Below are 61912 nucleotides of genomic sequence, written 5' to 3' on the forward strand. Positions count from 1 at the left end.
TGTCACATTTTTCAGTTTCACTACCATTTGGTGAGCAGTTTGCAAATCTTTGCAGACAAATCAGCATGTGCCATGTAAACTACCGCAGCAACCTGCTAGCGAACAATGCAATCGCAAGGAGGTTTTTGGTAGAGCACGGTATCAACCACTTGCCAGCCAGTTGTGGAACCTGCAGTTCCCAGTGTCTATGACATGTTCTTAGGCCTGAGTAAATGAAGGTTTCGTAGTCAGCGACAGGAGTGACAGCTGCCTCCAGCAACCACTCACCAACTGATGAGAGAAGTCACGTTTTGGCCTAGCAACTGGTTGTGCCTGGACTAAATCCCAAATTGGTCCTTATAGAAATAGAAATACTACACCTACCCTCCACACACACAAACACACACACAATGACCTGGTTTGAGTAACAGCTAACAGTGGAAGACGATACAGACGAATACAGTAGAAGATTTAGGATAATAAAGTTGCAAACATCACAGACAGGCAAATGATGTCAGCATGGACATCAGGGGAAGACTCGCGCGAAGACAAACTACTCATGCGGAAGCCAGGAACACTTTAGACATGCTCAAAGAATGTGTGTAGAGAGAGGAAAAAGTAAAAAGCACAAATTACTCTAAAGTGTGCGTAACTGATGAATGATTGACTGAACGAGCCTCGATGGAGGAGCGAGACAGTGATGAGCAAACTCAGTTAGCCCGGCTGTGTGCGCCAGTGTGGGGCGAAGCCTCCGGCCTGTCGCTTACAGCGCAGAGAGACTCATAAATCCTGATTATTTTAGCTAATGAGAACTCGCTCCCATCACAATAAATCACAAACAGGTAAAGTGCACACACAAGGAGCATAAAATACAACGTGCATTTAAACTGTACAAAGACTACACACACTCCCCTCCCATGGACAAATACTTGGTTGCTGTGTTGTTTGCTTATCTAAAGGGCGTAACACAGCCTCCCATCTGAGAAAACATGGTGGTGGCACAGTCTACACACTGACAGACAAGCCACACAGACTGCAAATTAGCTAACTTTTAGCCCAACACACAAACTCTTTTCACCTTACCCCCCTCCACCCAATAATACCTTTCATACTCTGCACAATGCTGTAATTTTCTTTGTGTGTATTTTATGAAGAATTTAAAAGGAATATAATTTCTCTTCGCCAGGAGATATAGCTCCCTAACAGTTATCTTAGATTAGCACAAAGACTGTAAATCCTGTGTGTTTACAGTGCAACTTTTGCTAGCTTAGTGGGTACACATAGCATCAATATAACTTAAAAGAGGGTGAGGGTTTCCACAAGAAATCCTTAAATTCCAAGACCTAGTTTTTTACAAGAAAGGTTGCTGCTTGACTGCAAAATAATTTTTTAGAAAACCCTTTAATATTCTCTTTTCTGTGGCTTTAACATGCTGTTAGTGTGGAAGTCGACTAGCTTGTACATTAGCATACTACACTACCTTATAAAACTACCACCTTATGTAGCGTACCTCATAATAACCATTAAGAGATTATTTAGATGTTTGGGGAAATCTATTCACTTCCTTTAAAAGAGTTATATTGTTTTCAGACCAAATCATGCTAGAGTTTTTGGACCCTAACCCCCAAGAGAAAGTGGAGTATAACCTCAGCCTGAAGTAACAGCAAAATGGTAAATGGACTAATTCTTATATAGCGCTTTTCTACTCTCCCAGAGTACTCGAAGCGCTCTATACAACATGACATATTCACGCTATCACTGTGTTCTATGTTTCGTAGTGCTTCCTAACTACCATTCATAGTCCAATTGACACATTGGAGAGCAATTTAGAGTTAGTATCCTACCCAAGGATACTTGCAGATTGGAGGAGCCAGGGATCGAACCACTAACCTTCCACCAGTGGCTCACTGCTTCCCATCAGTAGCTCACTGCTCTACCTCCTGAGCTATAGCCACCCCAACATGTTAGCACAACTTAGAAGGACATCCTACAGTTTCTTTTTTTCTCCAGCTGCCTATAGAGAGAAAGCTAGCAGCCAATTTCCCAGTGTGTCTTTTTTCCTGTCTTCCTTGATTCAGCCCCCAGCCAGTTGCAGCAGATGGCAGTCCCTCCCTGAGCCTGGTTCTGCTGCAGGGTTTCTTCCTGTTAAAATGCAGTTTCTATTTCCTACTGTCGCCAAGTGCTTGGTCACAGGGGGTCATTAGATTATTGGGGTTTTCGCTATATATATAGTGACTTGAGGTTGTTGTTGTTATCTTGTGCTATATAAATTTAAGTCAACTGAACTGAGTTGAATTTCTGATTGCTAGTGTTGTTAGGAAAATCAACAGTTTATGAAAGAATCTCCCCCCGTTAGACTTTCTAAGTAACCTTGCCACATAAAACTCCACTTTCTGGTTGTTCTGAACAAACTGTTAGAGTAAAAAGCTCAATACTGCTCTTAGTCATTTCTTTACAGAAATAAAGCTACAACTAGGATATTGCTAGCTTAGCATAGCACACAGGCTGGCTCTGGCCATATATTATAAAGCCAGCATGGTATCATCCACTAATAAGTGAAGTCCTGTTGTAAACCTTTGATATGAGCATTTTTGCCATTGCTATATTCGTGTTTTGAAACCACACATTAACCTAAGGACGCTGCGCACTCATTTGTTTACCCAATTCCTTTCTGACGCTAATAAGGACCATCACTGAAAAAAATTATGTTTTCATCAGTATGGCCTTATCCATAAACTCATCAGTTAAATGTCCACCAACATCACAGAGAAACTGAAAAGTTGCCCCATTAAAAAGAATGCACATTTAAGGCAATTTACTTTTCATAATACATACCAGCGACTCCAAAAATGTAGCCTGGGTTTGGGTGAGGGGGATTTACAGTAACGGAGCACTTTGTAAAATGTCAGACTTTTCCTTTGAAAAGTCTTTATCTCAGCATCAGGAGAGTATAGCATCACAGCTTCCCAAATCACGATCCCCCCCCCCCGATTTACAGTAAATTGTTAAACTGTCCACAATGAGACATGTAAAGATAATATCCTTGAGAGCCTGGCTCATTTCTTATGAGTTACAGTGAATGAAACCGTGGGAAGACAGAGGAAGTTGCTCCCTTCGGTCTGCACTAGGCCTCCTTCAGCCCTGAGCCTGGTAGCTGTTGTTCCCGCTCTGAAACCTCTTCACAACATGAAATCTAATATCTCTCTTTAATTCCTCCAACCAGTGGCTGGTAAACTGTGGTTTTGGGAGCGAGGAGAGTCCGGGGATAATTCCATGAGGTTAATATCTAACCATGACCACAGCCTCTCCCTCTCTTCCATCTTCCCTTCTCCTTGGCGTTGACCGCAATGCTCCTCTCTTACTGTCTGAGCTGTCAGTCAGCTGCTTTGCCCTCATCTATCCAAAACAACACACACACATCCCAGTTTTCAGCAGCCTCTGTGTTACTGTTCTGGGTCTGTCTGGAAATCTATACAGCAGCTTTTGTGTCAAGTGGACTTTGTTGGTAGGTCAACACACACACACAAGGTTGGAACTGAGATACATTCACCGTGATCTGTCTTTACCCTCCTATGCGCGCACACACACACACACACACACACACACACACACACACAGAAGGGTGATAGACACCGGTGTATAACCCAAAGCCGGAGGCGGCGTAACAACATCAAAGATTAAGCAAGTTGTGGCAGGAGGAAATTGCTGCTCCACCTCGCTGTGGCAGGATGACATCAGTGGCGTGGGTGGCAGAGGGGTGTCAGAGCCTGGAGGGAAAGGCGTCGGTGAGAGAGGGCAGGACAAAAGAGGGAGGAATCAAGCCGGCCAGAGGAGGTTAGCTCCTATCATTAACAACCCTGACGTCATGGTATAAAATGGGAAATGGCCTCGGAGGAGGCTTGGATGGAAGCGGGGGAAAAAGTTTGGGAATAAATTTGCATAGACTTTTGCAGTTTGCCTGAACTTTGGGATTGAGACACGAAGTGCCAGGATGCAACTCGAGTGATTTTTAATCCGGCGTTGCTGTTCAAATGCCAGAGTGACTCCTGTCTGACAATAAGATTCGGCGACTCAATGAAACTGTTCAATACGCTTTGAGAAAAACGACAGCAAGCCCTCCTCCCCTCAGACTGCAGCGTGGCTAAATAAAAAACTCCTGCTAGAGCACATGACATTTGTAATCTGTCCTCAGCATCAATTGTGCATGCTTTTATTCACTACCAAATAGCCCTCTACCGCCAGGACAAATATCACATCCATATACTGCAAATGTAATTTACCGACTCATTCATGTTATTGCATTTTTCCAGTCAATACTCTCCTGATTCAGAGGATTCGGAAAAGACAAAAAAAAAAAGGGAAAAACACAGCGAACAAGCTGAGGCACTTTTGAAAATGAGCTGTACAATAGATACCTTGTCATCAATGTATTATGCTCCTAATGATGATGACACATGACTCGTCCGGTGGTGAGGAATAGGCACACATTTATATAAATGGATTGCCTCTGTGGTGTGGCCCTGCAGCTCTGCTGACAAAGTGGATAACTGATAGCAGCAGATGGGTCAGACTGCATAGGTATGCATGGTCTGTGGAGCTAATACGCCACCTAGTGGTGTAATTTTACTGTCTATGCAGTACAACCCGCTCTTATCACTTCAGTACTGAGCAAATTAGGCACAGAGTGAAGGAAAGCACCTTTAGTTCAGTTATTTTTCCTAGATGTGAAAGTGTTTACTCCAGATTTCTCTGATGGTAGTAGGTTACAGGGCAGATATTTTCAAACTAAAGCCACCCAAAAGTATCTAAGATAGCTATAATTAGCACTTGTAATTCAGTACAGATAAGTAGGAAACCAACAGAGCCACACATTGAAGGAGATAGGAAGAATTTAAACAAGACAGCAGGTCAGTCAAGACACATTTTTTACACGACTTCAGGTTCAAAACAATAATAATCAGGTTTTGTAGGTTAGGCGTGAATGATAGAAAGCTTCCTTATTTCTCTTTTGATATCCATGAGGTCGTCACCCATGTAGGGATGGAACTGGGTTTTATTTTAGCTTCATGTTGTATAGGCACACCTTCACTCCATCCATCCATCTTCTTCCGCTTATCCGAGGCCGGGTCACAGGGGCAGCAGCCTAAGCAGAGAAGCCCACACCTCCCTCTCCCCAGCCACCTCCTCCAGCTTGTCCGGGGGAACATCAAGGCGTTCCCAGGACAGCCGAGAAATAGAATCTCTCTTCACACTTTACATTTCAATACATTCATACATTTATTTTGCCTTTATTGTTAGTTTATTTTCTCAAAAGCCTTTTCACGTGGGAGTTACAAATAGGAAACTCTGTAAGTGGTTGAAGATTAAGCCAAAATAAAACCCAATCCCAACCCTAGATGGGTGACTTGTGACCTGGTGAATGTCAAATATAGCAACTGCTGTCTCTTCACTGTCAGTGTGGGGCATAATCATGCCAAGATCCAAAGCATTATCTAATGTTTGTAGATGCAATTTTAGAAGATCTAATACAGACTGTCCATCCCAGAATCAAAGGGAAACTCCTGGAACTGTCTTTATCTAAACGTGTAGAAAGAAAGAGGTTTGAGCTCTGTGAACGGTGTGCCATCCACACACATTCATGCTCCATAAAGACTTTAAAGCAACAATTTGCCTTTTGGGAGGATCTACTCTCGCAGATGAAACAAAGAGCCATTTGGCTTCATTAACACAGGACACATTTGGCAGCTTGAAGCATATGCTTGAAGATAATTCAAGTTATCAGTCAGAAAGTTGGACCTGAGGGAGCCATTTCAACAGAATAATGATCCTAAACAACAGAAAATCCACCAAGTAATGGGCCGAGAAGTGGAAATCCAGGGTGTTGAAATGGCCTAGTCAAAATCAGAGACAGTATTTTTTTAAAAAAAGAGTGAGTTGAAATGGAAGATGGTGGTAGAAGGATCAGCTAACACCTAAAGCAAGACATTTTTACAAGGGTGACAAAACAGGTGTATGAAACGAGATTGTTGATATTCTTGCAGAATTTTTTTAACGACTTTTAATCATAACTGGCTACATTTTAGATACAATGATTTTATATCATTACTTTAAAAAAATTAAAAATCACCAGTAAGACAAAGTAAGATTAGAAACAGCTTTTATTTGTTTATTCAGTATTCAAAATCTAAACCAAATGGGTCATAGCTGAAAAAAACCCACTAAGAGAACAGAGCATTAAAACATGACGTCATTTATTTTACTGCTTGTGTTTTACAGTAACGTACGTCTGTTCGGAAAAACGTTTATTAGACTCAGTAGAAAGACCAAAATGAGAAGAGGGGCGTGATTACTAATAGCACCAAACTGTCACTATTTAAGTACCGCAAACAATTTGAATGAAGCAAAGAATAAAAAGACGCATGGCAACGTGTCAGAATGTTACTGCTAAAAACAAAGCCTGCTGCAAAGATTAAATGTTAAAACAAAACTTGGTCATCTTGAGTTCTACAGCTCAAACTAGCCCAAAGTTTTGACTGAAATACATTATACACAAAATATTCCCATCATAGTATTTCCAGCTTCAATATTCCTCTTTCTTACAGGCATTTGGAAATAATGAAATGTTGCAGTTTCAAGTTGTCATGGAATGTTGGAATAAAGTGGCTGAGTGCTGTTCAACTTCCCTTGAATTGTTTGTGTTGTACAGACAGAGTCGAGAACAGATCCTTATAAAATGATGGTACGCTTGTACAAAGGTTATAAAGTGAAGGTCATGTTGTGTGTGATTGTGTCACACTTCATGCTCAGAAATGTAAAGGACTATGTTATAAAATGTGGAGACACTACGAGCAGAGTAAGAGTACACCGTCTTCAAAACAGGTTCTAAATGAAAGTACAACCATCTGCCATCAAGCTTTACTCAGTCGCCCTCCTCTCCGTCTGTCAACCAGGGCGCCTGTAGCAGGCCTCCTTGTAGGAGGTGGCATTGACAACGCTGAACATGTCTCTCCTAACAAAAGACAGGAAATTTTTCAGAGGGCAGAGAGGCTGGCTAATGTGGCGGTCGTGTGAGCGACAGAAGGTGGTGTGAAATGTCACGTCCTCGCCGTTGTACAGCACCCGGATGAATGTTTCGCCGTATTTGGCCTTTGACTTCTCACCTTTTCCACCTCTCTTTTTTACTTGGCCTTGTATCGTCGGGGGACTTTTCCACAGTTCAAAGACAATTCTTGCTGCAAACCTTGGGAACCGGGCTTCTTCGAGACCCAGGGCACTTAGCAATGGAGCCACTGTGACATCATGGGCTGAAGAGAGAGTGAAGACCTCCTCGCCCCCGGAACGAGGCTGACGACCAGCCTCGCTGCTCTTAGCGATCCGCTCCATCTTGGCGGCGGTTCGGTTGAGGTAGGGATACATCGCCAGGATGGCGTATTTGTGGTACAGCCCCGCTCTCCTCCGGTCCACCTCATCGTCCAGCTGCTGCCGTCGGATTACGGCAAACTGTTCCATAGTCAGGCATCCGCCGGCGCCACTATCCCCTATGGGAACACATGGGAACGAAAGGCCATGGCACAGGTGGCACAGCAGGGAGTCTATGGGGTTTGCAGCTCGGAGCTGCCGAGTGGGAAGACCCAAAGTTCGTGCCATATCCATGTAAGTTCTCTCCAGTTCAATATCGGCCGCTCTGAGCTGATACTGCCTCCTCTGCTCCTCCTCCAGGTACCTGTTCCTGGCAGGGCAGTCGCAGGCCGAGCTGCAGAACAGCGTGCTCCACTGGTGACGCACGGTCAGCTTCGTCCAATCAAAGTCCGGAAGGAAACCGTAGAGGAAGGCCAGCCCGCTCTGAAGAGTGCGACTCTTCCCTGTGGTCTCCACCCAGATCTGACGGGGCGACCAATCAGAAGAGAAGAGATTGTGTTGTTTGTAGGCGTGGTGGAGGAGCTGCCCATTGCGAAGGTGCTGCACCACACCTGGACAACGATGGGAAAATGAAATGTGGCATGAATGATGTAGAATAAATTATGTGAGTACTCAACACATAACAATGTCTGTAAGAGTTCGGTTCAACTGCTCTTGTCACCTGTCTGCGTGAGTTCTCCCATCTCACAGGCACTGTGGCTGGGCAGACGAGGAACCGAGCCCAGAGGTGACTCCCAGTGGCCGCGACCCCCCAGGCCCATGTGATGGATGAAGGAGTCCAGCAGGGGGTGGGAGGGTTTCCTGAGGGTTAGAAGAAAAGACGAGGGGTTAAAGATGTAATCCATGGTCTCATGTTCACATAACACAAACTTAAGCCTGCGTTGCTGCTCAGGTGGATGTGGTTTCCCCACACAGCTGAAATACGTGACAGTTTAAAAGCTGCTCTTTGTTTCTGAACGGAGATCAGCTTTTTGATCTTAAAGACATCGTTAAATTGATCAGAAGTGTCACAGTTGACAAATGATGATAAATTAGTTTAAATCATTTTAGGACTTAAAATGTCCAATTACAATATTTCAAACTAATCATAATATTTTCAATCATAAGTGACTTCAATGTAGCATCTAAATAACCAAGCAGAGCTCCATTCTCAGCAACTCTACACAATACCCGAATCAAGTTCAGTAAAGGCTGACAAACAGTAGCAGAGTATTTGAATGTGATTAATTGTTTCAAATAGTTCTGTTTATAGGTACTTTCGGCTGCTGCCACAAGGGGTCGCCACAGTGGGCAGTGCTGCATGTTTGGATGCCCTTCCTGACACAGCCCCACAGGGGATTTGTGTCTCCAGCTGGAACTGAACCAACAACCTTCCACTTACCAAGCAAATGTGTACAGCACTATTTGTGAGGACAAATTAATTAAACTGTGCTCAATCTTAAACATTTACTCAGTGTTTTCTTACTAAAGCTGCTTTTATTTTTTTTAAATTAGTCATCCAGTAGATCCACACGTGGAATAACCTTTAGCTCATGTCATTACACCATATAACGCAGCATTGCAAAGGCAAACGTTAACTCTCTAAACTGCTTCTAACCTTTCAACAGAACTTCCTGTTCAAATTTCAGCTTTAACCATTGGTAGGCAGCTGTGTGACCCCTGAGTGTCTAACCTTTTTGCTAACATGATGTTTGCTCATTTTAATCCTGCTTATGTTTGTTGTCCACTCAAAAAGATTTTAAATGCATAAAAACTAATACAAATACTCCCTTTTAAATCTTAATGGAAAATCTGGCTTACATAATGTATTGTTTATAAAATCCTCAAGGTTAATAAATTAGTAGGAATAATACAATAACTAAAGAAAGCTATTAATATAATAATGCTTTGTCACTCAAAACATGAAACACTCGTAAAGCTGAAACATCCATCACTGTTCTCCTTATCAAATTCACAGTCACAGGGTCTCCCTCAGGTGTCATGGGACAAAAAGTTAAGTACACTCTGGACAGGTTGCCAGTCTACCACAGGACCAACACACATCTACGGCTAATTTAGAATCACCAGTTAACCTAATGCGTCTTTGGACTGTGGGAGTCTCCCTGTGGACCGGAGAGAACCAAAGCTGCCATAAGGTCCCAGAGGGCCAGTGAATTCAAACCAAGGACCTTCTTGGTGAAGGCTGAAACAGCAAGCCAATGTATCACTTAAGTCTAAGTATTGAGGCTTTGCAGTAATTTTTATGAAGCCTGCTAGTATTATCCATCCTCTTACACTTATTCAAGTCAGTCAGATCAAGTCAGATCCACACCATGGACAGATTGCCACACAGGGCCAACAGAGAGACAGACAACCATTCACACTCACATTCACACCTAACCCCACTAACTGCATGTCTGACTGTGGGAGAAACCTAGAGTACCCAGAGAGAGCCCACGTAGAAACGGGGAACAAATTCAAGCTCCACACAGAAAGGATGGTGGATTCAAACCAGGCCCTTCTCACTGCCCTGCCAATATTATGTTTGCATTATATTTACAAAAAAAAATAAAAAAGTACAGCGCGCTTCCAAAATGTGAGGATATTTTTGTATTATACAATTTACATAATCTTATAACATCACACCGGGGTATGAAAAATGATGAAATTGTCATTTGCCATCTTAGAAATCTTAACAAAGCTGATAAGATAACCTGTAACGAAAATAATCATCAGTCGCAGCATGTGGTGCCACTCCCCACATTCACCACCAGGTGTCTCCCCAGCACAACACTGCTCTGCAGCAGCAGCACGGTTCAATATGTGTGGGAGGCAATACGGGAAATGGAGATATAAAAAGATGAAAGAATTTGTTGCCTTGGGAGAAATGCACACATGTACACACGCACAAACCCTAACACCCACTCGAGCACGCATACAAGCACGCACAAACACGTAGGGATGAGGGCAGCGAGAGGAGCAATCCAAGTTGTAGTAGATTAGAGATGATTGAAGATTACAGTTTAATATAACAAATCTGAGCGAGCTGCAGTTCAGCTCACTCAGATTAAAACGGGTCATGCGCACATACACAGTTTCCATAGTGATTACATACTGGTTCGGGAATGAGCCGTTTTAGAAAAAGAAAAAAAAAAAAAAAAAAAAACACGCACACGCAGACAGAGCCGTCATTACTCTTAAATCATGCCTGTGATTGTTGTGACGCAGCGCTACAGCCAGCAGCTACATTACAAAGGACAATTGCATGATGACAACGGGTAGTTTGTGCTTTTTTTGGGCCAAAACAAAGGCTTCACAGCACTAACCTCTTAGTTTTTTTTAATCATTATTGCCTTTTCCTATCATGCTGCATCAGCAGCTGTTGTCACCATTTAACCTTTCTCTGCATTATCACAAGTTAATACTCCCTTAAACGATACTGAATATGTGCTATTCAGTGCCTACAAGTGCTCCAGTTCGGTGCCATCAACTGATGAGTTTGCTGTAGGGAGTTTGAGACAATTCATATTTTAATTGGCTACACTGGGAGACTGGATGTCAGCGGATGGGGACACTAGTGCAGACAAAGAGCCAGCCAGGCTGTCTATTAGGCTGATTGTTGCTAACCAAAGATTACACAGCCCAATTACATTAAGCAGGGATTATTATCACTGAATGGGATGGGGGGAAAAGATTAGTGTGGCGAGAGGAAGGGATGGAGAGATGAGGAAAGAAGAGGTAGCATGAGTGGAGGGGGTGGGGGTAAATAAAAAAGAGAATGAGATGGTGTGGTCAAAGCTGGGATGAAAGCAAATCGGATGACTGGTTCAGGGAGACAAAAACCTGGACAAAGACTGCATTGGTAGAAGAAGAAAAAGCAGAAGAAGAAGAGAAGAGATGTTCCCTGCTGAAAGAGCTCAGTTAACCACAGACGGAGACAGTGGGTCGACAAGCTGGTGCCAGGGTACACACACAGACGCGCACACACACAAGGACACACACTGCTGAGCTCTCTGTAAGGATCCTGCACTAGGCATATGCTAGTTGAGATCCTTGTAATTACATGCTGGTCTAAATAAAAACAGAACTACCTATGTTATTACCAGAATAAACCAAGACACACAACAGACTCATCAAAGCAAGACAAATGCATTTCAGCTAGGTTATGAATCTTTCTGAGATCTACACCTGAAAAGAATTTTGAAGTGGTGACCAACCAAGCAGCAATGTTTGGGACCGAAGCCAACAAGGAAGTGTCCACCCCCCTGAAACAAAGCTGAAGTTGGAGTTTGCTTCACAAGTGGATCAATCCCCATGACCTCTCAGGTTAAAAATGCCAAAATTCAGCCATAAAAATGTCATGTTTACAACATGGTTTTAATTTAAACCATGTTGTAAACATGAGAAGATGTTAGCGTGACTATGAGTGCGAATGGTTGTCTGTGTCTATGTGTTAGCCCTGCGACAGACTGGCAACCTGTACCCCGCCTCTGGCCCTAAGACAGCTGGGATAGGCTCCAGCGCACCCCGCGACCCTGAAAAGGATAAGCGGAAGCAAATGGATGGATGGAGTATTTATTCATAAAGCTTTAACAGATGAGATATTTCAGTTGGGACTAAATAGACTGAGGACTGACACTGAAAACATGGCAATCAAAAATAAAACACACTGTCATGATGGTCATTTAGTTACAGCCAAAAATGAAAAGAGGTGAGTGTTTACACAGAATATTAACGGGGACGGCACTGACGGAGATGCAAAATATGTGGCGATAGAAGAGTAAGTTGATGGTACAGCTAAATATATATAAGCATTAAAATGCCCCTTATAATGCTGAACTTTGCACAGCATGATCTATTTCCCCACAAAGTAATCCTACATAAATAAAACTGAGGAAATTATTGTAGCATTTTAGTGTCTAGACCTTTTAAATAATGCCCACTCTCAATCAAAGGGTTGTTATCAGCAAACTCAGCATGGTTAGGAAACCTGTCCATTCTCAGCTTATCAGGTTACACATGCTGGACTTTATCATATTCTGTGGTGTTCCTGGGCAGCCTGAGCGGCACCGTGGAATTATGGACATGAGAGAGAAGCACTGCATCCATAAGAAGTTGTTCCTGGGCCTGTAAAGTGTTGTCACTGGCTGCTATATCACACTGGCGAAGATAAGAACCAGGCAGTTTTGTGCAAGCTTTTCTGTACATAACTTTACATTTAAAGAGCTTCTATCTCAGTCTGCTGGTATGTATACATGTGTGCGTGAAGCTTTTTCTGTATTTTAGTTGCTCCTCTGTGAATATGTATTAGCTTTGATGATTCCGTAGCAAAGAACCAGTCGTCCTCCTGCTTAGAGTGGTCCTGCAGCTCACAGCAGCTCACAAGATCAGAAGGACTAACCATCTGCAAACCAGGACGGTGGAGGTGGAGAAAAATCAAGAGAGATCCACTCAGAGGGGTGTAACTGAATGATACAGAGGACCTCAAAACAGCAAAACACACAGCACTCCAGCCAGCAGGGAGAATGTAACGTGATGTAATGAGACAGGAAGAGTCAGGATTAGTCAGGACCAGTTGGTCAGCAGCAAAACAAGAAGAGTGGTGATGCTCTCAGACCGATAAACACGAAGATGGAAACTCCGATAATGGGACACTTCCGTGTTGGTAGTAGTATTATAGTATAAGACTGAGTATTGTGACTTTTTGCACAATACACAGTCTTTTGCACATTTCTAATTGCACTGTTGTGACTGCACTGTCTTGGGTCTGTATCGCTCTGTTCTGTCTGGTGTTGCACCATCTTTGGGGTTTTTTTGCAATTTTTGAACATTCGACTTTATGTAGTCCTGTGTTGACTGTCTTTTATATGTCATATGTAGCACCATGGTCTTAGAGGAAAGTTTCACTGTGTACTGTACCACTGCACACAGTTGGACTAACAATGTACGGAAGTTAGGCTAGTGGCGCAATTTGAGATATTTAGCAAGTTGAGTCTTGAATACAAATAACACTAAATTCTTCCACAGTGAAGGCAGTTCAACAACAAACAACAAGACAATGCATGAAATCCAAAATCTGCTGCTATATGCTAGCTTTGCTATGGGCATGGCCATATTACTAAGATGATGTGACAGTGCTTTTTAAATATATTCTTACTTTTCTGTCACAACTAGTCATGGATTACTGTTTATGCTCTGCCCGACTCTGCTTAGATCAGTTGGTTGTTGATTTTGTAGAGTTGCCAACAGGGAAGTCCTGCCTCTGAAGGACAAACTCCAATAACCTGGTGGAAGGGTGTTTCCTCCATCTCTTCTTTACTCATTTTAAATTTCACTGTAGACACCAATATATCATCAAAGAATTAATATTGGCCGATATATCTGGCTCTACATGTCTTTGTGAATGAACTTATGTGGTAAAAATACAGTCTAAGTAGAGAACTACTTTATTAAAGACAAAGCAAAAATCTTTGAAAGTCAATATTCAGTAATAAGCACTAAAAACAAATTGCCACTCCGCCTGATGGGAACGCTGTTATTCTGTATCTCATTGTACAACCGTATAGTGACAATAAAGGCATTCTATTCTATTCTATTCTATTCCTGCAGGTACTTGATCATAAACCACCTAAAACCAGAGCGACGCTTTATATTTAATAATCAAATGTTCATTGCATATCAGCTGCAACTAACTAATCTGAAATGCAACCATTTGTTTCAGCTTGAGAGATTGGCATGTGGCCTGCGCTGTCCAGATGTGCAGAGCTGATGTTGCTGCTTTAAAGCTTGGTGCAGAATTAAGTTAAGAAGTGACTGAATCTGAAGCCAGGTACACAGCCCAAACACAGGACCGGTCACAGAGAATTTATTGACCATATGGTCCAAAATCCCACAGAGTGTGAGTGCACAAAACCCATCTGACCGAATAACAAGAAAAACTGCCATAGCGACGTGCATTTGCAATAACTGAAGTGAACACAACCACACAGAAGCAGACCTCTTCTGAAGCTCAAGCACAGGGGCAAGCTGGCTTTTAATAACTTCCTATCAGGAAGTCTTGTCTAGCCCCTCTTGACTGAGCTGCAGAGCCGGGAAGAGCAGACGCACTGTAAAGTCTGAAGAATGGAGCATAATGAATAAAGGAAGATAACAATATTAATTTCTGTGTGTGTGCGTGTGTGTGTGTATGTGTGCGTGCTTCCACGCATTTCTATAGGGAGTTTCTGTCCTGCCGCCTGCAATCACTGGAAAACCAAGCGACTGTCTGGGGTATTCATATGTTTAATGCTTATACAGGTCCTGATTTACCAAGTGTGATGCAAATTAATTGCTGTGAGGCTCTTGAACATCACACAAAAATAATCTAAAGCTGCTTTCTCATTGAGCTCATTTTCTGACAGCTGTTATCTAGCCAGCAGTTTTTGTAGGAGGATATCAAAGCCTGGTTCAGTAATTGGTGTCTCACTCTCTCCCACTTCCCATCAGGTCTTCCTGCCAACCATTAGACAAAGGGGGCCAGAGTTCATAGCTGGGAGATAGTTACCGCTAAGGAAGCACTATTCTCCGATCTGGTTTAATTAAAACAGTGGGCACAAAGCCTTCATTTTCACACTGTAGAAACCAATGTAACACTTTAGTTATGCCACTCATGCTCTTGCCCTTCTCTTAAAAGAGTAAAACACCACACTAATAAGCTTCCGCTCCGCTTTTAGATCAGTCCAGAAAACATTTCGAGGTTTATTGTAGCATCATGTTACAACAAACATAGAATACTTGTCTGTTCACAAATGTTTGTAAAGGAAGACTTCAAGGCTTGATGCTTGATTTTATACATATGTGTGGTCCAATACTTCTGTCTATAGACTGTATGTGATTAATGAAAAATGCTGCAGGTTGTATTTGTTCATCTAATGGGAAACGTGGGTGTACCTGCTAGTGGACAGGGTGCAGTCAATGGCGGGTCGCTTGGTCTTGGGAATGGAATAAAGCGGATAGCGATCACCGTGGCGAATCATCACATGGACAGACAGCAGCTTGTAGTCAGCAGGACTGTGACCTGTCAGAGGAGACCATCTTCAGCAATGTTCCAATGCATGCGGTGGAAAAAGGCACCACTTTATTATTCACCATTATTCTCCCTTTTGTTAGCAGATATCAGATTACTTATCCAAGCATCAAGACTGTGGTTAGATTAGGATGTAGCAGGCATATGATGATAAGAAATTAGAGCAGGTATGTTCATTTTTTTTCTATCAACAATGCAATCACTTTACAAAGTGTGACTCTTAGCGACAAGTACATCAAATTATCTCCCGTAGAGTTTCTGGCAATCTCCACAGAGCTGTTTCCCCAACTATCATTCAGTTGTTTTTGTTATATAGTCCAAAATTTACTCATTCTGACACACAAGGGAGAAATATTTTCAGTTTTAAAGTTCACTGTTTTAACCTAGTACCAAATGGAGGGTGGAGATAGTTAGCATATAGTGCACATTTGCAAATGTAAAAAGAACTATACAAAAAATATCACAAGATTTGAGACAATTTGAAGCAAAAGTGCTCTGCTCGGGGCATCAACTAAGGCTGGAGTTGGCAGCAACATGAGACACATCAAAGAAATTGGAGCACTGTCTGTGAGTGCATGACTGTGAGTGTAAGTGAGTTATTTAAAAGTCAAATCAGAAGATAGGAGATGCAGGGAAATGAGTGTGTGTCCTTGGGAACATTACACCACCTTAAAAAAAAAACAAAAAAAACACCACTACGCATGTCAATAACTTTGGATGCACAGTGCCTGTCAAATCTAGCTTCATGCCACAGATGCTATAACAACACAATTATAAGTAGCAAAAATACTTTTTATGTTTCCGTAATGGTCGATCCACAAGTATGTGTGGAAAAAAGAAAAATATAAAAAAGAACATTAATTTTTGATTAAGATGCAAAATTACACTTATTTATTTGCATACTCAAACAGGAAAATCGGTATTTAGTGATTGTCCAGTGTCTGTTATGTACCTAATAAATAACAACGTATGTTCTTGTTTTAAACAAGTTTTTGGGAGATTTTTAAAAAAAATATGATTATTTATTATTTCTTGTTCTTATGATGAACGTGATTTATTTTCCTCCAGTGAGAGAAACTACCACGCAGTGATAAACAGTGAAAACTTGAATTAGCGGTTGCTTGTGTAACTCATCTCAAGCAGTGCAGGATATTTGTATGGTTGCCTCAGGCTAGAAACAGAGCTGTGCTGTAGTGAGATGGAGCTGCAGCATTACAGATGATGCAGTCCAGGAGAAGTGACGTCTCCAAAATTAACACATCCCTCGTGCCCTGACACACTAAAGCTGACATTATTACTAAATTAAGCATTTTTTGTGCTGTCCATCAAATCTGCTTCTGACTCATGCAAAGAGAGAGCCGGCCTCAAGAATATGTCTCTCACATAACCAAACTCACAATCACACACAGCATTAAGTTTTTTTTCCAGAGTTTGTTTAAATCAGATTTTGTGTCACTGTGCAGGTCTCACCCTCCCAGGCCTGTTCAGTGCGGTTGGGAATGTTGCAGTACCCATAAGCCTCAAATATGGGGTTGGGCTCCTGGGTGTGAGGCTGTGGGAACACTCGCTTTCTGCTCTTCCCCACGGCCACCCCAACACCTCCATCTGCAGCATGGAAAGGGCGCTCCTCCACTATCGGTGTGGTGGGGATCAGGTTCACTGTGGAGAAACAAAGTGGCATGAGAACAGGTAGAAATACAGTATATATATGTTTTTTAAGTTAAAAGTAAAGGTAGAAAGAGAAATGAAAGAATTAGGAAAACTGAAAAACATCATTCTAAAGCATCATAGTGAGCAGCTTCACTGGCTTAGAACTCTAAATAGTACTGTTTTGTCTTCTGCCCAGGGATCAACATGGGACTTTACTATTTCATTAATGTGTGTACAACATTTCAAGTGTTTTCCATAAAACTGGATTCTATTTTTGGCAGTAGCTGGGGTGGACATGCTTACGTGGGTCCCTGCAGGATGTGGGTATTTCTTGTAAAGCCAACTTTATGATATCAATTATGCTCACAACAGTAACCTGGTCCTGCCAGCTGACAGGGAAATATATAGTGCTGAACATGGTGCCATCATGGTACCTTCTTATAATAGTAATAATAATAAGATGGAGTCTAAAACCTGGCAGCACAAGTTTCAAAAGGTTTTCATCTAATGGTAAATAGAGGAGAAAAGTAAAACCACAAAATAATGGAGTAGCAAGACACAGACATCTGAGAAAATCATTTCCATCTCAGTTCATCTCCATGTCAACAGCTCTGTATCCTAAAACCCCCTCACTGCCACCACAGTGTTGCCTAGGCACTGGCTGACCTGTGAACCTGAGGAGAAATGGTCCAAAGAGAGCGGAGCGCCAGTGGGAACTGGAAGGATCATTTAAATGGATCCAACCCTGAAGAAAAAGAGGCTGAACCCCCACACACACACACACACACACAAAATCCAGGCTGGCAAGTCAACTGTGTAAACATTACATCCTGCTGCAGAGAAGAAAAAGAGAGGCCCACTGTCTGCCTCATCATAAAAGACCTAATGAGTTTTCATTTCTCAGAGTGAAATGACTGAAAACAACAACAGAGTGTAAACAATGTTACACAGCGCCTTGTCTCCAGCGGGGCTCATGAAGACCGTACAGTTTGCTCAAATATTTACTTCTGTTTGTACTTCACACTAGTATTTACACCTTTTTTTATACAGTAACTTCAGATTGCCTTATGCCTGCTTTATATTTACCATAATACCTTTAAACCCTGAGAAAGCCCTCTGAATTTCCACTTTATTGAAATGTACTACACAAATGAACTGCCTTGCAGTTTTGCTCCAAGGATCATGTTTTCCATTTGTTTAACTGCCACATGCATTCTGAGCTGTCTGTGAAAGACTCCATACTTTATAATGTCCCGCTCTGAAAGGACACTAAATATCCTCATGGCCCATCAATGTAACCATTGTGCACATGTGCAAAATTAAATCTTGCCTATTACCTTAACCCGATTTAAATAATCCTTTAAAGGCATTTATCAATTGGAAAGACCCAGACTGTCGCTGCTTCCAGCTATTCAAATGTGAGCTTTGGCTGCTGTTTTTAAAGCGCCTGAGCTTTTGCTTTTATTGGTTTTAGAACAAACTCTGACTCGCAACATCAGTATCTTTTAAATCCCTTTTTTTCTGTTTTACTTTTGTGCATGTGCATTATGAGTTTTCCACTCAGTTAGGTTTAGAAGTAAATATTATCAAAAGGAAAACACAATAGTTCACTCAATAAATATTTCAAAAGTGAGACAAACAGCTCTGCTTTTAGTAAAAGTAGCTGAATGGAGCCATATCTCACATCTCCCTCAGCAGCACAACAATATTATCACACACAATCTGTGCAGCTGATGTACGTAAAGCACAATCTGTCACAGGTGTTTGGTAATGCTTCTTAACAGGTTTGTCATGATAATCATCGTCTAAGAATTGTAGTACACAAATACTAGAAAAGCTGGTAGACTTTTAGAACATAGAACAAGCAAGAACATCTAAGAACAGTTATTTACCAAGACAAAGCCTGATGTCTTTGTCTTGGTAAATAAAAAATGAAAGTCTTCATGAAAAGTTTTGAATTTGGACATAAACTCACCACAAATGAGAAAAACGACAAGCTGAGCGACACGAGTGGAGAGCATTTTGACGACCGTTCAGTAGCTCGAGGTCTGACTGCACACACTGGAGCTCATTCATTACCATAACTTGTCCTCCTCCACTCACTGTGCCCCATACACTGCTATCCCCCCCCCACCACCACCTCCCAGCAACACACACACACACGTCTGCCTGGACAAACCAAACATTTGGAGGCCAGTTCAGTCACAGTTGCCTCCACAATGGGGCTTTTGTCACTCCCTGCCCAACACTGTAACGTGCATACACAGAAACGGCAAACACAGCATTACGCACACGGGACACAACAAATTCATGCAGACATGCTAAATGTGGCTCGATTAACATGCCTTCCACCTCTTTCCACCTCCGTCAGACCTGAGAAGAGGACTACCTGAGTGTTTTCAGCAAAGGTGACAGCATGCAAACATACACACATCCTGACTCACAAACTCAAAGCTAAACAGTCTGCCCTGTTAATTCTCCCACCTCTGAGCATGTGTGAGGCCATCATTATAAACACACGCAGCCTGATTTTTACCTCAAGGCAAACAGGCGGCTCTGCCTCAAAAATGCACACAAACACATCTGTGTCAAGTAGAGCACCGCTGTGATTATGGAAGTATAAAGATACTCAGAGAATGTGGCTTGGCCTCAAATTAAGAAGGTGGGTGCCCACTTATAGTACCCAACTTGAGAGCACACTGTACTGTCAGCACTGCTGTAACCAAAGCCCAGTGGAAAAGATGGAGCAAATATTGACTCATAGTACAGACATAATGAGCAGCTGCAGGCAGCCAGGAATTGTTGCATCCTCACCTTATGTCTAGTGAACACGAATGGAACAACTCGTGACAGAAAATCTCATCAAGAATGAAATCATTCACAGCTGGAGGAGGCAGCGCTATGTGGCTTTACAAACAATCCACAGGGACGAAACAGATTAACATCCTCGTGGTTCGCATTTCATTAATCACTAATGGTCAGTGTTACAGCAAAAGCACCCATAAGCTCCTGATTGCACCCGATATAGATCTGAGTCTTTTAATACCTGGTATCTGGTCGGATTTATTTTGTCATTAAGGTGGCACAGCAGCTCTTTGGTTAGAATTATTATATAAATGTTAGTGGAAACTGAACCATCTGGAGAAAACAAACAGAAAACATGGAAATGCTAAATCATAGGTAAATGCAAATATGAGTGTTAGGTTTCTACTCCACCTACGGTCTGGTTTAGCTGGCCTTGGGGATGCAAGACCCCAAGGCCAATCATCAAGATCATCAGGATACCTCATTTGATCTCTTACATCCACCTCTGTCAGCTAAGTCCTAGAAAGAGTTCAGGGCTGCAGGACAAAATGCATGTCCATGTCTACATCCATCTACATTAAATATCAATACCAACAACCTAATCAGCTTAGTTTTGTACTTAGGTTATGCCATTAGCATGCCATGCACAGCTGCCATGTTCTAGCAACTGAACCACACTGATGATTTGCTGGATGATTTTTATGACCGCCACAGTTCAAAAGCTCTAAATGAATCTGTATGGTTAAAAGATTTACCAGAAAAAAAATTAGGCTATGCATGCACAAGACTGATTTTTCTGTATTTACAATTTATGATAAAAATCACATGTAATCTATACTACTCACTGAGACTGGACTACTTTGACTTCACAGGACAATAACTGCAGCACCTGTGGCGATTTTTACTCTTCCTTGCTTGACTAAGTGTGTTAACGCTGGGCCAAACAAACAACACCACATGGGCAAAAAGCCCCACAGGTCATAAACCATATGAAACACACAGGTAATGTAAAGCGTGGTAGTCTGTCAGTGTGTTACGCCTATGACAGACTGGCACTGTTCCAGAAGCCTGCATTTGGCAAAATGCATGCTGGGATGCATTTCAGCTCATACAACCTGGCATAAAATAAGCACTAGAGAAAGCTGATGGATAGAGTGAGGGAATATTCTCATTCTATCTTCCAGCTAATATGTCTGAACAGTGCAGACAGTTAGTCTACAACAGGCCACTTTAATAATTAGTGAAGCCATTTAATTTAGTATGCTTGACAGTTGAATAGCTTTGCATTAAAAATGTAGGCTGCACCACAATTTGTCTTTAATGCATATCTATACTACACTAGATCTATTCGTATCATGCTCTGCAGTATTTTGAGCCGTTTTGTTGAGGATGAATAATAGCATCTGAATGTTGGCAGGAAAGGCTGAACATCTTCTCTAAAGTCATATTTTCAATACCCGTCTAAATGTTGTTTGTCATGCATTTGCAGCAAGCTGACTCTTACTCTGAAATCCAATCTCATCAAAATACATCAGCCTGTTTTACTTCAAGCGACTAAACAGCCCCACAGCAAACACTCAAACACCACATCCGTATGTTCCGTATTTTCTATCCACCTAATGTAATGAATGTTTTTTAAGGGCAACACCTGTATTTGATGGGCTCTTACTATCAGTAAAGGCTAGTCTCAGTTGAGCCTTGTGAGATTATTATATTATCTTATGCCACGTTATACCCCTAATTAAAGATTGTGAAATCATTAAGTAGTTTTAGGTTGCACAACTATTAGATTTATTAGACTGATTTGTATTACATTAGACTGCTGATTTATTGTGAATGAATTACATTGTTTTTTGATGCATTATACTGCTGATTTATAAGAAATACTGTTTTCAGAGAATCATGGCCTTATTAGTCTGATTAGAAAAGAATAGAACATACTGCACAGGAAGCCAAGGTCATAACTTAGGCTCACTGAGAGAGAAAGAATGTGGATGTTTAGGTTTTATGACTTTGGAGGGGGGCTGAAGCTATAAGAATGTGAGAAACGGTCAGACACTTCGAGATCTGGCGGACACCCTCCTGTCCACATCTCCCGTTCGGACGTTTTATGCTCAAAGTGTTGTATGGAATAAAGAGATTGTTGATTGAGCATTTATACACCGAGTGTTGTTCTTCCTTCAGCCCAAAGATGAAAGAATTGGGGTATTTAACAGCCTATAGAAGAGGGGAGTCAAACGTAAGGCCTGGGGGCCAGAATTGGCCTGACAAAGACTGGACTGCTTTGAAAAATGTGAAGGAGGGCAAACATTTGACACTTTTTACTGTATTTTCACAAGCGTTACAGCTTCTCCTACTTATAAAAACCGCTCAGATGACCATACTACACCAAAGTAATTAATAAACAATTAAATGACATAAAAGTTCCTGTTTTTTCAGTCTATATTTTATAACATGTATATACTACTATCTTATATTAACACATCACTAGGATTAAACTGCAGAGAAACCTCTTTAGAATGACAGAAAGGGAAGTTTCACTGGGCTGACCCACTTAAGATTAAAGTGGGTAATGTAAAAGGAGTTTGACATTCCTGCTACAGAGGAATGATGCCTACTCTGTCCACGGTCTACCAATGCTGGGTGTTTTGGACACTCGGATAGGATACACTCTAGGATAGAGTGACTTTTGCTGTAACAATTTTTATACTTTGGCATAAAAAGTCAGCGTCTACAGGTCCTTCTCAAAAAATTAGCATATTGTGATAAAGTTCATTATTTCCTGTAATGTACTGATAAACATTAGACTTTCATATATTTTAGATTCATTACACACAACTGAAGTAGTTCAAGCCTTTCATTGTTTTAATATTGATGATTTTGGCATACATAACTCATGAAAACCCAAAATTCCTGTCTCAAAAAATTAGCATATCATGAAAAGGTTCTCTAAACGAGCTATTAACCTAACCATCTGAATCAACGAATTAACTCTAAACACCTGCAAAAGATTCCTGAGGCTTTTAAAAACTCCCAGCCTGGTTCATTACTCAAAACCGCAATCATAGGTAAGACTGCCGACCTGACTGCTGTCCAGAAGGCCATCATTGACATCCTCAAGCAAGAGGGTAAGACACAGAAAGAAATTTCTGAACGAATAGGCTGTTCCCAGAGTGCTGTATCAAGGCATCTCAGTGGGAAGTCTGTGGGAAGGAAAAAGCGTGGCAGAAAACGCTGCACAACGAGAAGAGGTGACCGGACCCTGAGGAAGATTGTGGAGAAGAACCGATTCCAGACCTTGGGGGACCTGCGGAAGAAGTGGACTGAGTCTGGAGTAGAAACATCCACCGTGTACAGGGGTGTGCAGGAAATGGGCTACAGGTGCCGCATTCCCCAGGTCAAGCCACTTTTGAACCAGAAACAGCGGCAGAAGCGCCTGACCTGGGCTACAGAGAAGCAGCACTGGACTGTTGCTCAGTGGTCCAAAGTACTTTTTTCGGATGAAAGCAACTTTTGCATGTTATTCGGAAATCGAGGTGCCAGAGTCTGGAGGAAGACTGGGGAGAGGGAAATGCCAAAATGCCTGAAGTCCAGTGTCAAGTACCCACAGTCAGTGATGGTCTGGGGTGCCATGTCAGCTGCTGGTGTTGGTCCACTGTGTTTTATCAAGGGCAGGGTCAATGCAGGTAGCTATCAGGAGATTTTGGAGCACTTCATGCTTCCATCTGCTGAAAAGCTTTATGGAGATGAAGATTTCATTTTTCAGCACGACCTGGCACCTGCTCACAGTGCCAAGACCACTGGTAAATGGTTTACTGACCATGGTATTACTGTGCTCAATTGGCCTGCCAACTCTCCTGATCTGAACCCCATAGAGAATCTGTGGGATATTGTGAAGAGAAAGTTGAGAGACGCAAGACCCAACACTCTGGATGAGCTTAAGGCCGCTATCGAAGCATCCTGGGCCTCCATAACACCTCAGCAGTGCCACAGGCTGATTGCCTCCATGCCACGCCGCATTGAAGCAGTCATTTCTGCAAAAGGATTCCCGACCAAGTATTGAATGCATAACTGAACATAATTATTTGAAGTTTGACTTTTTTTGTATTAAAAACACTGTTCTTTTATTGGTCGGATGAAATATGCTAATTTTTTGAGATAGGAATTTTGGGTTTTCATGAGTTATGTATGCCAAAATCATCAATATTAAAACAATGAAAGGCTTGAACTACTTCAGTTGTGTGTAATGAATCTAAAATATATGAAAGTCTAATGTTTATCAGTACATTACAGGAAATAATGAACTTTATCACAATATGCTAATTTTTTGAGAAGGACCTGTATATGCCCCCAAAAAAGTCACAGACGTCTATAGATATGTTCAGTTGCATACCTTGTAGTCATGTCCGATGACTTCTTTATAATACATGTTGAAAGCCTATAACCAATTGACAATAATGAACATAAAGGGCAGACGAACAAGCTGTTATAAAGGGGAAAACTATTCAAAGAGGCCAAAATGTTTCATATACCAGTCTGTTAACTTGCTTTTATTTTTTCTTCTGCGTTAGCTTCATTTTTCAGCTCTGGAGGGCGTCACTTGTTATAAACCAATAACAGAGCCTCTGAAAACCAACCGTGTCTAGAATAAGTAGAAGAAAAGTGTGGAATGTGTGTATCCAGAGATGCCCGTACTGTAAGATATCATCATGTGGATGCAAATGATATGGTCCGAGACTTTAGCTGCATTGTGTTCAGTCATAGTGTAACGTGAATGTGATATCACAGAGATGGTATCGCTTCATACAGGCTTCATTCATAAAATGCGTGCAAAAATAGCAGGTGAAGAGATAAACTATGGGCAGCTTCTTTACATGAAGATAAAAATGACAATGTTGCTAACAGCTGTCTTTGGTCTACTAATAAAAGTGCCAGCTTTGCAGATGCTGCTGTTAGTAATGTATAATTACTGACTCCATTACTGATGTTTGTTTTGGGGTTTTTTTTTTTTGCATTTCAATTATGATTTCCAGCAGAAGAAAGACTTTTACTTGTTTGCAAGCTTTTCTTACACCACAACTGTAATGCAACTGTATTCATACAGCCATGACTTCCACTCTATTTGTTCTGTTTTCCTTCTCAGGGAATGATGATCAGCAGGTTACCATAGCAAAAGGGCAACACTTTTATATAGTGCAAGAAAAACAGAAGACCACGAACAGAGCCTTGAGCCACACCATATTTAACCTTAAATAATTAAGATGTAGGTAGGCTAGCAGAGCCAGACCACATATTTTCCAGCTGGTTTCCAGCTAAGAGAATATCGAGATTGATGGTGTTGAAAACCACACTAAGACTCATGAACAATGGAGTCATAGTTCACTGTTTCCTGCTTTGGTGAGCTTTGCTCCAGCAACTCTGGAAATGGACTGAAATGACAAGATTCTTGTTGCAACATTTGGGCTAATAATGGTTGGAAAATAATTATTTGGAGAATAAATATAAAAAGAACAAAAAGATAGAGAATGCTTTAATTATAGACGCTGGATGAAGGTGTGGTTTCTTAAGTGGAACTTCAATGACCACAGAAATTATAGAGCAGAATCAGCTGTTCAGAAATGTTCAGAAAGCCAAGTGGGCCGTTGAGTACAATCCCTTCTACAAGATTTTTTTTCCAAAGCATTTTCATTGCATGTACTGGTAGCTCAAAAGCATACCCAGATTTTGCTCAGACACCATCACTGTCACTGGTAGTGACTGCAGGGGAAGGAATGTGAGAAATGTGGAGAGAGGAATTTGACATGTGCTTGGAGGTATGCCTATTAAACACTTAAGGACACTCATTGGTAGATTATCATTTCCAAAGTAAAAAAAAAGTTAAGTGATGCCCGTGCCTGTTAAAACACTGAAAAGAAGCTTTTAGTCTTTTTTGATCCATCCAAACAGCACTTTGTTTGAAGGCTATACTTATGGGACTTTCTTTTATCGTTGTGTAAACCTCACAGACAACCTGCCTTTCTTCTTCTTTTATATCCTCCCATGGCAGTCCTCTCTCACAGAATCTGACACCCTAGAAGTGCTTGACTCTCACAAAGTTCTGCATCACCTTTCCTTTCACTACTGCTGCTTACATCTCAAAATAGATTACTCTCAGTTCTCTGGAGTGCCCCTGAACACTGTCATCACCGTCCTCTGGGAGTTCCCTGTCAGTCCCTTCCCCTACCTTTGCCTGCCGTGCTCTAAAGCATGTATTGGTTTTAATTTGAGGTAGCCTGGAGCCAGACAGGCTCATTTACTTCGCCATCAATAATCCTCAGTCACTCTGTCTCTCACCGTAATGGTCAACAAACAACCATAAACATAAGGATGGGCTTTTTCTTAAAAGCAGGCTGGGGGTAAGACGGAAGAGCAGCACTGGAGCAGATGAACAGGCTACCGAGCAATAGCAGAAAAGTGAAACAAAAACAGAAGCTGACCATCTATTAAACATGAGGAGAAAATCCCTCATGCTTTCCTACCATGCTTTTTCTGGATAATGGCTCAATTCTTTTTCTATTTGTGATGAATAAATGATGACAGCAGCTTTTCTTCAGCAGTATTACTGATCAAAAAAAGGCTTGTGAGGGCAGTTTTAAACATAAACAGTGCTCTTGGGAGGATTGCTACTTGTGAGCTTAACTACAGGTCTTTTTTTTCCAGACTGTGTTTTGCTGCACTCCTCCCAACTATAACGCTGCTGTAATTTGTGCTTTGTCTATCTTTGTCTTGGTGGTTGTCTTTCCTCTGGTCTCTATGGCATGCTTTGTTCTTTCCCAGTAATCTGGCACATCTGCACAAGCACCATAGCACTGTATAGTTTACAAATTCAACCATTCATTTGACTGCCATAAGACTAAGCCATGGATATGCTGGTAAACCAGTTAGCCTGACATACTGCTGATTGATCTTAATAGTTCTAGTTAGCTATCTGAGGAGTTTGTGGATTTAAGTTGCTGACTTGACCTTCAGTGAGATTCCTCCAGTGAGTCCATGTTTGTATTCCTTCATGTTCAGATCTTTGAAGCTAGCAAGAATGTTTCAAAAAGCAGAGACCTGATACTCATATGTGCCAAGTGTTGTCCAAGACGAATGTCGATTTACCTCTGCACTGCTTCTGGCCAGCTGTTCTGCACCAGTATAAACGTTGGGCTGAACATTATTAGATCAATGTAGCTTTGTGTAGGAATTGCCTGCATTGACTGACTGAATTATGGGTCACATCTGCAATCCCACACTGAAATTCAAGTCCTCATAAGCCATAAGAACTACCTATTAGCTAAGAAACCAGTGAATTTAATACTGTCAATGAAAAGGACGATATCAAGTAATGAGGATGACATGAATGTAAAATTCTGGGCTGATCCCAATATTAAATGTACACTGTGTAAAATCTTAGTGACACTTGGTGCATAAAGTATCATACGATGTGAGAATGTAGTCAAACTGTTTATCAGAAGATACGTGTGATTTTAGGACACTCAAGCCTAATATTAGCTGGCGTCATGTTAGCCTATAAGCAGTTGTTATTGTTGTTTAGCTGGCTTGTTGTCAGGTGTCCAGAGACAGGAGGGCCACATGTCCAATCTGCTGACCGTATGTAATTCTGACAAAATAAGCAAGCATGTTGATGCATGTTTTTATGTGTTAAGAGTTCTGAGTTCAGTTCAAGAGATGAAGCTTGAGGTGGAGAGGATGAATTGGACATGAGGAAGGAGAGAAAGCAGTGAAGGAGGCAGATGATGAGGACATGGAGAAAGACATAATGAGAAAATTATACATGTATAAATATTAAACCTTTGAATTAATTAAAAGGCGTATTATGCATGTGCCCGGTCTCTAACCACAAAATAAAACCAGATATTGGGGAACTTTGATATCCAACTGAGTTACTGTATTCCAGATGGTCGAGCAACATGGTGGTTTCCACAAACTGGTGACCGCTCCTATATATTTTCAATAGAATAATTCTAAGTTAACAAGAATGCATCAGTTTGTTGGAAGACACATTAATCAATGTATATTTATGCTTACAACTTTCTTCTTGTCTATCAAAGAACCTCAGCAAATTACTCACTGTACCTTTAAAAAGAAAAAAAGTGTCTTTTTGCTTGTTTAGTTTTGTTTTCTACTGTTTTTTTGTGGGAAAACAAAATGAAATGACCATTATAAAAAATATTCAACTAAACACTAAATGTCATATCATTTGCTAACACACAGTCAACAAAGCTGATATTGGCTGATATATTAGTCCATCTCCACTTTATAACATTTTTAAATACACTTTGAGTTATAGAGGGGTGTCTGGCACTTTTACAAACAAGAAAATTACAGTCTAGGAGACAAGCATGAGACTGATAGCATGGCATTAATATTAACTTATACAGCAGCTTCCTCCAACATGCTCAACCACTTATTATTATGTGGGAGAAGGGGAGAGAGGCACAGAAAAACAGTCTGGATTTAAGGTCCCAAAGTGCAATCACTAGATGAGCAAGAGTCACAGCCAGCTTGCTCTTGCATTATTTTCCAAAAGATTAAACTCCAAATTTGTGTCATTCAAGGCAAAATATGAGGAATAATAAAGGAGCAGTAAATACAGTCATTTCAGCACCCCATCTTACATTTGACTTTTTTTTTTATACGAGGACAAAATGTTAAAACAGCTGATGAAGGACAGCTCAGGAGATTTTAAAGTCCAAAATACCAGCATAATCCTGTGAGTGTGATTTATGGCAGTCTAATCCTATACGCTCGTCCAGACACAAGCTTGCGGTCGCTATTAACACTTGTGCTGCTTCAGGGGTTTTCATGAAGCCAGCGCAAAACAGCTTTGCAATTTGTTCACCACACCCCATCTGCTTCATCAAGCAGCAATATTCCTTTTCTCACCAGCACGACTTGCAAATCACATCCAGAGCGGGGCAAGCTTGTCTCCTTTTACAGAGCGGTGGTTTCCTTGCATTCACTGCGGCCGGCCGGGATATGCTATCTAGACAATACCTGAAGGGGATGCTGAACAATGACTTGATTGAGAAAAGACACAATTGAGTTCACCTAGACATTCCACAGCAGATGTGAGGGCGACAGAGCATCGCCAGAGGGCTACTGGTGCTGCTGGTTATTAATAGAGAGTCAATGGGGAATTCTGCTTTGTTTAGATACAAATGGGGTCTCCTGAATGGGACAGCAATGACAGGATATGCATGTGTGAAGACAAAACCACAAGCAGAAGAAAAAAATAACAGAAGCAACTTAAGAGGAAATAGCAGGAAAAAAAACACACTAGTTTATACCTCAGTGTTTCTTTAATAGCAACAAGAATTCAAAATTTAAAAAAAAAAAAAAAAAAAAATGGTCCATGATCCCGACCCCTCCAAAAAAAAACAAATCACTCACTTCACTCATTACATGAATGACCTTTAAAAATCAGACATCACACTTCAAACACACCATACTTACAGAACTGGAGGCTCAGGCTGAGGATGGCCAGCGCTGCTCCACCTACCACCACCAGGAGGAGGAAGCGGTTACGAGCCAGCATCTTGTCATGTGATCATGTGATTGGTCTGCTGCGCCCCTGTCCGTCAGCCATCCAGACTAAGTCCAATCCCCTGCAGTCTGGACACAGAGCCAGGGAATTCATGTCAAACAGTATCTTTACCTTTGCCTGACATCCCTGAAAGTTTCATGCAATAAACTTGTTTCTCCTTGTGCTTCACAACATTTCAAATATTTCAAACATATCAGCAGATAAAGGTTTTCCACCCTTTATGTCATGAAGTTCACAGATATAATACATTTGCCCATATGAAACAAACGCTGATGAATGGACACCTCGCGAAAGCACAGCTGAGCCATTCTGGCACAAGCTCCAGACTGTTTCAGGAGAATCAATTTGAGCGTGCATCAGATGTGTTGTCTCTGCTGGAAATACTCCAAGCGGTTCAGGCTAACTGGACAGCGTGTGCGGGCGCTGAAAACACCAGGTCCACTCGCTTGATGTGAATTTACACCAGACAACTACATTTGTCTGTCACATAGATGTAGTACTAAGACACTTTTCTGAAATCGTCATCTAATGTGATCATTTTTCAACTCATCGACTGGAGATGGGACAGAATGAAAACACATTTAACTGTCCAGTGTTCTTGATGTCATGATGCATCTAGTGCTGGTTTGTCATTAATAAATCAGACTTTGGTTGCTGCAGCAGAAGAAAGACAAAGACAAAATTTAATCACACAAATCAGTGGTGCAGATTTACACTTTGCCTGAAACAGAGCAAAAGTGCAAACTGGTTTGCAAATGCAGGGCATCACTGTCACTTAGAAAGTGTATGCTTATGCATATTTGCTCTCTAAATAGCTTAATGAATATTAAGCTATTGATGAGCTATATGAATGAGCCTCCCGAGCCATCAGTCCTCTGGCTTATTGCTAGTTACCAGCCAGCGAGCTTGTGTACTTTATTATTTCAGCATATTGAAGATTGCTGTTCTTATTCTGGTCACACTTGGCTTCATTATTTGTTCACTGACCAGCAGCAGCCTTTATTCAGTTTGAATTTTGCTGTAAATGAATATGGATCAGTCGGTATGGAGTAATGCTGCTTTAAATTCTTGATGATTTGGTGGACTACCTCTACTGCATGTGGTTAGGAGACTGAAACGGTGTCTGGTAAACATAGCTGATCCTTTGCCCCGGGTTCAATAACTAAAGAGTCCACCATAAAACCAATGTATTATACTGAAATCTGTGATTATTCATTCTGAATTATACTTAAAAACTGCAATAGGTCATTCAACTAATGAGACTGTTTTAAGGCAAGACTGTAATGTCTAACCACCTAAATTATGGTTTGCAAATGTAAAAATGGTCGACAATCTTTGCAAACAGGATATTCAATTAATATTACTGCAAGGCACTTTTACGCATGGGCATTATGATCAGAAGCTGAGCCCACCTAAAGGTTTCCTGGAATCGCCCCTTTTTTAGGTATATGACATAACTCAGTATGACTGCATTTTAGGGTTTGGAGGGGGGGGGGGGGGGGGGGTGTCTACTGGATGTTTCGGCATACATAAAAAAGCAGTAGAGTTTTTAAATTATATTTAATCCATATGCTTGTTATCTTTTTTTTAATGAACAAGGGACTCCTATTTTAAGTTAACGGGGTGCTACTTTGCACATTGCTTTCACGTGGAACTCAAAGAATCCAAATAAAGGAGTCAAATAACATTCGAGTTATCTGGAGTCACGCTTTAACTAACAGAAAAAAATGAAAGTACTTGAGAGACGCGGGACAGAAGGGTCTGTTAGCGTTAGTCAACTAGTTAGCTAACATTTAGCTAGCTCGCGTTCATTAATCTTTCATGTTCCCTCAGCAGTCCCGCTGACTGACAGCTTTATGGACAACACAGTACTGTTGCCAGTGTTATCAGGGTTACTGTGACTCGACTTCCTTTCACTTTATTCGTCTATACCTGTTGCTTCAAAGCGCTGGAAAAAGGGCAAGTTATCATGTTAAAGCGTAGCTTTGTGTTACCAAGCATGAATACATTAAGTTGCCACATCAACAATCCGACTCGCTGCAAAAAAGACGAACAAGGAAACACTAGTTGCACACTTTCGAACAGCTACAATCGTCAACAAATGAATATTTTGTTTTTTGTTTTCCTTACCTGGAAGAACTGACGCTGTCAGAGCCACGGACAACAGGGTCAAGCACTTGAATCCAGCGCTTCTGTGTCCGCGATACGACTGACTGTGGACAGCGTGAAGAGACCGGCGTCGAGTCAGAGACGATGTACAGCACGACTTCCTGTCGGAATTTTCAAAATAAAAATGGCCTGGCAAATATCCTGCCACATTACGCACATGACCGAGGGCATCAATTGTGTGCCTTATTTTTAGATATGCCGTTTTTTTCTAATTCGTGAATTTAAGCAGGATAATAACTACCGTGAATACAAATTATGAAAGAGTGAAGTACGTCAGAACAAAAATAGCTCTCTTTTTTTCCGGTACGAAAAATCGATGGGTTTCCGGCTTTAATTTAGCACTCTTTCTCTAACTTAACAAATGTGTAAAGCCAGTCAAAAGATTAGCGCGACTGCCCCATCTACTGGACCAGCAATAGCAATGCATGTTGCCTCCTATAAGAAGTGTAGTTAAATGCCTTTGACTGTAAATTAGAATCATTTATTTAATCGTATGTAACTTATGTAATATTCAACAGTAGGCTACAAAGCAAGCACGTAAGCTACTTTCAGCTGCTCCCTTTCCATAAGGAACCGCCACAGCTGGCAGCTCTGCATGTTTGATGCTCTCCCTGACACAACACCAAAGAGGATAGTGTCTTGAATGTGATTTTATTCAAGACACTATCTGTCTCTGCATCTCATTTGTGCAGAGAGCTGTATTTGGGCCATTTATAAAGATGACTTCAAAAATCAAACTTGCATTGGTAAGTTTAAAAAGAATAGCAGCTCAGCATAGAGCAGGAAAACTGCAACACAAAAGGGAATGAGTGGTTTTTTTAATCAGAGAGGTTTTTTATCTTTAAAAGTTATTGATTGGATGATGCAGTGATGCCAGCATCCACACACATCTGCAGGTATTTATTGAATGAGTGTGTGCTTCTATAGGTGGCAATGCTGACACTGCAGATTAGTTAAAGCACTCCTCTACTGAAAATTTTGGAATGTTAAGTCACTGTTAGTTTGAAGCACAGTTTTGCAGACAATTAAGCATTCCTATCTTGCAGGGGTGTTTTCTTTCACCATCAATCTTCACTTTGCTGACAGGTGTTTGGATGTGATATCAAAGTCCCCACAAGCAAACATTCCCTGAACTTCTAGTAGGCCCATGCACTGCTCTTTATGTCATAGACATAATATTGTCTAGCTAGTTAACTGCTTAAGTATTTCGATTAGTTGTGCTCTTACCTATAAGAAATGAATTTAACATCAACTTGGTATTTACATTGGCCTAAGGTCCCACAAATACCCTAAAACAGGTGTGTCAAACATAAGGCCTGGGGGCCACAATCAGCCTAGCAGACACCGTAAACCGGCCCACTGGACAGGTTTGGAAAATGTAAAGGAAGCTGTCAATTTTGGACATTTAACTGTATATTAATAGGTTTTACAGGTTTCCCTACAGATAAAGACTTCTATCGTGAATATACTTCACCAAAGTAATTAAGTAGTAGATAAATCACAATATGTTCAAGTTATTTGAAATTACAGAAAGATTTTATAGAAGAACTCCTATAAAATCTTTCTGTAATTTTACAGAAGTTTTTTAATAGAAATGTTTTTTCACAGAGAGGAACATTTTTTTTTTTACAATTTAAGGCCAAAAAGTCATGCTTAGAGCACTATTTCTTTATCACATGGAAATCCAGACATGCTGTTGAAATTGCTCTTTCCTTTCTAATATAAAGATATCTCTGGCATTAAATGCATAGTTCATCTTCTTTACAATGACAGAAGGGAGCGCTTCACTGGTCCTTTAAGATCAAAGTGGGATGTATGTGGTTCGGTATTTAAAAGAGTTTGACAGCCCTGCCCTAGAATATCAGTAGGTATATAGTGTATTGCAAAACAATAAGGCGACTCTGAGTTTGCATGTTCCCACTGTGTCTGCGTGGGTTCTTTCTGTTTACTCTAGTTTCCTCCCACAGCTCACAATAAAAAATAAATATCATCAAAATTTGCAGTCCTGTGTGACCTTCTAATGATAGAGACAAGTCCAATTTAATTTCTTTGTCTTTCACAATCACTGTTCAAATGTAACTTTCAAAAGTAGTTTTAAGTATTTCGCAGGAAAAGAGACACTCCTTTCCTGAAACATACTTGCAAGTTAGGCAAAATTAAGCTTCATAATACAGCCTCCACCCTGAAAAGTACAGTGTACGTATAATGTAAAATGGAGAAATATTGTTTGTTTTGTGCAAAATTACCAAGAAATTATGCAGTACTTAAAATTAATTATGGAGTACTTAATTTACTAACAGTATATTTATTTGTTTCCTGTAGAAACCAGATTTGTTACCCCCTTACTCTAGCTTGCATACAATTAAGTATCTGTAGTTAAATATAATTAATATGTAATATCAAATAAAAGAGAGCAACATAATACATAAGACCATCACAATAATCTGATTAAGTGTAAATAACAGTAAATACTAAATGTTGAATGTTATTGTTCAGCACGCAAGACCGACAGCACACAATGTGCTTTGAGGTCGTTGAAATTCCTTTTAATTACAGGGGAATTACGGCCTTAATCATAGGCTATAATATGAAGGGTTACCCATACTTTGTAAAGGTAAGCCTGAAACATGCTAAGAATAAGCATGAATGGTCCAAAAGTCGACATGCAGAGATAGTTAATGACATTCAGAAATTAATTTAAGTTACTTCAGCCGTTAAAAAATCACCAGCAGTGGAGCGCACTGAATGACATTAACTCAAACTTTAAATTCTTCTTATGTAGGAAACAACAGCAGCCACAGTTTAAACTAAATGAAAGCACAAAGATTCTGCTGTTATGCGTTATTTTCAGACTTCTATTGAGAAATATCAAAATTTAAACATAGTTTTTTTGTGTTTTCTTTGGGGTTTTTTTTTTTTTTTTGCCAAAGTCAGACATATTTGATGCAGTTCTAAAAGTGCCATTACACTTCCTTTATGATTTAAATGAAAATGTCACCACTGAAAAGTTTTGAAAAATGACACGATTGGTTCAAAGTTAATGGTCCGTTTTTTTTCTAGACTACTGCTGACAGTGTCCCGCAGCGCTGCCGTCTGGCTGCCACTAATCAGTGTCACCCTGCCTGCAGCACACCACTGTCTGCTCATGTGGTTAACGAATTCTGCAATGACTTAACTCGCATTCAGTCTTGGCCGAGGCGAGACGCTGAGGCTTTTGCTGATAACAACATCTTATTTCAGGACGCATTTTTAGTCTCCTTACCTGCTTAACTAACAGCTCCATTGTTTATTTCAGTGTTTTCAGCCTTTGTCTACCAAGACAAACACACTAGTCAGTTCATCGCTGAATGTGATGTGGATTTAGTGGAGTCAATGTGTTTTAAGAGTGAAAAGTTACATTTTGCCGCAATCAAATTTAAATTCATCAAATATCTGTACAGAAGATAAAGAATATAAGAACATGAGTATAAAAAAAAAATACATTTCTCGACAAGAGAGAACTCCCACTCTTGGTCTTACTAGGTAGTGATCATGAGATAGTCAAGAATGAAAGGGATCCTAGAGATCTTTAAATAAAGTTAAGTGAAATTAAAATTCAAAAATAATCACACTTTCATCTCGTGGTTGAGAGAACAATAAGTTTCATTAAAAAGTTTTTTCATCAAAAGTTTCATTTTTAGATCATCTGCTGTGGTTTAACTGTCGGAAAATACCTTTGTGGAAGTTTTAGGGACATTCCAGTGTCAACAACCCCTTTATGGCATTCACTTGTGGTCAATGTTTCTTACAGATCTGTTATTGTTTTGATCTTCTGCTCTTAATGTTTAGTGTAGTTGTCATTTTTTACTGATCAAGGGACATGTCTTGTCATAAATCCTTAATCAACCAATTAGCATAAGTTAGCCAAAATGCCAATTTTGCAATCAATATCTTTCTTGATCTTTCTGAAACTAAAATACAGTGACATTGTTTTTTGTCTGGAAGCAGGTTTTTAGCTCCATTCACTCCTATTCAATGAGGATTTCTTGTAACTAGAGCCAAACCACAATTCTGCTATCCTGGTTCCTGCATGGGGCTCACAGTTGCTAGGCGAAATCAGTCACAAAGGAGTTGCCACGCTAAAAACCACCTCGTGATTGCTTTGGATACCCTGATCGCCAATAGTTTGCATGGAAGATGCCAGATTATATGCAAGCACTCACTCACTAACTAGTAGCTGACTCGTAATAAAACTTGAAGAATATTCACCAGGCAGAACCATCTTCTTTTCCAATTTGTGTTGCACGTTTCACAGTCTTCTTAGTTTGTAGACAAGTCAAATAGAAACTGCCAGAGCAACCTCCTAGCAACCAAAACAATTGCAAGGAGAGAAAAAAATGAGGTGACCCTTAAACTTTGTCCCGCACAGCTAATATGTAGATGTAAGAAGGTACTTCCTTGCCCTCACTTCACTGTATGTTTGTTAATACAATGGATGAGTAACCCCAAATTCTGTTACACCATTGTTCAATAACCCTTTCCTTTGAAAACGTTTGAAACGTTTTCATGGAACAAGCTGAAACGACTGTCAGCCACTGGATCAGCATTCTTGGAGGAAGCTCTCAGGCCCTCAGTGGCTCATTGTCTGTAACTTCCTCCTGCTTCTTCTGCAGTAATATCTGAAGGTACGGCAGTCATATGAGCAGAGCTGTTGAACGTGCAACCACTTAACTTGAACAGTTTCCTTCCCACTCTACTCTGCACCAATGGAAGTCATGGGATGGGGATGACAGGGATTATGCGGGTGATTGGGAATATCATGTCTGTGCTCATGTGTGTGCGTTTGTGTTGCCACGTGAAAACCTTTAAGAAGTTAACTGAGCAAATGTGTACTATGTTTGAGTGTGTCTTTTTTACAATAATGCTAAGGCTGTGCTAATATGATTTCATAAGAATTCAAATCACGCTTGGGGATCAGATGTGTGTGTGTGTGTGTGTGTGTGTGTGTGTGTGTGTGTGTGTGTGTGTGTGTGTGTGTGTGTGTGTGTACATCATGAGATATGGGTTGGCAAGAGACACACTGAGTCTGAGAGACTGCAGTGTGTGTGAATTCCTGACATCCCTGATTGATTTTCAGTGAATCACGAGTTTCATTCTTTGCTATGTGAATGGAGGAGATTATATAACACTGTCTTTCTTGTTTTCTTTTTCCCCCAATTAAACTACAAGAATGTCCTTATATGATTACTCCCCTCTCAATAAATGTAAAATTATGGCTTTACCTTCAGAAAATAAAACATCTTTATATTTAACTTAGTTGGAGACTCTAGATTGTATTATACGTGTTACCAGTCTAGCTCTAGAGAGGGCACGGTTAGATCTCAGTTACACAGGCCTAGAGACATGTCGGCATTGGAGATGCAGAATTTTTTCACCCAGATCTAGCTGTAGAGAAAATTTAAAATGCGCAAATTTTTAAGTGGTGGATGTTTGCATTCAAAGTAAAACTTTGGCATTGCCACTGCAACCATTACTGCGAACCACTGCAATATGCTAGCAATCAAAGCAATTGCATGGAGATTTCGGGTCCAGCACCATATAGCGCTTTGCAACCAATTTCATGCTAATGACTGCCAGCAACCTGCAGCAATCACTTACTAATTGGTTGGGGAGTTTACATTTTTCCTACTGACCAGTGGTTGCCAGATATTCGCTAACTGGTCTCTAAGCCTGTATAACTGGGCTTAGTTTGTGAGCTAAACAGATGTTGCGGTCTCCAGATGATGTCCTAACCTTTTATCTAGTCCCACCAGTAGAACCAAATTTGAAAAAGTTAGCAGGTTAAAACACACACTTAAGACTGTGAACACGATAAACACTGAAACTATGTGTTAGCACTGAAAATTGTTTACTTGTTAACATATTGATGTTAGAGTGCCGAGCATAATTGCACCTGGAATACTTTTATGATAATTGAACGGCTGATTTGGGCAGCATTAGCATGAATGCTAATGCTAATGTTTTAGCTAATGCTTTAGCTAAAGCCTTGAACATAACACTTTAAATTTACATAATGAATTTATGTTCAGTAGTAAGGTTAAATATGTTTAAGTCAACATGACTACATCATTTGTCGTGGCTGTCAATAAAAAAAAAAAACCAGTACAATATTAATATATTATCAGTAATTTGATGTTGAAATAGCCCCAGACAACTGAATCAAATTTCTAGGATTTCCTTATCTGGATGATTGAGCATGTATCAAAAAAATGTCACAGCGGGGTACACCGGTGTGCTGTGAATTGTGGACCCAAATGCAGACACAAAGGGAGGCGGAGCTTGACTTGAGTTTCAAACGGAAAACAAGCCTTTATTATGGAAAATTACAAGAAACCAAAAACAAAGCACCAAGGATAGTGGCGAAAACTAAACCAGAACCTAAACTGGGAAAACTATGAGGACTGTGGTAACTATGACAACTATGAAGTCTATGACAACTATGACAAGACATGGAGGAAGGTAACACAGATGACCCAACAAAGACAGAATGAAAACACACAGACTAAATACACACAGGAGGTGATCAGGAGAAGTGGAAACACATGGGAAAACAGCTAACACAAATGAATATCATGACGGCACAGGGAAAAATAACACTAAGCACAATGAACATAGAAACAAGACTTTCAAAATAAAACAGGAAACATAACGAGATGCTGACATGACACGAGCTTGACTACATGAAACACATGAGAGACTAAGACTAACATGGTGGACTGACGAAGAGCGCGAACACTGTAGAACATACAGAGGGAAAAGGGAACTGGAGATGAAACATTGAGCACAAAGAGAGACTTATAAATTAGAAGTTATAGGAAACGAAACTGGAATAAAACTCAACTGAATCCTAACTAGTAATGCCAACACAAGAACTTAACATATGAACATGACAAGATGCAGACATGACACGAACTTGGTAACGTCAACCACACAGACATGAAACAGGACAGGTTAGACACACGAACCAACACTGGGGGTGAAGACACAAAAGGATCTAATAAGGAGGAACTATAACTGAGGACCTAGGAGCTAACGATGATTAAATGGACCAAAACATAAACAATGAAAAACCAAATACAATGAAACTCAAAACACTGGGTCACACAACCCAGGACCATGACAAATAAGTTAGTATTTTGCACTTCCTGTTCCCTTTTCTCAAACTCATTTGTTGTTTTGAATGTGATTTCAGGTACATGAATGACATTTTCACATCTTGTTTTACCACATAAAACACACAAGTAAATATCCCAGTTATACAATGAAACTTGTATATTGTGTTATAACTTGTAACTTGTGTATATAACTTGTAACATGTGTTAGAGGTAAAAATAAGACACAACGACTGACAGTCTTGGTCATTGTGTCCTTGGGCAAGACACCTCACCCACTGCCTACTGGTGGTGGTCAGAGGGCCCGGTGGTGCCAGTGTCCAGCAGCCTCGCCTCTGTCAGTGCGCTCCAGGGCAGCTGTGGCTACAATGTAGCTTGCCATCACCAGTGTGTGAATGTGTGTGTGAATGGGTGGATGACTGAATGTAGTGTAAAGCGCTTTGGGGTCCAAAGGGACTAAGTAAAGCGCTATACAAATACAGGCCATTTACCATTTAAATCAAACTGCTGAAATTGCGTGGGATATTCAAAGTCATGATGTTGAATTCAGGGAATTAGTGGTGATGATGTTGTATAACTGTACTATACTCAGTGTTTTATCTCTTTTGAGTGTATTCACTCTCCAGAAATCATAAACTTGGTGTAAGTTTGTGGAAAATATCTTGCTGAATAAAACATGTATGTGTCATAACTTTTTATTTCTTAAAGCCTAAGAGAATAACCAATTAGCCCTTTGTCAAACAAACCAGGACAATGCTAACTTTGAGGCTGACCTATGAAAACCATGATCCCTGCAGCGCTCTATACACTTCTTTGTAGCAGAGAGGATCCCATTGTTAAAAACAATGAAAACTGTTGGTTTTCTTCTGCTTTTTCAATTGCATTTTGCTTTCAGACTACTTTGTCATGTTAGTCACCGTCTCGGTTTCTTCCTTTCCTGTTCAAGCCAACTTTTCAACCACATACCTACCTACCCATAAATCAACACAGTGAGCTAAGTGGAGTTTGGGTATTTGGATGGCTTCTCCGTTGTAGCCTCTTCCTAGGTTGAATTCCTACAATCGATATAATCGGAACAATAAAATTAGCAACAACAACAAAAAAAAGATGCCAGCCATCCTGGAGTTTAATCAGGGCTTAAAGATGCCAGGCAGCATGTGAGTACAGCGTGGTTATCTCTGTAATGAGTGACTATGCGAGTGTCACATGTGCTCCACACATAAACCCAGTGCCCTGGAAATGGTTAAACTTTAACTGGCATTACCCTAATAAATTTCACTCATGTACAAAAGAAAACATCTATCTTATCTCCACAAAACAAAACACACGATTTCAGGCCATATAATCTCTGTGAACTGTGTTCTTGGAAATACTGCAGGTAAACTGTGTAAGTGGTAAAGGCATGTCTGTCCGTATGTCATTTGTCTTAATTATAGAAGTTGAGCTGCCCAGGTGATCAAACAGTTGTTTGATCATTCATGTGTTTACTGAGCATGTGCGTTCCCGACATGTTTTAAACACAGCAGTGGTGTGAAAGGTCTGCTTTTCTTCTTCTTCTGCAAAAAAGAGTCAGTATTCAGAGTAAAATACACATATTTTCTGTAGTAAACACATCATTTATTGCTCTTGTGGTGGCCAAAGAACTGCACATTACTGCACAGTCATACACGAATACCTGTATTTCCTATATACAGCATATAAACTAGTCTCCTTATACGGTGCACAGACCTTGCCAGGGATTACTTCAGAGAGGGTTTCCCCAAATCAATTTTCTTTATAAGGGAGCACCCTAATATGGTCTCCGCCAAGCTACACAGTCACTGTGTCTCCCTAATACAGTGGGTGCAGGAACCTCTGGGGTCAACTCAGGGGGACAGTGACCTTTTCAGCTGCTAACACAAATGGATGAAGTGCTGCCTTCTTTTTCTCTTCCTTTAAATTACTGCAGTTGGATAGATATAAGAGCTAAAGATATCCTATATACCCTAAAAGTGAGCCCCTGGTTGTTTAAACAAAGACAACAACACTTTTGCTGAACCAAAGCAATCATGTGCCAACATGCCATATAGTTAAATAACGTCATATAGTGATTGGACAGGAAAAGTATCGTTCAATGTATCGAAATAGTTAGCTTAAGTTGGCTAAAATCAGCTACCATCACAAAAGGGGTCACATAAGAGCAATATTAAGAAACCGAGTAAATCCTGATAAGTGCGGTAGGTTTAATCCCCAGTCTGCATATAAAATAACCGACTGGCCACAGGACTGCTTTGCACGCTCTGTACGCGATTTGTCATTTTTTTCAAGACGTTTTTGTTGTTGTTGTTATCGTGTTTGTGCTCAGAGGTTAACCAAGAGTCACAAAAAAATGTTTGCTCTCAAAGGTCAGACTAACTTTGTATTTGACTATTTCCAGACAAACCAGCAGGAAGACACCCACCCAACGCTGTTTGCCTCTGCACTGACAGCCAACACAAACACACCGAAAATACATTTTCCTCCCAAACAGACAGCAAAGGAAAAAAAATCTGTACTTTGGCTTGTGCGAAGGGTTGGCCTGTCTAGTTTGAAGAGTTTGTGCAGAGTCAAAACTTACTGCTGTAGAGACAAACTTTTGGGAGACAGGTCTTCCTACTATGCAAGAGATCTTGTTAAGAGGCAAATCGCATTTACTTTTGTAAATAGTAATCGACATAGTAAATGCACAACCTTTCAAAGATGTCCCAATAAAGAATCAGTCTGTGGGAGCAGGACAGATCACATAAAGGTAGTAATAAGAACCCACGCGGAGTGAATCATGGTTTAACTACCTTACTGTGTATCATTAGAGCAGTACAGTAGATAGTTAAATAGAGAGTATTGGTTAGACTGAGTTATCACTGATTTGAGGGAGCTGGAGGCAAGGCAAGTTACTATAGCCGGATGGCTCCAGGGAGATCAACATAGGTTGGCTCACTACTTTCACCAAAACTAAAATACACAATATGGAGAGAAAAAATGGACCCCACTGCATAATCTTTGAATTCAAGTGTTTTCAGTTCCACAAAATCAAACACTTGCTCATGCAGTTTGTAATTTTTTGTTAAAGAAAGATTCGTAAAGGGCTCACTGGATTTAAGCTAGCATTGCGACAAGTCAGTTCGTGAAATTTCTTCTCTCCTAGATATTCCAGGATCAGCTTTAAGTGGTATTCATTACAAAGTGGAAGTGTTTGGGAATCACAGCAACTCAGCCACAAAGCTTCAGACCACATAAAGTTACAGAGTGAAGTGCTGAGGCACCTCTGGCATTAACATCGGCACAAGTCACTTGTCACTTCCTGTGTTCTCCTTAAGAAAGAATATATTTTGAGAGTTGACATAAGACGCAGCCTCACAAAACCATTAGTGTGGCTGTAGCTACTGACTTATCAGATCGTACCGTAAGCTGCAAATTAAAGAGCAGATAAATAATAAGATTAAAAGACGTGAATGTAATCTTTTTTTCAGCTAATAAAAACTCAGTGAAAATCAGCTTTATACATAGATTTTTAGTTGTTTTCCTTTTAACAACATATAAGATTTGGTTTTGGATTCTATACTAATAAAAATCTCATAAAGGCTACCAGGGCAAATTGCCCTACAAACGTTTCTGTGGTTTTACGTCATATATTGTCATGTACATGACAACTGAGTTATGACAAAAATGCTATATGAGTAGTGCAGTTCTGATAGAGGGCTCCTCTGTGTCCAGAAGATGTAAGAAAACCAAATGCTTTTCTTCCCCCCCTCCCTCCTTTTTAACAGTCAGACAGTAACATGATTACACGAGAAACTTGGGCACATGATCTGACCTTAAGTTCAGCTTCATCTCTAATTATGAAATTAAGCGGCGCATGGATTTTATTCTGCTGCCCAAATTGGAAAACCTCATTTGAGTCTCTGGCGAGAGTTTACCTTTTTCTTTTTCCCCTACACTCACACACACAGTTGCCCATAGTAAATGCACAAAGAAACTCTGTACGAAATATTTGGGTTGCACATGGATCCAAACTGGATTGAGATCCAATGAGCCCATAAGGGAACAACATTTTCCCCGCGTCTGCATTCATCATATCCTACATGCCATACATCAGTGGCAACAGAAGGCCCTTTCTTTTAAAGACTGCAGGATCCAGTCTAGTAGTTACATAACATAGCCACTGCATTACAGCCAGAGAAGATGCAAACCACCTTTAGCTCTAAACCCTCCCAAATGGGGACCCTTCTAACTACCTACACCTAGAAGGGGCCTATCTTGTGGGTTTGGGGGCATGATACATTAACTTTAAGGGGTCACATAAGGAATATATGTTAAACAAACAGGTTATTCAGAATTAACTAAAGAGTTGTGATTATGAGTTGATAGCCAATGCCCACACAGTTAGGTATATGCGTGTGTTATTATATATATATATATATATATATATATATATATACAGTATATATATATATATATATATATATATATATATATATATATATATATATATATATATATATATATATATATTTGGATCATGGCTACCTTTTATTTGACAAGCCACTAAATTATCAACGTGTTGTGTCCTCAGTCATGACAACTGATTGGAAAAAAAAAAAAGCACGGTGATGATTCAAGTCAGATGGCAGCAGTGAATGTAAACAGTAGCAGAACTGTAAAAACTTTATTCTACTGTTAAACTACTTTAAACTACTGTTTATTCCACTGTTGCGTATTTGTCACTTGTTAAAGTCTAAGCACTAGTCATAAACGTGCTTCAGCTGCGTTTCTAAGCACAAAAATCCAAGGACTTCTTTTCCGACTTATCTCAGGAGTAATGTCACTTCCCTGTTCTGCAGTCGGACTTCTGAGGTATCTGGAACACAGCATTAAAACTTAGGCCCCAGAAAAAGCAATTGCTGAGGTCATTGTGGTTACTTAACATCTTTTATATACAGTCTGTGATCACAACACTAACAAAAGTTACTGCATAGATGATTGCATTAAACAAAAAAATGGGAGGAAGGGAAATAATAAATCCTTGTAACTGCAAAACTACTCTAGGTGTTATTGCATTTTTAACCATGGGAGTTTCGTTTTTAGAAACTGAACTACAGATTTGATGGAGAACTAAATACGTCGAAGCTACCACTGCCAGAGCCCGGATAGCTCAGTCGGTAGAGCATCAGACTTTTAATCTGAGGGTCCAGGGTTCAAGTCCCTGTTCGGGCGACCGAAGTTTTAAATATGGAGACTAAACACAATGCTGGTGGACGCTGAGCATAAACAAAACCCAAACTACAACTATATATGCTACTCCTACCCTACCCTACCTTCCTACTACTACATGCTATGAACTTTATGAGTCGTGATTATGTAGTTCTGCAACTCAATGCTGTGACTTGTATTCAGCCATTGTATTCATTTATGTGAGTGCTTTATCCTGGTGTCCTACTGTAACCTGAACGAATCCAAATAAAAGCTTTAGATCAGCCTTGTTCTACGTTACATCAGCTCAGCTCGTTTCTCTGAGTCCAGTGACGATCTCTAACGACATCACGTGAAAGAATAGTGACAGGGCGGGCTCGCGGGATCCCTCAGCCAATCCGCTCCTCTGTTTTGCGGCTTCCCATTCGACGATAAACATTGCGACGTGACCCGCAGAGCTCCTCAGTGAGGCAATAGCACGTCAGCGGGACAGAGGCCGAGTGTAGTCCACAGTTGATCTTATTACCACAAGACTGGAATTACCCGACAACATTAAAGACACGCACACTTTTACGGTGAAGCAGTGTCCCGTTCAGAAAGGAGAAGACGCTGTCCTGTCGCTCTGACGTTTGCCATTACCAACGCACTCCCGCTAGCCGTGGCAGCTAGCGCGAGCTAGCTAAGTTAGCTGTTACATACCCTCGCTTTTACCACGCAGCTGACCTCCACCACAACACAGACCTGCTGAGTAACATTTGCTTGCTACGACGGGGTCGACATTCCCCCGTCTCTTCACTTACGTTCCCGTTGCCCCCTGTGTGGTGCCCCGTGGACGGTTCCCGAATATGATCCACAATGAGTCAAAGAGATACCTTAGTTCATCTGTTTGCTGGAGGGTGAGTATATTCCTATGTCGTCAGAGCGGGGCTAGCTAGCCACACACTGTGAGTTAATTGCTATCGCTATAGACGCTGTAGCTGTCCATTATGCGATATCTGTATTGATGTTTTGTGTATTTTGGCTTTGGGTAGTTGCGTAAAGGTAACCCAGAGATAACTTTTTGCATCACTGTTAGATGTCAGCTAATCTTGTCCTCACGTATGCGCACTCGCAGTTTTCTCAATGACATTTCAATGTATGAATGAAATGGCTTTTTACGAACACACGGAAGTCTTCGTCAGAGTTGTGTATTATCATATATTATTTATAGCTACGATCGGGAAAATTTTGGCTTTAGAAAGCCGGCGTCTTTAAACGGCTGTGCGCCTTGTGTGCAGCAAAACAAATGTGGGCAGACTCCCAGTAAAGGTCACTCGAAATAGTGACATCTCAACTATGTCAGCGTATCTTAACTATAGGCTTGTATCAAACTTGTTTTCCAAAGCATATTCGGTATATAGCACGTTCAACTCTGATTGAATCACAGTCTGGGACTGTTACGAAAGGGTGTGAATCAGCAATCCTGTATTTTCGCAGATCCGTGAATTTTGCAGAAACGTTCATCTTCCCTCTGAAAGACTGACCTGGTACACAGTGAAACACTAGAAGTACTAGTGTTTCAGCACTAGAAATGGGCAAAGGGATCATTTATCAGCTTAAATGAGCTCTTTGCTTCTCTTTAACAACATGCAGCAGTTTATTACACTGACATAGCCTAAACTAAACCATATTTAAGAAAAGCACAAATAAGAGTTCTTCTGCTTTTGTAGGCCTGAACATGTTGAGTGGGTGTTATCTCGTTAAAGGAGTCAGTTTTTGCATATTAAGCTGTAGTCGTATGATGTCTCCGATGTCCTGCTTTCCCTTTATATACAGTAATTATCTGACTCTTGATTACATCACCTCTGTTAAAAACTGTGTTTTGGGGACTTGCTCTCCCTGTTTATCTGTGTGTGTGTGTGTGTCTCTCTCTCTCTCTCTCTCTCTCTCTAACACACAGACACACACACTCTCTGTTTTGGTATCAGTTGAAAATTAACTTTAAGTGTAGATAACTGCTGTTTCCAATTCTTTTGCTATTGCCTAGCCTAAACTAAACCTAACAGGACCTGACCAATACAGTCCTGTTAGGCTCAGTTTATTTATCGAGTTCATGTAGATAATATTCTTGTGCTTTGTCGATGCAGTTTGTTTTACTTTTCGTACCTGACTGTGCGTTGTACAGTAAAATCGGAGTGTGTACACACAGTGTTGGTCTTTCTGCCTGTACACACTTAGATCATGCAGTTGGAGTGAATTGTAAAAGTCATGGTTTAAACCTGCTGTTTGAATATTTGTAAAAACTGTAAAAAAAAAAAAAAATAATAATAATAATAATAACAGTATGTTTACAAGATATATTAGCCACCTTATCTTTTGTACCTCATGCTTATAAAAAAAGCCTGTCTTAACAATTCAAAATTAGCAATACTTTGTGTGTTCCTGAAGATTGCAATGAACATGGTGTAGGCATTAAGATCATTTAGAACATCAATGATATATTAGTTCTCTTTTCACATTCAGTTTCATTACAATTATACTAAAAAGTCATACATTTAACTTGTCCATCCCCATAATCTAAGACTGCAGCGTTAGCTTTGTACACATAAAATGAGGTCGCCTTTAGTTTCTGTAAAACATAATTAGCTGTCATTGGTTGAAATAACCTAGCTGTATTACTACATTTACACTGTTCTAAGAATCCTCTTCTAACCATGACGATCTAAACCAGGTTTCCAATGTTTTCTGCACTTAGTTTTCTGATATTAATGGCCACTCAAGTATAATGAGATTTATTTTTATATTTGAATCTGCCTGACAAAATCCCCTTGTTGTAATTCTAAACGTTTAGCTGCTGCAAACTGGCTACTCTTGGCAGTTTCCCTTCTCACCTTCCCCTCTGGCAGGATAACCAGGTTGCTGTAGTGACGCTGACTTCAGTGCTGATCCTACTGTGATCTTCAGATCCAATAAGCTTGCGAGTCATTCCAATCAGAACTGGCAGCTAGGGGAGCACTGGTTCACATGGCACTACAGCAGTGTAATTGATGCTGCAGAGGAGAACAAGGGGTACAACTGAAAGGCTCACTGGAGAGGCAGCTGATTAGGAAGAATTTATAGTATTCCAAACATATACGATTACTTATGCTTCAGAGAAACTAATGATACATCTTTGTCCTGATGTATGACATGATGTATACAAAGTGGGGCTGGCTGGGCCCGACTTTGAAGCCTGCTAAAAAACAGAAGTATTTTTATTTGTTTCCTAGTTTATTAAAATCCACATATCTAGGAATTTTAAAATGGTGTGGTGCTAAATGAGAGCATGCTGTTACTTCCCAAGAAACACAAAGCATTCCTGGCTGGCTTTCTATCCCAACACTGTGCTTTTTCTTGTCTACATGCCTGGGATCTTTAGAATTCCACTCACCACACCGGGTGATTCGTTTAGGCAACGCTTTGCGGATCTTTTGGTAAAGAATACAGGAACTGTTTGTGCCAATTTTATCTGTTGTGCTTTGCTGGATCACCTCAGCCTTCTCTGTTTTTGCACCAGATGTGGGGGCACGGTAGGAGCCATATTGACTTGTCCACTGGAAGTAGTGAAGACCCGTCTCCAGTCATCCTCCATCACCCTCTATGTGTCTGAGGTTCAGCTCAGCACTGTCAATGGGGCCAGCGTGGCCCGCGTGTCTCCACCGGGCCCCCTGCACTGTCTCAAGTGGGTATCTTTTAACATGTCACACACATACGCACAGAGCATATTTTGACATTGTACATAATGTTAGCATTGCTTTGAATTTGCAGCTTACAGTTATTTGAGCTAAAATGAGTGGAGCTGTTCACATGTGTATTCAGTGGTCTGTACTCTCCCCGAGAGGTTGTTTAATCTGGCCAGTGCCCCCCTGGCAAAGCCACCCTCTCCCTGAAATGCAACTCCACAATAGCAGCCTTTGGGAGAGGCACACACAGGAGAACACACTAGTTGCTTTAGTCAAAGAGGACATTTCACAGCAAATCCAACTGTTACCATTTATTTATCTGTGATTTTATTTGTGAAACTAATCATCAGTCGCAGTATCTGTTATGACAGTCACAGCAATACCATACAGATTTAGGCAGAGGGTGTAGTGGTTTACACATTGGACTAACACGTTAATGATCCCTGGTTCAGTCCCAGAATGAGACACAAATCCCAAATTTCAGGTTTCATTAGCATCCGATGTAAAAACCAAACCCATTGTGGCAACCCAAAAGCAGCATTGCCCAGTGGTAACTTTAGAAGAGGAACGAATGCTACTCTGAAAAAGTGTGTTTGATGGCAGAGTGCCACCTTTCCAGTTTAGTCATATGGGAGTTGCCAGCTGCAGCTTTGCTCTGCAGGATGTAGTGTATTCCTAACTTATTCATGTTTTATATGTTCTCCAGCTGCCGCTGAGTACAGACATTGTTGACATGTTGGAGGCTGTAGATGAAGGGGTGCGGTCAGCAGGCCTGTGTGAAAACACCTGGCTACCCCTGCTAACTAAAGCTGAAACTGCACACCAGTATTTAGACCTGATTCATGACTGGAAACTGAAACTCTTCAGCTTTTGGAAGCTGTTGCCAAAGACTGAGAAATGAGCAAAATCATACCACAATTTCTGGCTAAAGGTTAATTATTACTACTTGTAAATCTCACGTTGATTTGGGTGAAAACAACCTGCAGTATAGCACATTGGGTGCTGCCACTGTTTAAAGTGGTGGAGTGCTCCTAATCCTTGGAAACAAACTGAGACATTGTGTTTTATTGTGTGTCCCCCTAGACCTTGCGGTGTTCATTACACACGACAATCCAAGTGTTGGAGTGACAGTTTTTGCTATTCTTAGATCGCTTGCTTGTTTTAGGGCTTTGAATCTAGGTTAAGGTTCCACACAGAGGGTCTGGGTTGGTGATGTGGTGAGGGGGGGTATAACAAAACTGTAATGACTATAAATAGGGCTGGCACTCTGGGATTGTCTGACTGGCATCATCTTTAGGAAACAACTTTCTGTCAGATAACCTTGGAGTTTTGTGTAATACATTGCTTCTAATCCACATATTTCTGTGTGTGTGTGTTCAGATTGATATTGGAGAAAGAGGGACCTCGCTCTCTCTTCAGAGGCTTGGGGCCAAATTTGGTGGGTGTGGCACCTTCCAGGTAAGTTATCTAATACGTTGTGTTTTTCTTACTGTTAGCATTACGTACAAAATCACGACCTGATATACCCGTGTTAGTGTTGTTCCTGCATCATCATAACATAGGTCCAGGATCAGTATTACAACTAAATCACGTTGTCTGAGCATTCAGTTAGCATTAGAATTTAGCTAACGGCAAATGTCACTTGCTAATATATTTATTATATTGGCATATATTTATATAATATGGTTATATATTGGCATATAATATATTTATTATATTATAATGGCATTTCTTGTTCCTTTTCCCCCCCCCGCATTGCAAAGCTATGACATCACAACAGTATGGCTGGTCAGTTGCCATATTGATCCTGGAACATCAAACGGTGCTTTTATCTATATCCAAGCACTTTTAGCTAACATCACAAACACTCACACTCTGATGCAGTAGGGGCAACTCGGGTTGGTAGATGACCAGCACGACCAGCTCTACCACCTGAACCACAGCCGGCCCATGAGGGGCGGAAAGAGACTGTTAGTCAAGTACTAGTTTAATAGTTATAGTTAATTCTATCATCATTATTTGTTGTCAGTTTCCAAACATTGTAGAGTGAAGCTGAACAGATAAAATTGTTTGCTCTGATGGTTTTAGTTTTATCTTTTTTCTCACTATCTTCCTGCATTATTATTTTGACCATCCATAATCCTCCATTTCATCTTTCTGAGTCATTCCCAGATGATGAGTATCCCGCTATGTTCAGCTGCCAATTTTCGAACATGTGTCCTCACGTTTACTGGTTAATAAGATTCCGAATTCATGGGTGAATTAATGACTGTTAGACAAGAATATTTCCACCACCTTGTTTTAGTTGGTGTGAGGTAATTCTTTTGAAAAGGTGTCCTTGATCTACTCCAAATATTTTTATTGTTACTGTTGCCAAGTAATTGGCCTCTGATGTTCCTTTTTGACAGCAAAGGCCTTTCCTAGCATCATTTCCATGCAGGTCAAATTTGTACAGCCATGTTCTGATTGTAGATTAATCCATGTGCACACAGTAAGCTGCAGGAGTGCAGGCGTATTTAAATTGTGGTTTTCGATCATCTTCTGCACTCCTTGCTGGTATTGTAGATATTTTTGTCTATATTGTTATATAGTTTGATATCATCAGCTCATATAGCTCATAAACCATGAACTTTTGACAACCTTGAAGAATCAAGAGCACTAAAAATACTGTGTGCTTTAGAGAAATGTTGGTTTAAGTATATTGTAAAAAGTCTACAGCTCCATAGCCTGTGAAAAACAGTTGTGGTCTGTAACTACTACAACGTTTGCTGAGGTTACTTGGTGACGAAGAAGAATCAGGGATCCACACTCATTAAGGAGCCATTCATCGTCATGGCATTCTCAGCAGTTTGTGCACCACTGACTTCATGGCGACATGTTCACATAGTCTAAGCCTGGGGAAAACTTCTAACCAACTGCCATAATAGTTTCATTTCATTAACCGCTCTGACTGGTAATGAGAGAAGCAAAGTGGTGACTAATGGCAGTGGGCAGCAGCTAATGCTGCAGCAAGCAGATGCCAGTGCTAAGCATACACTAAGTGTTTTGTTAGAGTGTTAAATGAACAAATGGTTAGGTAGAGGAAAGGAAGGAAAAGAGGACTCCTGAGTGGAGATTTAACGAAAACCAAACAAGGACTCGCACTACAATGTGACGGATAAACTCCAAACATCATTAAAAGTCTGACTAAGCACATTTGGAAAAACCGGTGTACAAATGAACCAGATGGCGCGCAGCGTAGTGCCATTACTGGAATAAAAGCAAAAGCAGCGCTCCTATTTAGACACAAGTGTGAACATGATCATTATGACCATTTTAATTAGTGAAAACAACTAAAGATAATTACTGCAAATAAATGAAGGCATGCTTTTTTTGCTGAAAGCCTTATTTGTCTAACTAGGCTGATTTGCTGAGAATATTAGTTCTGCTCTTGGCTTTACACCTAATGAATTTTTAAACCCCATTAAACTGAACCAGACACGAGGCCAGTTGTACACTTGTTAATGCAGTGTAATTGATGAGCTGTATTGCTACTGGAGGCAGTGGCTCAGACTAATTAGTTGTGCACTGAAATACAAAAACATGGCATATATAACTTGTTTTGCCTCATTCCAGTTTAACACATGCTGACCCCCTTTTTTTGTCCTCCTTTTTTACTAATAGAGCAATCTACTTTGCTGCTTACTCCACTGCCAAAGAGAAACTGAACGGCGTGTTGGAACCTGACTCCACACAGGTGCACATGGTGTCGGCTGGAATGGCAGGTAACTACGTGTCTGCAAAAAAGTCTTTTTTAAAGTCATAGTTAAATTAGTTGCATAAAACACTCCCGAGTCTTTTTCTTACAGTCTTCTTCTATGTATTTAAGGTTTTAACTTCCTTGCCTTAGTCTTAAACTTAAAGAATCCCCACAGTGGTGGTACAAAAGACTACTAGTACCTACTCTACTTAACTCAACTTTACTCTACTCGGTTTCAGTCATTTTCCATGATAAATGACTACCACCTAATATGCATAGGGTCGTTATAGCAACGTGCCCGAAAGTCCATGGCGTCATTTGTATCCAACAAACAACACGACAGCGGGTGATGGTGATGCAATACCTGCTGCTCAGTGTAAGGCTTTTTCAGACTCTGGGACCACCGTGTTGTTTTTGTGTAGCCGTTTCCCTCGTTGCTGGATTTCAAAAATGGCGTTTCTGATTTTTGTAAGAGTGGCTCTCATGAGTCATTGAGTTACACCACTGACTGGCCAATCAGTGGCATGCAGTCTGTTGATGTCACATTTCCAGAACCATAAGTCAGTTTATTTGTACATATGAACACTGGAGTCTGTGAAGAATGACTCGCTTTTGGAACCAGCCTCAAGTGGCCAATGTGGGAACTGCAGGTTTTGGCACGTGTGTGTTTTTTGTTTTGTTTTATTTAAATTAGCTTTTGTTTTTTGTGCTTTCTTTTTTTTTTTTTTATCCAGCACAAATATAATCTCTTCATTCTTAAACTAATTTGGTGGTGCAATAAAGGTCAGACTGCAAATCTGAAAAGCACATCCATATCGTTTCCTTAAAAACTATAGAGTTTTAAATCTATAAAGTCTTTTTCATTGCAGTAAATGCCTACGTTTTTTCTTTAAATAAGAAAATGCTAAGGAGAAATTCCTATGTCAAAAGAAGAAGAAGGAGAAAACTAGAGGTGTTTTATGCAACTAGTTCCCAAGGCATCAGACAGACATGCATCATCATGTCCTGCTTTTTAGAAACTAAAATAGCAATTGTTTCTAATGTTGTGAGCATATTGATCTTGTCTCTTCAGTGTTGGTAAGCTTCCACAAATAGTCATGTTACATGAAAGTTAAAGTGGTAGAACTAATGTTGTATCAGATTTATAAGGTTTGATTAAAATCCAGTTCCATAAAAGTTGTGACATTGTGTACAATGTAAATGACAACAGAATACAATGATTTGTAAATCTCATCAACCCAAATATTGTTCCCAGTAAAACATTTAAAAGATATGAAATGTTCAAATCTAGACATTTTACTGATTCATCAAACATATTAGCTCATGTTGAATTTGATGGCAGCAACATGCCCCAGAAAGTTGGGTAAAGACAGCAGAAGGCTGTAAAAGTCAATGGAACTAAAAAGAAACATTTGGAGGAACATTTTGCAACTAATTAGGTTACTTGGCAACAGGTCAGTAACATGATTGGAGCATGATGTTGAAGAGCATTTTAGAGCGCCTTTTTTCAGTTTTTCTGAAATAAAGAGGGGCAGCCTTTCACCAGTTTCCAGGAAACAGTGTCTACAAATTTCATCATACTGTTAATCAGACATTAAATATCTCATCATCTACAGTATATTAAATCACTAAAAGAGCTCTAAAAGAAATCCCTATGCACATTGAACAATCAATACTGGATCTTCAGACAGAACTTCAGTAAAAACAGGAATGATTCTGTCATGGAAATCAGTGCATATTGCTAATAAAATAAATAAATAAAATAAATAATAAAAGAGTTTCTGAGATTTTCAAATGCATTGCATTCAGTTTTATTTCGATTTTACTGCGTCCCAACTTCTATGGAATAGGGGTTGTAGGACACAGTTGAAAATCCTACAGGCATCACTTGTGTTTCTTTACTATTTGCTGTGTGTGTATGGCTCCCTTTGCAATGCTGATTAAAATAAATGTGTTATGAGGTCAGATTTAAATACCACACCACAATTCTCTGATGCCTTGCATGTCAGGGGTGGGTTATCTGCTCTCAAGTGGCTGATTCTTTTGGGAATAATAAACCTGTATGATATGGGTCAGTCAGACTGCTTCACTGTGTTTCTGGGTGAATCCAAAGTTCACATTAACACCGCTTATAGCACACCATGACCTAGACCTTTCAGCAAACCAGTCAAGGTCAGCGTCACTACATTTCCCTCCAGCAGCAACCAACATAGAGCTGCCTGAGCTGAAGTGACAGGTGACGAGGTGTTAACAGTCATCTCATCTTTACATAACACACATAGCAGAGGCTAGAGCAGTCTTCTGCTGTGGATAGCAGCAAGCAGGAAGAGTAAGCGTAAATGCTAGTCTTTAAGCCTCAGGATGGTTGTGCATTCAATGATTCCTCGTTTATACTATTCCCACAGTATTTTAATTTATTTAATAAAATATAAATATTTGGTCTCCATGTATCGATATAATATCACCATGCAAAAGATTGCGATACTATGCTGTATTGTTTTTTTCTCCTTCCCTACCACTAACATTTAAATACAAATATTAAGATGTATGGAATATGGATTGCATAACCTAGTAAAAATCCGAATGGCAGGTGAAAGATGACATTAAGAGGCTCTGTATATGAGTGTAAAGTGTAATAGACAGTGCAGAGTGTGTTCAGTTTGAAATAAATTGTTAGCAGATGATTCTCTGCTTGACACACTTTGATATGATGGTTGAGGAGCTGCAGAAAGGCTCAGTAAAAATAATAAGATAATGCAGAGCTTTTCTAGTAGAGCTGAAAATGAGCATAACCGTCCCTATTATCCCTTAATCCTTCAGAACTGCAGGTATCCATGCAGCATTGTAGTTTTGCAGTACTCTCGCATTAAACTGTTATTTTTATGTAAGGGGATTTATTTCAATCAATGAACAGCTGTTCTCTCCCGTCATATCCATTCTGCTGTCTTTGTGTCTTTGTGTCTGTGTGTGTGTGTGTGATTTCACATGACGTTGTGCATTATGTTAAATCCTGCGGGGTGATGGTGGGAATGGGATCTTGAATGGTTGCATGCCGGGTCTTTTCGCAAACACACAAGCCCTGTGTCTGTTTTAGGCTTTTACTCTACCGTAGCTCTCCTCTCGCAAGGGCATGAGACCCCCGCACCACCAGGGGTCTCTAGCTGCATCTGTGAGGAGTTACTTGGGTCAGCGTGAGTACTCGCCACAGATCTGTGCTTCTTCTTATGTCTGGTTCTTCTTTCTCTAACTCTCACCTAGCTCATTGGATAAGATGGAGTTTTTCTCTCTTTCTTACAGCTGTTAGCATGACATACAAATCTTATAACATGCAGTTTCCCCTCCACTTGGGGCTACCTGCTTTTGTGGCTTTGATTTATTTTTATTTTTTTTACTAAAAGAACCTGTTTATACTTACTTTACTGTTAGCATCTTGAGAATTAGCTTATCATATTTCTTAATTTTCTAGAAGAGTAACCTTGTTGTGTTTTTTACCCTCTTTAGGTTTTACAGCCATCACTGCAACCAATCCAATATGGCTCATAAAGACGCGTCTACAGCTGGATGCAAGGTGAACACTTCATGTAGCTTTCTTTTTCTTTCTTTTTTTATCTGTTGCACTGATACGCGTCACCACACAGATATTTGCTGTCATTAAAGAACATGTCGCTATCTTTATTTCTGAATCCTCCTTCGTAGTTTAAACCAGTTCTATTGAAAGAGCGCTGCTTTTGTTTGGATCTTGTGCAGCTCGCCTGGCTGGGTGTGGTCTGTCTTTCATAACCATAAAGCTTCAGGCTTTGACTTTTCTTTATTTTACATGTACAGTAGGTTTTAGAAGTACTTGTAAATCTGACTCTGAAACACTAAGAATGAAGGAGCTGTTTGTTCAGATATTGGTTGAATTTAAAGAGATCATATCAATGCTCTGCATTTAGCTTTAAGTGTTTTCGTGCCCTTCCCACGAGGCTTGCTATGCAAAACGTGGCCAAACTGACTAAAGGTTAATTGGCATGTGCTTCATTGATCATAGAACAGTTTTCACTTTACACACTCTAATGTGTTTTCAGTGTAAATGTAAATGGTGAACTGGAGACGAATCCTGTGCTTTTGTACCTTCTGCAGTGTAATCGAGGAGTCCATCTTTGCAGGAGCTTTGCTTTGTTCTGTAAACGGGTGGCTTTGTTTGTTTTGTTGAGTAATGTTACCCGGACAAAGGTTAAATTTCATTTGTGTGGAAGTCAGGTGGCTCAGCTTGCTCAGCTCCCTGTTTTATGTTTTATATTCTTAGCAACTGTGTGCAGTTTTTCTTTCGTTTAGAGGTTTTGGGGGGGGGGGGTTCTGTTTGTTTTTTGGGGGGGGGTTTACCCCTGAGCCATGAAAAGCTGATGTGGTATTGTCGTCACCCCGCTGGGCAGATGGGTGGGCGGCGTGAACACCCACGTTTGTGACTTGAGAACGAGTCACCATAGGATTTTCAAATTGATACCACAGGTGTGTCTACTGAAGATCTCTGAGGTCGAATCTCAGTGATCTCGACCTCAACATCAAGGTCAGAGGTCAGGTTTTCTGAAAGTCATCCAGGATTCTGAGCTTGATATCATAGGTGTAACTAATAAGAGGCTGAGTGGCTGCTGGAATTGTTAATTATTTTACATACTGTGCTCTGTAAATGCAACTTCTGTACAATATCTCTTCATCCCTCCTTAAAGTCTCTGAAGAAGAGCAGTTTTTTCTCCAAATCCACGGTGAGAGGAAGCAGTATGCTACACAGCTTGTAATCCCTCCATTTTTCTTGTGTTTTCAGGAATCGAGGCGAGCGAAGGATGAGCGCTTTCGAGTGCGTGCGTCAGGTGTATCAGACAGACGGCTTTCGGGGCTTTTACAGAGGGATGTCGGCATCCTACGCCGGCATCTCAGAGACTGTGATCCACTTTGTGATCTATGAAAACATTAAACGGCGCCTCCTGGAGGCCAAGGCACCACAGAATATGGACGAGGAGGAGGATTTGACAAAAGATGCTTCAGACTTTGTGGGGATGATGCTTGCTGCTGCCACCTCCAAGACTTGTGCCACATCTATTGCTTACCCTCATGGTGAGAGGCTGTTATTAGCTGTTCTCATCTGGATGTCTGATCACTCCCCATTATGTTCTCTTAACCACCCTCTCTCTTGTTCAAATTTGCAGAAGTGATTCGCACGAGACTACGCGAAGAAGGCACCAAGTACCGCTCTTTCTTCCAGACTCTAACGACAGTGCCCAAAGAGGAGGGCTTCCGCGCCCTGTACCGCGGTCTCACCACCCACCTGGTACGCCAGATACCCAACACGGGCATCATGATGTGCACCTACGAGCTGGTAGTCTACCTCCTGAACGGTTAAAGTCTCCCCACCTCACCCCTTCCTTTGAGACACTTTATGTAACACTGCGCCCATTTGGAGAAAGGAGACCCAGAGCACCTGCACACCAGCTAGCACAGCTAACAGCCTGCTTCCGGAGACAACACCTCAACTGCTGTCTCGGTGACACAAGACAACATGAGCGGTCGTTCATTAAAAAAGTCTGGAGTTTTGATGTATAGATAAAGAAGGAGTGTCAGAAAGATCTTTGCGTTGGTTTGGGCATCGAGGTTTAGCAGTGGCAAAGAAGTAGATCCCCTATTTTCACTTTTATTCCATCCTTTTCTCCATTCTGATGTAAACTTCCTTCCTTATGAAGAAAGAAGCTAACTTCCAGTATATTCTGTCTCTTAACATTACTAATAATGAAGCTCCGTAATACCGAGTGAGCATAGGACCATCTTAAGTAGAAAGCTTAGATCCAATCCTCATGATCGCTTTCTTTTAAAAACAGTTTAGCTCTAGTGCATAGTACTCCACATATCCCTCAGAGAACCAGCAGAAATGCAGAATACAAAGGCCCCGAAGTTGATAGCTTATCTCGATGTGCATCACAGAGGTTCTGAGAGCGAGGAGGAATCAGGGGTTTGTGGCTCACAGAGGGAGGTGGATGGAAGAAGACGTGCCTTGTGTGAAGACTGTTGAGCAGCTGGAGATGCATCTCTGGCTGATCTATAACAACAAAAAGTCAAGTCATACACTGGTGTTGTTTGATTTCAGGTGCCCCTCAGTCACCGTTTTACATATCATGAAGGTAAATGCAGTCACCTGCTGGTTTTCAGCGTCCCTCACACTGACTCTGATATCATCCAATTGGTTCAATTCTGTAAACTCACCAAACTAAACAACAGTATAGTCCACTGCTCTAACTGCTGCTGTGGTTCATGGTGTGAAGTAAAAACCAGTAGAGGTAACTAAGCTTAACAGACTGTGACATAGATGCAGATAAATAAATGAAATAACTACCTAACGTGATTGTATTTGTCGGGCCAATTTAGTCGAGATGCAGACGTGTAGTGTGTTTTCTTTACTGGAGCACATGGTAGTTGTTACCATTCTCTCAGAAAACGTTATTGTTCTAATAGCGGCTTTTCTTTCTCCATAGTGCTCATCTCATTGTATTATAATTGTTTTTTCCCTTAGCTGGAAAATCCAGGCTAGTTTTCCTGGCGAGGACAATCCTCTTGAGTTTACACTGGAACACTTGTTGTACAGCTTAGCCAGCACGTGGAGGAGGTTGGCCAGGAATATTCTGTGTCATAAAACACACATTAATTAACTGCAGTTTAAAAACAAAAAAGAAGTTTGTTTTTGTTGATTCCCTATGATTTTTTTTTCAGTTGTTTTCAACCAGTTAGAAAAATCAAACTTTTTTTTGGGTGAGTGTGACCAGAGGGTCAGTGTGTTTTATGTCTTCTGTGGAAACCTTTGGGTTTTGCTTTTTTTGTTTTGTTTTGTTTTTTTGTGGCATCTTTGTTTAAACATTACAAACAATACAGTGTTTTTTTTTGTTTTTCTTGTTTTGTTTTGGTTTTTTTGCTGTGATTGTATTTATCCCGTTAACTTTCCTCCTGTTGTGACCCTGCTAAACGGTAATTCAGCCCACGACGCTAACAACGCGCATCTCGCTTTACGACCATGGCCCCACCCTTCAGATGTCTTTATCCAAACACTTCACCGCTCAGCTCTTGGTTTTACAGCACGCACAAAGGATGCTCTAGACTCTTCTTTAGACTCTCTGTGTTAAAGTGTAGAGAGAGAGTGTGTGTGTGTGTGTGTGTGTGTGTGTGTGTGTGTGTGTGTGTGTGTGTGTGTGTGTGTGTACGGGTTCGTACTATCCTGGTGGGGACCAAAATCTGACTTTTACTATCCTGGTGGGGACTTTCTGCACCGTGGGGACCAAAATCCAGGTCCCCTCGGGGTTGAAAGCAATTTTCACACTCAAAATGCGGTTTTACTGTCAGGGTTACAATTAGGTTATGGTTAGGTTTAGGGTAAGGGTTAGGGTTAGGCATTCATTTTTAATGGTTAGGGTTAGGGTAAGGGGCTAGGGAAAGCATTATGTCAATGGGATGTCCCCACGAGGATAGCAAACCAGACATGTGTGTGTGTGTGTGTGTGTGTGTGTGTGTGTGTGTGGCATACAGTACCATCAGCACACACTCTTGATGTCGTGCAAATCCACAGGTGATCTGTTGCTGCTAGTAGCGATCGGACAGTTGCGTATCATGGTGCTGGCTTCACTCACGTGGATTTTATCTGGACAGATAGTGTGAGCTGATTGTACCTAACCCGATTAAAGGGTCATTTCATTCAAATAAGAGAAAATCTTTCCTCATCTTTCCCCCTGACTCCTAAAAATCTGGAGCGTAAAAGTGCTAACGATGAGTACATTTTATTTTATTTTTTAAACTTCGGGTGATGTGACCCTGTACATGTGCATTTCTAAGCATCTCTTCATGTTATTTGTCAGATGAACCAATCTTGCTTTGTTATTCCTCAACCCCCACACATTTGCATTATGTACCAGTGAGTGTGTGTGGGGGGGTTTTGTTTTTTTTGTTTTTGTTTTTTTTTGCGTGCGCTTGCCCAGATCAGATTCCCATGTGTGTCATTCAGTTGTATTGTGTGAGCGAGAGACCTGCAAACAGTGTTGTTGTTGTTTTTTTTTGTTTGTTTTTTAAGTTAATCACTTGAAATTTTTGCCTTTTCCTGACGCTCTTTGTTGTGTTGCTCCATGTTGTCCTTGATGAGTCGGCTGTGAGTGCGACTCACTATGCATTCTCTCATAACTGTTTTTGTAAAACAAAGTGTCAATAAACCGGAAGGAGTGCAAATGTATTCTGCTGTCAGAACATCTTTCTTAACTACTCTGAAATACAATTTTTGTTAATAAATCTTTTTTCCTCCCCTTAAAGCAAATATTGGAATCTTTCGCCTGCTCACGCCTCTAAAATGCATCACAATAACATAGCATGTTGTCAGGATCTATCAAATTAGTATTCTTCCTAGGATTTGCAAAAACATATGAAACTATATTGGCAATATTTAGGTGTAATAAAGAGGCACTATCTTCTGTAGGTGGCTACATAAGATATTATACTGCAAAATGTATATAAATGGAAAGATGAGTGAATACCTAAAACTTAACGGGTCAACAACAGGGTTAGATAAAATTATGTACAGTCACTGGTCACTTTATTAGGTACACCGTATTACTGTTGGGTTGGCCTCCCTATTGCCTTCAGAAGTGTACGAATTCTTCATGGCAGAGATGAAATATGGTGCTGGAAACATTCCTCAGAGATGTTGGTTTGTATTGACGTAATGAAACAACGTCACACAGTCGATGTTGATTGGCCCAAAGGTGCTTTTTGGGTTTGAGATGTGGTGACTGTAAGGATATTTAAGTACAGCGAATTCACTGTCATGGTCAAGAAACCAGTTTGAGATGATCTGGACTTGTGGTGGATGGTGGATTACAGGGCTGGCAGCAGTCGTCAGAAGATGTGTACACTGTTGTCATAATGGGATGACATAGTCAGCAACAATACTCGGGTAGGTTGTCATGTTTAAATGATGCTAAGTTAGTACTATGGAGCCCAGAATTGTGGCAAGAAACTATCCACCAGCAGCCTGAATCACTGACACAAGGGAGGCAAACTCTGACCCTACCATCCAAGTGTTGCAACAAAAGTCGAGACTCATCACACCAGGCTCTATGTGATTTGTAGCCTCAGTTTCCTGTTGATAGGTGACAGGAGTGGTACCCATCTACTGCAGAGATGCCCTTCTGCTGACTTTAGTTGTAACAAGTGCTTCTTTGAGTTGCTGTTTCCTTCCTATCAGCTTTAACCAGTCCGGTCATTCACCTTTGACCTCTGTAATCACCCAGCGAACTGCCGCTTGTAATTTTCTCTTTTCCATTCTTTGTAAACCTTAGAGATAGTGGTGCGTGAAAATCCCAGTAGATCAGCGGTTTCTGAGCCACTCAGACCATCTTGTTTGGCACCAGCAGCCATGGTGCTAAATACCATGGTTGCTAAGAAGACAAATAAATAGTCTTCTTCCCCATTCTAGTGCTTAGTTTGAACTTAAGCAGGGTATCTCAACTTTGTCTACATGCCTAAATATATTGACTTGCTGCCATGTGATTGGCTAATTTAATATTTGCATTAACAAGCAACTAAACAGGCCTAACAATGTGGCTCGTGAGCATAAATAGAATAAGGCAGAAAGAGACCTAACACTGCACAGAAGAGCATTTAAGGTTAAAACATGTATGGCCCAGGGGCCAGAATCAGCTTGCCAAAGTCTCCAGTCCAGCCCACTGTACTGCTTCCTGCACAACCATGATTAAGGTTAAAGTGGCCCACGGTGTAAAATGAGTTTGACATCCCTGATTTTAAACAAATATTTTCACTATGTTTATAAATTGTGGTTTTCATTATTGTGAAACTTTTTGTGATTGTGTTTTTTCAATGTGTGTTATCATTATTTTTGCAAAGGACTTTTGTTAAACTCAATGATATTATTGTGAGAAAATGTAATAAGGTTTGTTAATTCATTCAAACCCCTGAATGTGGTAAGTTACAGCTAGCTGACTAACCTTAGCCCGCCTCCTTGTTAATGTCATTACAGGAAAAACACTTCCTGAGTGGATGTTTCTGTAGCCAACAAGACTCAGAAAAACGCTGACTGGAACTTGCATGCTTTAAAAGGCTGCACGATTTAATTCTGTAATTAAGGCTAAGAGGTCTGAAATGATGATTCTCACATGACAAGCCAGCATACTTTCAGGCCCGCTCTGAGCTCCTTTGTGTGTGTGTGTGTGTGAGAGAGAGAGAGAGAGAGAGAGAGTGAGAGAGAGAAAGAAATGAGTTTGTGTTGATTAAATAGCAGGGCAAAATGTCAAGTCATTACATAACATATAAATCTAATTTAACATGCTGCTATTAGACTCACAGCACCAGTGTACTGATATTATACTGTTTTCTTTTTTCATAAACTTAAGTTTGGACACACTTAATAATGACTTTTTTTCTGTTACAATTATTGGT

The 61912-nt window shown here is 40.6% G+C and overlaps 2 protein-coding genes and 1 non-coding gene across 4 annotated transcripts; 2 read left to right on the forward strand and 1 right to left on the reverse strand.

Annotated features, from left to right (window-relative positions):
* Positions 1-6136: 6136 nt before the first annotated feature.
* Positions 6137-31727, reverse strand: pxylp1 (2-phosphoxylose phosphatase 1). 2 transcript variants are annotated; one of them, XM_063494059.1, is made up of 6 exons: positions 31617-31727; positions 29396-29554; positions 16913-17101; positions 15307-15433; positions 8060-8199; positions 6137-7949 (listed from the first exon to the last, which is right to left on the reverse strand). In XM_063494059.1, exons 2-6 carry the CDS (start codon positions 29475-29477, stop codon positions 6922-6924), a joined length of 1566 nt encoding a protein of 521 aa, XP_063350129.1. In that variant the 5' UTR covers positions 29478-29554; positions 31617-31727; the 3' UTR covers positions 6137-6921. The 2 variants fall into 2 exon arrangements, with proteins under 2 accessions (XP_063350129.1, XP_063350130.1); XM_063494060.1 differs by lacking the exons at positions 29396-29554; positions 31617-31727 and adding an exon at positions 19068-19180.
* A 12238-nt stretch (positions 31728-43965) lies between these two features.
* Positions 43966-44038, forward strand: trnak-uuu (transfer RNA lysine (anticodon UUU)). Its single transcript has one exon. It is a non-coding gene; the product is annotated as a tRNA-Lys (tRNA).
* A 416-nt stretch (positions 44039-44454) lies between these two features.
* On the forward strand, positions 44455-59693 carry LOC134640966 (solute carrier family 25 member 36-A-like). Its single transcript, XM_063493098.1, has 7 exons — positions 44455-44910; positions 47550-47714; positions 49096-49173; positions 51379-51479; positions 54956-55022; positions 56259-56548; positions 56641-59693. Exons 1-7 carry the CDS (start codon positions 44870-44872, stop codon positions 56832-56834), a joined length of 936 nt encoding a protein of 311 aa, XP_063349168.1. The 5' UTR covers positions 44455-44869; the 3' UTR covers positions 56835-59693.
* The last annotated feature ends 2219 nt before the right edge of the window (positions 59694-61912 follow it).

The sequence above is a fragment of the Pelmatolapia mariae genome, linkage group LG14 (assembly GCF_036321145.2).
Source record: "Pelmatolapia mariae isolate MD_Pm_ZW linkage group LG14, Pm_UMD_F_2, whole genome shotgun sequence".
NCBI lineage: Eukaryota > Metazoa > Chordata > Actinopteri > Cichliformes > Cichlidae > Pelmatolapia > Pelmatolapia mariae.

Coding starts and splice junctions, on each gene's coding strand:
- pxylp1 (XM_063494059.1), bottom strand. CDS start 29,477: ATGCTGGCTCGTAACCGCTTCCTCCTCCTGGTGGTGGTAGGTGGAGCA. Junction 17,102..29,395: donor CAGCCTGAGCCTCCAGTTCT/GTAAGTATGGTG, acceptor GTTTCTCCACAG/TGAACCTGATCCCCACCACA. Junction 15,434..16,912: donor CACTGAACAGGCCTGGGAGG/GTGAGACCTGCA, acceptor CTCCTCTGACAG/GTCACAGTCCTGCTGACTAC.
- LOC134640966 (XM_063493098.1), top strand. CDS start 44,870: ATGAGTCAAAGAGATACCTTAGTTCATCTGTTTGCTGGAGG. Junction 44,911..47,549: donor GTTCATCTGTTTGCTGGAGG/GTGAGTATATTC, acceptor TTTTTGCACCAG/ATGTGGGGGCACGGTAGGAG. Junction 51,480..54,955: donor GGTGTCGGCTGGAATGGCAG/GTAACTACGTGT, acceptor TACCCTCTTTAG/GTTTTACAGCCATCACTGCA.